A 53,861-nucleotide genomic window follows, 5' to 3' on the forward strand; every position below is an offset into this window, starting at 1 on the left:
CTCTCTAAGACCTTTGTAGCCAAGGCAAATAATTACTTTGCCTAATAAAGGTGAGAGTTCTGCAAAAGACAGATTGAGGACTTGGCGGTGGTTTTGAAGAAAGAGAAATACGCAGGAAATTGACACTGGGCGTAGTTAAGTGACAGGCTGCCCTAGCGACCACACTTCCCAGCAGCCCTCGCTCAGCCAAAAACCTTCTGGATTGGACTTCTCCTTAGGAGGCGGGGGAGGAGGGGAAGGGATAGGCGCGAGGTACTGTGGGTAGGAGACGGCCTTCGACGGAGGCGCCATTTTGTGAAGCGGTGGACCCTGCTGCAAATCTGGAGCATAAAACCGCTACTGCTGCTACTTCTGTCTTTCTTGGGGGTAAGTGCGGCATCCACCCGTAATGACTGGAAGTTTCTGCTCTTGGGGTAGACTCTGTAGAGCCTTCCTGTCAGCCGCGGGCGGCGGCCCATCAGCCCCAGCCAGATCTCCCGAAGGGCTACCAGAGGCTTTGGAGGGCCGCGCCCCTCCTCGCCACCAGCGTTGTCAACTTTCAGAGGGCGTTCTGCCGCCCAGTTCGAGGCCCGCTTCTTTCGGGCTTTGAGTGTACCCCTACCGGGACGTGTTTCTGACTCCCCAGCTGAACTGAATCGTCGTCTGTTTCGGGTACTTCTCAGGGGCGCCCTGGTAGTCTCCAGCCGCCATCGCCCCGCAGCTTCGGTGAAAGCTGTTAGGTGAAGGCTGATCTTCGGGCTGGGAATCTCTTGGGGGAAGGCGCGTGTGCAGGCAGGAAGAGAAAGCAGGACGCCTGAGTCGGTCTCGCAGGCCGTGGCGCCGCCATCTCAGCCGCGACACCCCACGGAGGTGGGTCCGGGCACTGCCCAGGCGATCAGGGGCTGCATCAGAGATTATACCCAATGCCTTGTTTCTCCCAGATGGTTCTTTTCCATTTATTAATTCAGCAGATGTTCTTTGAACAGGCGCCAGGGACGGCTGTAACTAGTTTCTCGGACCTTACACACATCGAACGCCGTCTAGCTGTGTGATGTTGTATCACTCCCTGTGCGCCGCGGGGCCAGGCTGGCAGCCTCTGGGGTGGTTATTGTTACCTAGGAATTAAGTCATGTCGAGGTTTGCTCTTGTCTGATTGAAACAGCTTTGGACCAGCCGTTGCGTTATAAATGGAGTAGATTTCAGTCAGCTCAGCATCGGGTTTCTGAAAGATTTTAAGTTTTTTATCAGTAATTTTTAAACTTCATTTTGCTCCTTTTATTAATAAAGATACTTTGATTAATGTTTTAACTACCCGGTTGGAGTTGCCTTGATCCAGAACACAGAGAGCTGATTGCAGCTGTGCCGTTTTTGCATTGTAATCCTAGAGTAGGAGCAGGAAATGAATCTTCTGCTTGCATCATTTTATGGGTTTGTTATGAATATGGAATGTGATATTTTAAAGTATATTTAATCTTTTTATGCTCACTGTTAACAAAACTTTAGCTTGATTTTAATGTTGACAGTTTGTTCCCACCTCCCTCCCCACCCCCAACCTTAAATAATTACTGGTAAGGGTTTGATGACATTCCAATCTCAGTAGTGTCCCAGTTTATGGAACAGTTGACTTAAGTAATCTCTCAGATTTGCAGCAACCAATCTTTCTTGTCTCCTAGAAAAAACAAAATTTGAACCTTTTGGAGCAGTGTGCTAGATCTTCAGTAGGACAATGGGTTCAGACAAACGGTAAGTTATTACTGTACATGCCTTTGATCTCAACATTTCAGTAGGGACTGAAATATTTGTTAAAAATTGTTTATCAAACAAATATTTGAGTGTCTTTTGTGTCAGGCATTGCTGTGAGCATTTTCATACTTGCTCTCACAAGCACACAGTTTAATTAGAGATTAAAATACTGAGTGAACTGTGCTGTGACAAAAGAAGTTGAGGGTGCTGTTAGAACACTTAGGGAAAATTTCCTGGAGAAAGTATTCTCAATGGTGATGACTGAAGGGTAACAAAGAACTGGGCAAAGAAGGGCAGGGTGAAGTAGTCACTGAGGGTTCCCAGTGTGGGTAACGGCCAATGGTAGAAGCTAGGAGATCATACATTCTGGCACTTTGCACAGTACCTAGCTGTAGAAAGCAATCAGTGACTGCCAGTTTTCACCTCCATGATAAGATGGTCCAGATTATAGAGCTGAGAAGCTTTGGACCATGGATTACATTTTTAAAAAGAAAGAAAAACTGCTAAAGAATTAGTAGAAAATTAAGATGAGAGCATTAGGCTGCTGTGTCATCTGTAGATTCTCTCACTCAAAGCTCAAAGCATTTGATTTAAACACACAACCTTTACTTATTCAGCCAGCTACCTTCTTAATATTGAGTTCAGTCCCAGTGAGCGATCAAATTGATGGTCCATTGAGACTCAGGAAAATGTTCATGGCATATGATATCATTGTTTTAATGCTTTGTCAGTAGTTGGTGGTTCCAAATAAATTTAACATTTCCGTTTTAGGGTCTTTTAGCCACATATTGCATATGATGGAATTGTCCTAGACTACTTGTTTCATTCATTTCTTTTTATTAAATGTGTTTACTCTAAATGAGGCCTTTATAAAAAGCCTTTCCCTTGTCTTTCTAACACAGTAGTTTTATGAACCTGGTAAGCAATTTATTAAAGAACTATTTATATCTGTGGTCAAATGAAATTAGGCTTCTTGTTATTATATTTTTCTGTGAGGCCCAGTGCTGCCCAGTAACCAAAAATAAATCAGCTGTTGTGGGGAAAAATATTCTCTGATGGTGCTAGTTATGTCTAACAGATGAACTTGGTTAACTGCCTAATGGGAAACAACACTTAATCATCCAGGTTGTTGGTCCATTTCTCAGTAGTGAGATATCCTTCAGAATGGACAAGTCAGGACATGTTCTTTGAAATTGAGTGAAATGCTAATACAACTGACCTTTAAAATAGATTTGAATTGTGCGAGTCCAATTATTTATTGAGTTTTCTTCAATAAATATAGTACCACACGATCCATGGTTATTTGAATGTGGATGCAAAACAGCATGCACAGAGGGCTGACCCTGAGACTTGAGCGTTCATGGGTTTTGGAATCTGCAGTGGGTCCTGGAACCAATCTATACTGAGAAATAACTGTAATTGCGCTCTTCTTGGATTGATCACTAGGATCTGAAATAAGGGATGAAAGGAGTGATATGGACCACAGGCTTGGGGGGAAGGCGGGAGGAACTTAGCCTAACTCTCTCAAAAGTATTAGACCCAAATATTTGATAGCTGAATTTTTAGATTTAGTATGAATTCCTGAAAACTACCTGTGCATTGAAGGATATAGATGTTTTCCCAACGGTTGTCTTTGTAAATTGGAATTCGGTGAAAATTTTTAAGAGATACATTGAACTATTTGGATATCTTATAAACTGAGATGCGGGGTGTATGTTTTTCAAACTTATTTTCTAAAGGGACAAAATGTGATATACTTGAGAGTAAATGAAAATTATTTCCCCTGACAGAGTGAGTAGAACAGAGCGCAGTGGAAGGTATGGTTCCATCATAGACAGGGATGACCGTGATGAGCGTGAATCCAGAAGCAGGCGGAGGGACTCAGATTATAAAAGATCTAGTGATGATCGGAGGGGTGATCGATACGATGACTACCGAGACTATGACAGTCCAGAGGTGAGTGACCAGCAACTCTTTATGGAGTTGTTAGAGTTATGAACTATAAATTGTTAGAATTATGCACAGAAGCTCCAAGATTCTTGAAATAAGACCAGATGTGGAAATCTCTCAAATGTAATATTATATTCAAATTCTTTATTATTCTAAAATCTGTTTGACTTGATTATAACCCTCAAAGACAGACTGAGCCCTGTAGTAGTAGAAGACTGGCTAGGGTTGACATAGGGCTCACCATGCATCAGGCACTCTTTTGAGCACTTGACTTAGATGAACTCATTCAGGTCTCATTACAACATTATAAGGTAGATGTTATTCCCATTTTTAAAATGAGGCAGTTGGGGCATAATTATATACCATCCCTGTGCCTCAGACGTGATTCTAAAAGTTGTAGTTTAACATCATAACATACTTTGTTCAGAAGTAATTGTGGTGCCCACATAATCTTGCACTTTTTTTTTCTTTTCCCATTCAAATAGTCTTATTATAGCAAGTAATACTGTTTGTGTGTTCATATATGGTGAGTTGTTGAACTATTCTCCCTGAACTAAATGATTGTTGCCAGGTTTAGGGATTTCTGGTTTTGTTTTTTTGCTGTTTTAGAAAACATCATCATGGAGTTCTTAAATTATCTCTGTTCCTAAAGATAAATACCTGAGAGTGCAGGGACTGAATCAAAGGATATAAGTAAGCCTGGTGTGATTTGAATTATAATTTTGTTTATTGTAAATCAGAGAGAACGTGAAAGAAGGAACAGTGACCGATCTGAAGATGGCTACCATTCAGATGGTGACTATGGCGAGCATGACTATAGGCATGACATCAGTGATGAGAGGGAGAGCAAGACCATCATGCTTCGCGGCCTTCCTATCACCATCACGGAGAGCGATGTAAGGGGAACCAACAGTTCTAATGAGTCATCTAGTAGGCACAACAAAGTTTGAGCCTCTTTCATTATTTTCTTGTGTTATTTTATCTCAAGCTACTGTCTAGTTTCTATATTTAGGGTGGAGTTCTCTTACCTTGGTTCATAATTAAATTACCATTTATATTTAGGCTTTGAAGGTCAGTGTAGAGGTTTTCAGAAGTTCCTTAACTACAGGGAGCAGTTCTTATTCCTTCAGTAGCCCTCAGGTAGTCAGTACATTTTTATTGAACTGGCTACTTATTCACTGAGGATACATCAGTAAGAACATTTTATGATTTGGCCACCTTTTGACTTGATGGAAATTGTATTCTCCATTTGAAACCTTTGGAAAGTCTATTGAAAAGCCTGGCTCCTCACCTCTCAGACTGGCCACCTAGGACTTTGGTGTACTGGACATTGCCTGATTTCCATTGATATCTTTGGCCTTCACCCATTCCTTCCAGCCATATCTACCATTTGCTTTCCTGCAGGCCACTTTCGATATGTCCATTGTTCTGCCAGTGTACTTTTTTCTGCTTGAACCCATTCCTGACTTAGCAGACAGAATTTCTTATGTGTATTCCCAACCCTTGAATGCAGGAGGTTGCCCAGCTAATGCAGTTTGTGAAATGAATGTGATATGTTTTTTTTGTTTTTGTTTTTGTTTGTTTTTTGTCTTTTGTCCTTTTAGGGCCACACCCGAGGCATATGGAGGTTCCCAGTCTAGGGGTCCAATTGGAGCTGTGGCTGCCAGCCACAGCCACAGCCACGGCAACACCAGATCCAAGCCACGTCTGCGACCCACACCATAGCTCACAGAAACGCCAGATCCCTAACCCACTGAGTGAGGCCAGGGACCGAACATGGTTCCTTAGTCAGATTCATTTCCGCTGTGCCACGACAGGAACTCCATGAACGTGATGTTTTGAAATACATTCTTTTATGGCCACACCCATGGCATATGAAAGTTCCTGGGCCAGGAGTTGAACCAGTGCCTCCGCAGCATCAGAAGTCACTGTAGTCAGATTCTTAACCCACTGTACCACCGCAAGAACTCCTGAAATACATTTTTAAAAGATATAAATAGACAGTATTGTGCAAGTATCATGGAATATTCAGAGTAATGTTCTGACTAATGTTCACTGAATTTTATTTTTATTTTTCACTTTTGGCCATCCCAAGGCATATGGAGCTCCTGGGCCAGAGATCACATCCGAGCCACAGTCACAACCTAAGCCGCAGCTGCAACAACACTGGATTTTTAACCTACTATACCGGCTGGGGATCAAACCCGTGTCCCAGTGCTCCCAAGACACTGCCTATCCCATTGTACCAGAGCAAGAGCTCCTATTTTATTTATTTTTAATTTTTTTATTATAGTTTATTTACGGTGTTCTGTCAATTTCTGCTGTACAGTGAAGTGACCCAGTTATACATATGTATACATTGTTTTTCTCATATTCTGTCATAAGTGATTGGATATAGTTCCCTGTGCTATACAGCAGGACCTCATGGCTTATCTATTCTAAGTGTAATAGTTTGCATATACAAACCCCAAACTCCCAGTCCATTCCACTTCTTCCCCTTCCCCCTTGGCAGCTACAAGTCTGTTCTCCCATGTCTGTGAGTCTCTCTCCATTCTATAGATAGGTTCATCTGTGCCATACTTTCTTTTTTGTTTTTTAGGGCCACACCCATGGCATATGGAAATTCCCAGGCTAGGGGTCAAAGCAGAGCTACAGCTGCCTACCTACACCACAGCCACAGCAATACGTGATCCTAGCCGTGTCTGCAATCTACACCACAACTCGCAGCAAAGCGAAATCCCTGACCCACTGGTTGAGGCCAGGCATTGAACCTGCATCCTCATGGATACTAATCAAATTCATTTCTGCTCTACCACAATGGAAACTCATGTGCCATAGTTTAGATTCCACATATAAGTAATGTCATATGGGATTTGAGTTTCTTTTCTGACTTAACTCAGTATAAGAATCTCTGGTTCCATCCATGTTGCAAATGTGACGTTATTTTGTTCTTTTTTATGGATGAGTAGAATTCCTTTGTGTTTGTGTACTGCATCTTCTCGATTGGTTCATTTCTTGGCGGACATTTAGGTTGTTTCCATGTCTTGGCTATTGCCAATAATGCTACAATGAAATAAGGGTGCAGGTATTTTTTCTAATGAAAGTTTTGTCTGGATTATATGCCCAGAAGTGAGATTGCTAGATTATTATGGCACTTCTATATTTAGTTTTCTGAGGAACCTCTATACTTTTTTCCATGGTGGTTGTACCAGTTTACATTCCCACCAACAGTGTAGGAGGGTTCCCTTTCTCCACACCCTCTCCAGCATTTGTTATTTGTAGACATGTTAATGATAACCATTATCTTTTTAGGGCCACACCTGTGGCATATGGAAGTTCCTTCAGCTAGGGGTCAAATTGGAGCTGCAGCTGCTGGCCTACACCACAGCCACTGCAATAGCAACATGGGATCTGAGCCACATCCATGGCCTACACTGCAGCTTGCAGCAATGTCAGATCCTTAACTCAGAGTGAGGCCAGGGATCGAACCCACATCCTTATGGATACTGGTTGGGTTCTTAACCAGCTTAGCCACAACAGGAACTCCCTTCATTGTATTTTTTGTTTGCATTTCTTTAATAATTAGTGATGTTGAGCATTTTTTCCATTGGCTATCCATACATTTTCTTTGGAGAAATGTCTATTCAGGTGTGCCCATTTTTCTTTTTTTTTTTTTTTTTTTTTTTTTTTGTCTTTTTGTCTTTTGTCTTTTGTTGTTGTTGTTGTTGCTATTTCTTGGGCCGCTCCCGTGGCATATGGAGGTTCCCAGGCTAGGGGTTGAATCGGAGCTGTAGCCACCGGCCTACGCCAGAGCCACAGCAACGCGGGATCCGAGCCGCGTCTGCAACCTACACCACAGCTCACGGCAACGCCGGATCCTTAACCCACTGAGCAGGGGCAGGGACCGAACCCGCAACCTCTTGGTTCCTAGTCGGATTCGTTAACCACTGCGCCACCACGGGAACTCCATGGTGTGCCCATTTTTCATTTGGGTTGTTTGTTTTTCTGCTATTGAGTTGTATAAATTTGTATATTTTGGAGCTTAAGCCCTTGTCGGTTGCATCATTAGCAACTATTTTCTCCCATTCCATAGGTTGTCTTTTTGGTTTTTGTTTTGTTTTTTGTCTTTTTTGTTTTGTTTTTTGTCTTTTTTCCTTTTCTAGGGCCGCTTCCCGAGGCATATGGAGGTTCCCAGGCTAGGGGTTGAATCGGAGCTGTAGCCACCAGCCTACGCCAGAGCCACAGCAACGTGGGATCTGAGCCGAGTCTGCGACCTATACCACAGCTCACGGCAAGGCCAGGGACCGAACCCGCAACCTCATGGTTCCTAGTCGGATTCGCTAACCACTGAGCCACGATGGGAACTCTCTTTGGGGTTTTTTTTTTTTTCTTTTTTTTCTTTTTTTAAATGGTTTCCTTTGCTCTGCAAAAGCTAGTCAGTTTGATTAGGTCCCATTGGTTTATTTTTGTTTTTATTTTTATTGTCTTGGAAGACTGACCTAAGAAAACATTTGTGTAGTTGATGTCAGAGAATGTTTAATCTTTATTTTCTTCTAGGAGTTTTATGGTATCTTGTCTTAATGTTTAGATCTTTAAGTTATTTTGATTTTATTTTTGTGCATGGTGTGAGGTGTGGAATTTTATTTTTTATTTTATTTTTTGGTAAATTTTAGACAGCTGAAGATAAATATTAAGCTTACACAGCTTTAGGAGTTCCTGTCATGGCACAGTGGTTAATGAATCCAACTAGGAACCATGAGGTTGCTGGTTCAATTCCTGGCCTTGCTCAGTGGGTTAAAGATCCGGTGCTGCCAGGAGCTATGGTGTAGGTTGCAGACGCGGCTCGGATCCCAAGTTGCTGTGGCTCTGGTGTAGGCCAGGGTCTACAGCTCTGATTAGACCCCTAGCCTGGGAACCTCCATATGCCTCGGGAAGTGGCCCTAGAAAAGGAAAAAAAGAAAAGAAAAGAAAGCTTACACAGCCTTAGTCTTCTAAACACTGGAAGTAACAAATGGGATGATAGAATTACTAGTGGTCCACTATTAGCATTAGCGGATCCACAGCACACTCACTACAGTATGTACCTTTACACTGTAGTAATGCGGAACCATGATCCTGCTTCATAAAAACTTAAGGAGGAATAATAGTAAGGTCAGCAGATAATGAAGACAAGGCAGAGTAGAAAGGGATAGATGTTAGAAGAGGTCCTGATTTTTTTGTTTGTTTTTTGTCTTTTTTTATTTTAGGGCTGCACCTGTGGCACACAGAGGATCCCAGGCTAGGGGTCCAGTCGGAGCTATAGCTGCCGGCCTATGCCACAGCTACAGCAACGCCAGATCCAAGCCATATCTGCAGCCTACACCACAGCTCACGGCAACATCAGATCCTTAACCCACTGAACGAGACCAGGGGTTGAACCTGCATCCTCATGAACACTAGTCAGATTCCATTTCCACTGAGCCACTACAGGAAGTCCTGGAAGAGGTCCTGTTAAAAGTGGTTCTGTGGAATAGCTCTGGAGGCTTCCTTAAGGGAAGTGGTTTCTAGTGGAGGGTAAGGAAGGGCTACAGGGAGATATTAGTTGAACTGATTCCTAAGGCATAGAAATGTTTTGATGTGGTAGAGAACTGAGGAAAAGGTGTGGACTGGCCCTGACCAGCTTGATTTGACTGAAATTAAAGACTTTGGGAATTCCCTGGTAGCACAGTGGGTTAAGGATCCTGCTGAGTGCAGGTTTGATCCCTGGCCTGGGAACTTGCTCATGCCACACATACATGGTTAAAAAAAAAAAAAAAACGCCTGGCGTAGGCCGGTGGCTACAGCTCCGATTCAACCCCTAGCCTGGGAACCTCGATATGCCGCGGGAGCGGCCCAAGAAATAGCAACAACAACAAAAGACAAAAGACAAAAAAAACAAAAAACAAAAAAAAAAAACGCCAAACTCATATTCCCCTAATAAAAATAATTTATTGACATAACGATGTAAACCAGCTATAATAGAAAAAATGAAAACCTTTTAAAAATTAGATTGTTATTTTTTTAATTTTACTTTTATTTTTTTGTTTTTGTTTATTTATTTATTTATTTATTTGTTGTCTTTTTGTCATTTCTTGGGCCACTCCTGTGGCATATGGAGGTTCCCAGGCTAGGGGTCCAATTGGAGCTGTAGCTGCCAGCCTATGCCATAGCCACAGCAACGTGCAATCCAAGCAGCGTCTGCGACCCACACCACAGCTCACAGCAACGCCGGATCGTTAACCCACTGAGCAAGGACAGGGATCGAACCCGCAACCTCATGGTTCCTAGTCGGATTCGTTAACCACTGCGCTACGATGGGAACTCCTGTTTTTGTTTTTTTAGAGCCGCACCTGCGGCATGTGGAGATTCCCAGGCTGGGGGTTGAATCGGAGCTGTAGCTGCTGGCCTACACCACAGCTACAGCAGCGTGGGAGCTGAGCTATTTCTGCGACCTACACCACAGCTCAAGGCAACCTCCAGATCCTTAACACACTGAGCGAGGCCAGGGATAGAACCTGCATCCTCGTAGATACTAGTCGGGTGTTAACCACTGAGCCATGACAGGAACTCCAGATTAAATTAAATTTTTAAAAAAGAAAAGACTTTGGGTAGGAGGGAGTGGGTGGGAAGGTGCTTTGAGGGCCAGTGCTGGAGCTTGAAAGTTCAGCAAAGTATAAAAGAAAGCTACTAAGGTTTTTGCCTGTTAACAAAACCTGTGCAAGTTAGAATGGTGGAGGGGTTGATGGAAGGCATGGCTGAGCTTAGGTAGCTGCAGCTCTGTTATGTGGAGCAGGGGAGGCAAATCCTGCAAGAGTCAATTGAGGAAAGTATATTTGGTTTTTTGGGGTTTTTTTGTTTTTGTTTTTTTGTTTTTTTGGTCTTTTGCCTTTCTAGGGCCTCTCCTGTGGCATAGGGAGGTTCCCAGGCTAGGGGTCTAATCAGAGCTGTAGATACTGGCTTACGCCCGAGCCACAGCCACTCGGGATCCGATCCTTGTCTGCAACCTACACCACAGTTCACAGCAACGCCAGATCCTTAACCCACTGAGCAAGGCCAGGGATCGAACCCGCAACCTCAGTCGGATTCATTAACCACTGTGCCACGACAGGAACTCCAGGGGCAAAATATACTTTGGGGGAAAGTATACTTGTTGATCATATTGTCATCTTGAATCTATTAGGTCTGTGGCCCTGGGAACTCATAGAGAAAGTGGGTGGCATGGGGACAGCAATGCCCTAGCTAATTCTGGGGGCCTTCCCTTTTGGTAATGAAGCAAGAATATAATGCTTATGTATTTCAAGATTCTTAGACGTGCTTACCATAAGAAGGCAGGTGCTGGGGCATTCCCTGGTAGTCTAGTGGTTAGGATTCGGTGCAGTCCCTGGTTTGGGAACTGAGATTCCCACATCAAGCCCCTGCACACTGAGGTGGTGGGGAGGGGCATGTTTTCAAAGTAGAATTCCTCAGGCTTTCAAATATTGACACTATTCGTAGGAAATTTGCTAGTTGAGATCTTTAAAACATTTGGGTTGAGGCAGGCAGGGGCGGGCATGCCCACGTCATGTGAAAGTTCCCGGGCCAGGTATCGAACCTGAGGCACAGTAATGACAATGCCAAATCTTTATTTTGAAATTATAGTATTTAAAATATCTCCTGAACTTCAGTTTATCACTTTCATTATTATTTGTTAGTTTTTTAGTTCTCCCACTGAACATGTGAATTCTTAGAGTAACTATCTTTAGTTAAGTATGTTACTGTATAGCACTACTTTTATAGAAACTGTAGTTATTCTGGTGACTGTTAACTATGTTACCAAGTATGAGCTTGAGTCAAGTGGTTGGGTCTACTTCTGTGTAGCACTTCTCATACTCTTTGAAAAAAATAGGGTTGATTTTTCTTATTTGTGGTAGCTACAGTCTATAAAGCCACAGGGAATACTGAACAATATGCTCTTAGGAAAAATATAAAGTTAGGTTTCTGTGAGTCTCTATTCACATTTTTATCAACGGATCAATATACAGCCTTGATTCGTGTGTGTTTCTGTTTAGAGGTGCCTTATTTAATATATATTGTGAATTCATTAGCATGGACCTCACAGCCAACAGCACTGTAACTCATGTGTGAATGAAGCTTTTCTAACATACACATTTTCTTTGTAAAGGACATCATATCCTTCCTTCTTGGATTTAGGAACACTAGACAGCACTTCAGCCCTGTCCTTTTTTTTTGTTGTTGTTGTTTTGTTTTTTTGCCTTTTCTAGGGCCGCTCCCTCGGCATATGGAAGTTCCCAGGCCAGGGGTCTAATCGGAGCTGTAGCCACCGGCCTGTGTCACAGTCACAGCAACTCGGGATCCGAGCCTCGTCTGCCACCTACACCACAGTTCACAGCAACGCTGGATCCTTAACCCACTGAGCAAGGCCAGGGATTGAACCAGCAACCTCATGGTTCCTAATTGGATTCGTTAACCATTGAGCCATGATGGGAACTCCAGCCCTGTACTTTTTAAACAGTGTATCACCAACAAAAAGTACAAAAACGCAGGGAGTTCCTTGGTGGCCTAGCAGCTAAGGATCCGGCATTGTCATGGCTGTGGCACAGATTCAATCCCTGGCCCAGGAGTTCCTGCATGTCACAGGCGTGGCCAGAAAAAAGTGAAAAACATAAAACTAAATAGACTGTGAGTAGGACACTTGTTTTAAAAAATGAAAGCTGAGGAGTTCCTGTAGTGGCTTAGCAGAAACAATCTGACTAGCATCCATGAGGATGAGAGTTCAATCTCTGGCCTCGCCCAGTGGGTTAAGGATTCAGCATTGCCGTGAGCTATGGTACAGGTTGAAGATGCGGCTCAGATCCTGTGTTGCTGTGACTGTGGCGTAGACCAGTGACTACAGCTCCCAATTGGACCCCTAGCCTGGGATCCTCCATATGCCTCAGGTGCAGCCCTTAAAAAAAAAAAATGAAAGAAAAAAGCTCGGAGCTCCCATCATGGCCCAGTGGTTAACGAATCCAACTAGGAACCATGAGGTTTGGGGTTTGATCCCTGGCCTCGCTCAGTGGGTTAAGGATCCAGCATTTCCGTGAGCTGTGGTGTAGGTTGCAGACAAGGCTCGGATCCTGAGTCGCCGTGGCTGTGGCGCAGGCCGGCGGCTACAGCTCCAATTAGACCCCTGGCCTGGGAACCTCCATATGTTGCCGGGTGGCCCTAGGGAAAAAAGAAAAGACCAAAAAAAGAAAAAGGTGAAACAAGGCAGAGCATCACTACTCTGCACATGTTTTCAAATGACCATCAGAGCACTATAGGTTAGGTATTGATTTGGAGTTAAAATTTTTAATGAATAGGCAGCTCCACAAGTAGAGAATCCACAAACAATGAGGATTGAGAATCCTGCAGCGTTCACCCATAATTATGGAAAGTTGGGGCCACTAAGAATCTGATTCACAAATTTGGCCCTGGTTTTTTTCCTGGGAGTATTGCTGCCTAGTGTGATTGATAAAGAGACTAAGGTACTTTTAATGTATTTTATCTTCTAATAGGGCTTTGATCTGACATCAGTAACAAGCCTATTAGCCAGAAGTCTTTCTTTGGGCTCAATTAATGTTTATATACTAAGAGCCTAAGAGTATTATGAGCTTTGTTAACTTTTATCATTAATGTAAATACAGGAAAACTATTTCTTGAAGACATTGTGAAGAAAAAAAATTTTTTTTTTGGCCATGCCTGTGGCATACAGAAGCTACAGGGCCTGGGCTCAAACCTGGATCATAGCTGCGACCCAAGCCACAGCAGTGGCAGTGCTTGATCCTTAACCCACTTTGCTACCAGGGAACTTAACAGAAAATATTTATCTTAAGGGAGGTTCCTCATTTTTTGGCTATTGATTCTTGGTCATTGAATTCAGAGGATAGTGACATATCTTCTGCCTCTTTTTTTCTTTTTTTTTGTGGCTGTGCATGCGACACATGGAAGTTCCCCAGGTCAGGGATTGAATCTGAGCCCTATCTGCAACCTGTGCCCACAGCTGCAGCAACACCAGATACTAACCAACCATGCCAGGTTGGGGATTGAACCTGTGCCTCCTCCCCATGCCAGGTTGGGGATTGAACCTGTACCTCCTCCGCAGCAACCTTAGCTGCTTCAGTCAGATATTCTGCCTCTATTTTATTTGATTTTTTTTTTTTTTTTTTGTCTTTTTAGGGCCGCACCCATGACACGTGGAGGTTCCCAGGCTAAGGGTCAAGTCAGAGCTGTGGACACTGGTGTAGACCACAGTCACAGCAACAACAGATCCTTAACCCACTGAGTGAGGCCAGGGATAGAACCTGGGTCCTCATGGATGCTGGTCAGATTCGGTTCCTCTGAGCCACAATGGGAACTCCTATTCTGCCTCTTTTAAATCTCATTTTTCTCTTTGGTCTTTTAGAACAAAAGACAAAATTAGACTAAAGGAAGGAGGCTTGAGGGACAACCTCCATGTGAACTTACCATGAGCAATATCGTGTGTCACAACGTAAATAATTGTGCTTGAGGAAATACCTAGTCAGCACAAAAAGAATGCCTTCAGGGAATTCCCATCATGGCTCAGTGGAAACAAATCTGACTGGCATCCATGAGGACGCAGGTTCGATCCCTGGCCTTGCTCAGCCGGTTAAGGATCTAGTGTTGCCATGAGATGTGGTATAGTTGCAGATGCGACTCAGGTCTGGCCAGCAGCTAGAGCTTCGATTCAACCCCTAACCTGGGAATCTCCATATGCTGTGGGTGTGGCCCTAAAAAAAAAAAAAAAAACACAAATCTGTTATATCATTTTCTGTGAGAAGTATTCCTGCCTTTATTCCATTTTTAGAATAATTACATTTTAATGATAGAAGTTTTAAAAGCTTGGCTAATTAAGCAGTTGATGAATCCATAGTCCTTGAACTCTCTTTAAGTGTGGAGTAGTTTGTGGCTGAATCTTTAACTATAAATCTGTAAAACCCTGTTCAGATTCGAGAAATGATGGAATCATTTGAAGGCCCTCAGCCTGCGGACGTGAGGCTGATGAAGAGGAAAACAGGTGAGAGGTTGCTTAGTTCCTGCTATTCTGGTTCTCTTCCCCATTCCCACCTCAGTCCCTAAAGAACATCCTGATATCCCCAATCTTCAAGCACATGAATTCAGAATGAAAGGTTTGCCATGGCTAAGGAATGTGACTCTTTGAAAACGATGTTAGGAAGCATCTGAGGACCTTTTTAAAAACTTTGTTTCTAGGGGCTTTTTTTTCTTCGGTAAGTAGTGATTTATAAACTCCTTGTTTGACTGTTTGTAGTCGGTTGCATGGTTACTTTTTAAGCGTGGAATCAGATCGAGTGGCATTTAGTTCAGGCGGCTTGGTTCCTTGCCATGGCAAAGTATCAAGAAGATCCCCAAGTCAAGTCACATTTGTAAAGCTGCTTCCCAATTGGCTTTGTCACGCAGTGTTGAAGCAGTGGGAGAGAGATTCACCTGTTATAAAGGAACTGACTAACACGAGTATCCCGTCTATATCTGAATGCTGTCTCTAGGTGTAAGCCGTGGTTTCGCCTTCGTGGAGTTTTATCACTTGCAAGATGCTACCAGCTGGATGGAAGCCAATCAGGTTGCTTCACTCACCAAGTCTAGATATTCATGAAAATGGAACAAGTCTGTACAATTTAAAAAAAAAAAGGTTGAAGGAGTGGTTTGTTCCAAAGGAGTGACTTTTAAAAAAGAAAAGCTTTGTATATATTAAAATTGATATTACTAGAATAAATACCATGCAAAGCACCACTACATTGCAGAATTTGCTCTGCCTTTAAATGTGGCTACCTGGCAGGGCTTTGTTAACCCCTGAATATCTTGAACATCTCAAATATTCCTCTTTCCTTGCCTGATTATATTCCTATTTATTATGTCCATTGAGAGTAATCTTAGAATATCTAACTCTCAATTTGACAGTGAAGAGAGTATAAAAGAAGTCTGCTACAGAAATTTTATAAGTAACTCTTTATTTCTGCTTTGAGATCACAAGCCTCTTGGAGGCATAACTGCTCATATGGGTCTTCAAGAACTATTTAAGGACCTAGTAGAATTTATGAACAATAAGTCTGATGAGACTAGCTTGGGAGCTGATGTCCTGCCGCTGTCTGATCTAGTTAGAGTGGCATTAACATTCTAATCTCCTTGAGAATACCTTTTATAGTCTCTTCAAAGCAAATCATTGATGATTCTTTGATGCAGCATTAACTGAAGTGTTCTACAGTTTGTCAAGATAATGTTCAGTGCTTGGCACTTAAATAACATTTTTTGCAAGAACTCCAAAGCACAGTATCGAATGCCTTAACCAAGTGCATTCTGGGGAAGTTTGCTTAACTCATTATGTTGCTTTTCTGCAGCATTTTATGATTTGTCACTCATAAATAAGAGTTATATTCTTTGGTAATTTATTGTCATTTATAGCAAGACTCAGGAATGGGGGGTATCATTTTGATTGACTGATTTGTTAGATTTTTCAGCCTGTTTCCTTAACCCAGAGGTGACAATCTGGTCATATAAAAGTAGATCTTCATTCATTTCATACCATGGACACCATCCTGATAAATTCAGAGTATATGCAAGTGTTATGTGAGTCCACTTTCTTTACATGACAGCATCTTTTAATGCAGTGAATATATCAGAATTACTTGTTTGGGAGTTTAAAGCTCCTAGGAAATTAAAACCTGTAAGACACTTGAAGATCTCCACAATTTTAATGTATACAAAGCTATGTTAATGTGTAATATTTCATTACAATTCAAATTCACTCCAAAAATAAAAGGCCAATAGGATTAGGGACTCAGTGGTAGTTTGGAGTCTCCCCTAGCACATATCCCTTCTAATGGGATGATCTGTTGACATATCTCCCAGCCTCTTTGTTTTTGCTTCTGTACAACACAGTGAGTGGATGGCCCTTCAGCTTTTTCCCTCTTGGCCAGACATGCAGTCTTGCCTTTAGATATTGCAGAGACAACATTCACAGCATGTCTTTAACTCTTCCAGGATTTGCAAGAATCAAATTGCTCAACAGTATGTATGTTTAGAGGGGTTAGACTCCTTTAAAATTTTTTGGATACCTAACCTCCTACTTAAATCTGTTCTGACAGTGTCAGAACATCCCACTCCCTTCCCCTCCCCCAAGAAAAAAATTTTTTTTTCCTGTTAAATGAAGGCTCTTTGGGGGCAGGTGCTGGGTGTACTCTTGGCTAGACTGATTCAGCTCAGAGTTTTGACCTTTGAAAGTTAAGTCCCTTTAGTCGTGTGGTTGACTTGAAGGATGAGGTGGTATATGAACATTTACAAACTTCCTAACCCCCTGAAGAAACTTCATTGGCCTCCTGGTTACTCATCTCGAAGAGAGTACCATCTATTTCACTGAAAGACGCATCTTTCACTCAGGACATCACGTGGTTGGAGTTGGCAGGAAGAAATCTTATTTAGCTGTTTTAGAGTCGATGGCATTCAGAATAGTCCCTCCTGAGAAAATTGTAACCAGATTCCCTTTAAAAATGAGTTCCTTCCCATTGTCCCCCAAAGGACACATCCTGAAGCAGGAATTTGGGGGAAGGGGAAAAATAAAGGCTTTCACTTTGCATAAAGATGGGGGCCTGGGGAAAAAGTGAAGTGAAGCCCAAGGACACCATGTTTAAGGGCTGAAGTAGGAGACAACATCAGAACTGGGAAAGTTGTGTCTTCTGCTTTTTGAAATAGACTGTCACTCTCAGGCAGCCTGTCAATGCTGAACGTTAGGACTTCTGTCTCTGCTGGAGACACGGCCTGGTGCATGTCAGCGTTTAGTGTGTGGCAGCTTTCTCAGCACTCCCTGACTCCGTTTACCTTTACTCCGCATCCCATTCTCTTACTGCCTATCTGAAGGATTGGATGGGCAGAGTATAGGTGGCGGTGGTTGGTCCTCCCCGTATGTTGTCCATTTAATTCCAGAGCACTGATTTTTCCGAAGTGTGCTCTGCCCTGGGAAAATGGACACACGTTCCTCACAATGGAAATAACTAATTACTTCTTTTTTTACAGAAAAAGTTGGTGATTCAAGGAAAGCATATCGCAATGCATTATAGCAATCCCAGACCTAAGTTTGAAGATTGGCTTTGTAACAAGGTAAGCATGTGTTCTTCCCAAACAGACAAAACTTTTCTGGGTTTTGTTATTTTCTGTTTGTTTCTTTGCCCAAACAAGGAAACTAGTAAGTACACAATCACCAGCTTTTATTATAAGGTGATTTTTGTGCTTTGTGACTTTCTTGGGTTTTCCTGAGTAGGTATTAGAGGACGGAATCCCTCAAACATGAGAGATTTTTTTTTTTAAAGATCTGGGTTCTAAGCCCAGTTTTTCAGTTGAGATTTTAAGTTTGTTTTACTTGTATGGTTTCTTGAATTCCAGAACTCTCAACTTTTGGCAGTCTCTTAATTACATTAGCAAAGCTCTTTGTGACCCTGCTCACATTATATAAGGTCTGTTATGGTCCTGTCACCAGTGCACCATTTTGAACTTCTGTTGCCATTGATATTTTGAGGGTACTCAAATTCTGTTCTTCACATGTCCCATATCCAGCAGGGGTCTAGACAGTATTCTCTTCACATCATATTTGTGTTTATAGAGTGGTCCATATAGTGCTCTTGTGATAAAAGGGAGAAATTTTCCAGTAGCTTACTACAAGGATTTGGGGTGAACTGACTTCCCCAACTTGATAAAAATGGAATTCTACTTCAAAATACATCAGTTTGTTTTTCTTAAGAGAATTCACATAACAAAGCATTCTAAATTTTTAGGTTAATACTCCTTTGTCTTAGATACATGCTGTCACTTTCTGTTTTTTGTTGCTCACTGACCCTATTCCCTATTACTCTAACCCACACTGTTACAGTAAGCCTGGCTTACTGTGATAAATAATTATAGATAAAACTTTTTTTTTTTTTTTTTCCAGTGCTGCCTTAACAATTTCAGGAAAAGACTAAAATGCTTCCGATGTGGAGCAGACAAGTTTGGTAAGTCCAGATTTAGCTATTTGGACTATGTATTTAAACCTGACTAATGGGTTTGTCTGTGAACCTGAGAAGAAGGCATTTAAATGAGTAATGTATATACTCTTCTTAAACCTTCTTACCTTAGGTTAGGTAGATGTTGCTGATGATTGTGAGAGTGCAGATAGTTCTTTAAATTTCCAAAATAAAGTCTGCTTGCCTCGTGTGTTCTGCATCTGCTCATCTGCTTTACTTTTGTATTGAGGTAGTGTCTGTCCTCCACTGGCCCAGTTTTTGCATTCCACATTTAAAGTTCACATCAAGGAGATGCCTGGTAGCCTGGCTATTGAGGATCCAGCATTGTCACTTCTGTGGCGTGGGTTTGATCCTGGGCCCAAGGACTTCTGTGTGCCACGGGCACAACCGAAAATAATAGTAATAGTTTATGGTGTGGTGCATTGGGATCAGTGATATCTACATCACCAGGATGCAGGTTCGATCCCTGGCCCAGCACAGTTGGTTAAAGGATCCAGCGTTGCTCCAGCTGCAGCATAAGTTGCAACTGTGGCTCACATCTGATCCCTGGCCTGCAAGCACCATATGCCACAGAGTGGCCAGAAAAGAAAAAATTTAAAAATAATAATAAAATTCATTTAGGAGTTCCCTGGTGGCATAGTGGGTTAAGGATCCTGTGTTGTTGCTGCTGTGGCGCAAGTTCAATCCCTGGCCCAGGGACTTGCACATGACATAGGCATGCCAAGAAAAATCTATATTTGTGTCAATTAATGGGGTTGTACTATAACCACAAATGGTTATAAAAGAAAAAAATCACTACTATATTTATTTAAAATTAAAACTTTGGGAGTTCCCGTCGTGGCACAGTGGTTAATGAATCCGACTAGGAACCATGAGGTTACGGGTTCGGTCCCTGCCCTTGCTTAGTGGGTTAAGGATCCAGCGTTGCAGATGTGGCTCTGGCGTAGGCCAGTGGCTACAGCTCCGATTCAGTCCCTAGCCTGGGAACCTCCATGTGCCGTGGGAGCGGCCCAAGAAATAGCAAAATAAAAGACAAAAAATTAAAAATAAATAAAATAAAAATTAAATTAAAACTTTGTTGTTTGAATGTTTTTCTTTGCATTGGTTTATTGTTTGTCTTCAATTACTGAGTCTTCCCCTCTTCTTATAGATTCTGAACAGGAAGTGCCCCCTGGAACCACAGAATCAGTTCAGTCTGTGGATTACTACTGTGATAGTAAGTTCAAATGTAATCTTCTGACCTTTATGTGGAAAGTTGACCTCCATTGGATTTTTTTGTTCTATATCCTTTTTTAATGAGGAGTGACAGCTTTCAGATTGTCTCATGAGAGATTGGTTTTTAGGCATTCTCTTGTGTCACAATTGGTTAAGGATCTGGTGTTGTCACTGCTGTGGCACGGGAAGAAAAAAAGATTGGTTTGGTTTTTACAATCTTCTCCATGTCAAAGTGGAATATACACAGTTGACCCTTGAACAACATGGGTTTGAACTGTGTAGGTCTACTTATATGCTTTTTATTGTCAGTAAATTGTACAGTACTACACCATCTGCTATTGGTTGAATCTGGGGGTGTGGAACTACCAGTACAGAGGGCTGACTGTAAGGTTATACACAGATTTTTGATTGCATGGTTGGGGTGGGGGTGGGGTCAGCACCTCTAACCCCACTGCATTGTTCAAGAATCACATGTACTAGAAACCTCTCAGCATTTGTTTGTATTTGAACCTGCCTGGAAAGTCATTGGTGGTCGGAATGCATACATATGTCATTTGTCTCATTCACCCCCAGCAATCATACTTCGAAACATAGCTCCACACACTGTGGTGGATTCCATCATGACAGCGCTGTCTCCCTACGCGTCCTTAGCTGTCAATAACATTCGCCTCATAAAAGATAAACAGACCCAGCAGAACAGAGGTTTCGCGTTTGTGCAGCTGTCTTCTGCAATGGTGAGGAGTTTGTTAAATCTTTCTGTTTAAAGGAAACTGAGCTTTAATAGGCAAATGTAGTTCATCCAATTATGATACTATATGTAAGGCTCCTTGAGCCCAAAGTTCAAGACTACATAGTGACAGTTATTGTAGTGCTGAATTACAGACTCATGACTTCAGTTAAGTGGTAAAAATAACATATATACTTGTAAGTAACTGGCATCACTGAAGTTTAAGCCATGATTTCATCCTTTCTTCATGCTTTGCTTTGTTTTGGATTGATTTAGCATTTATTCTTTTAATAATACTGGATACCGGAGCTCCCATCGTGGCTCAGTGGTTAACAAACCTAACCAGTATCCATGAGGATGCAGGTTCGATCCCTGGCCTTGTAGACATGGCTCAGATCATGGCGTAGACCAACAAGCCGCAGCTCTGATTAGACCCCTAGCCTGGGAACTTCCATATGCCACAGGTGTGGCCCTAAAAAGCAAAATTAAATAAAATAATATTGGATACCTTCATGTTCTGGAGGAAGGAGGGTGTTTTTTTATTCCTTGAGATTTCATACCCACAAATAGTAATGAATTGCTCTCCGTTTTTGTTGTTGTTGTTGTTTTGTCTTTTGTCTTTTTGAGGGCCACACTTGGCAGCATATGGAGCTTCCCAGGCTAAGGGTCTAGGCAGAGCAGTAGCCGCCAGCCAGAGCCAGAGCCACAGCAACACCAGATCCGAGCCATGTCTGCAACCTACACCACAGCTCACGGCAATGCCGGATTCTTAACCCATTGAGCAAGGCCAGGGATCACATCCACAACCTCATGGTTCCTAGTTGGATTAGTTAACCACTGAGCCACAAAGGGAACTCTGTGAATTGCTCTTCTTTTAAAATACTTCTTTGAATGGGATAGGTGGTAGGGCGAGATTTTCAATTAAATGACAAAATTATTTTTCTTCACATTCTCTTTTAGGATGCTTCTCAGCTGCTTCAGATACTACAGAGCCTCCATCCTCCTTTGAAAATTGATGGCAAAACTATTGGGGTTGATTTTGCAAAAAGTGCCAGAAAGTGAGTGGCTTTGTTGTCCTTACTTCAAACTATTGCATCCACACTCTTGCCTGGGGACAGACACCTTGCTAACTGCGCCCAAAGCGCCCAGATGCTGTCCTTCCTGGTTGCCAAGGCTGGAAGGAAACAGTTGTTGTCTTCTTATCTTTTTAGAGCTTATTTCTTCCTGTCCTTAGTAACCAGTTGCCAGAAAACTTCAGAGCAGAACAAAGATGGCAGAAGGGTTGAGAATATGTGCTATGCAGACTGCTTCAGGACAGTGCAAACCCATCTGGAAATAATCCTTTCCTTCTAGAAAAGCATGCTAATATACAGCTTCATGTATATAGAGCTCCACTCTCTCTAGCAATGTAAATTTCCCGTTTCTAGTATCATTGCTCATCCAGCAGACACCTTACTAGATGGCAGGGTACAGTGTGGAACAGAAATACTACGGGGACACTTGCCTACTGAGGGCTTTGTCCACGGAAATCCCTCCTTGCTCTGAAATGTGGCCTTGTTGGCATTAGAGAGCTTCCAACCAAGGCTGGAGTGAATTGCTGTTTGCTAGGTAGTGTGAAGTTAGTGTTTGGACACATACTGAGATAGAATCACATGATTGGATCTTTATGGTTTCAGAGACTTGGTCCTCCCAGATGGTAACCGGGTCAGCGCCTTCTCTGTGGCTAGTACAGCCATTGCTGCCGCTCAGTGGTCATCCACCCAGGTGAGATGGAGGATCTTTTTGCTCAAAGTAGTGTGGTGATGTTACACAGATTCACAGAAGTAACCTCTGCTTCAGTGCTTGCCTTGGAAGCTCTCCAATGACATTTTAAAAAACTTGATATCCACTAAGTTTGTCTGTTTCCTTTTTTTTGACATTTTGTAGTCTCAGAGTGGTGAAGGAGGCAGTGTTGACTACAGTTACCTGCAACCAGGCCAAGATGGCTACGCCCAGTATGCTCAGGTCAGTAGATTTGGCCAGCATCCAACTTCTGGTCTCCAGGCTGTGCCTGAGAATAGCAGCTTTAATGGTGGACTTTTCTTCAGTATTCACAGGATTACCAGCAGTTTTATCAGCAACAAGCTGGAGGATTGGAATCTGATGCATCATCTGCATCAGGTAATAAATTTTATGTCCCTTTTATCTTTTATTTAAGTAAATATAATTGAGATTCAACTAGATATTCTCACTAGACCCGAATAAATCTAGAAGAGCCATTTACCTGCAAGACATGGTGGAGCTGGGGGTGGGGGCACATTTAAGGTTGTCACCATGTGCCTAAGATCCTGGGAGAAGATTGGGATCACTCGTGTACATCAGGAGCTGATGGGAACCTTTTAGAGACCATGTTGTGATAAGTGTTCATCCTTGGACTTGAATTCGGTATTTCCCCTCTCTGTGTTGTTAGGAGGCATGGGTGCCCAAGTTGGTTCAGGTGATCAGAGACAGTGTGGCTCTAGAGTCTGGTGTCTAGGAGTTCACGTCATGGCGCAGTGGAAAGAAATCCGACTAGGAACCCTGAGGTTGCAGGTTCGATCCCTGGCCTCGCTCTGTGGGTTAAGGATCTGGCACTTCTGTGAGCTGTGGTGTAGGTTGCAGACACGGCTCAGATCTGGCGTTGCTGTGGCTATGGTGCAAGCAGGCAGCTACAGCTCCGATTCGAACTCTAGCCTGGGAACCTCGATATGCCACAGGTGCGGCCCTAAAAAGCGAAAAAAAAAAAAAAAGTGGTGTCTAGGCATCAGTCAAAAGGGTCACTTTAAGAAGATTTTGCTTTAGTTTTTGTTCCAGAGGTTTTTTTTTGTTTTTTTTGTTTTTTTTTTTTTTTTTTGTCTTTTTTGTCTTTTTGCCATTTTTTGGGCCACTCCCGAGGCATATGGAGGTTCCCAGGCCAGGGGTCTAATTGGAGCTGTAGCCACCAGCCTACGCCAGAGCCACAGCAATGTGGAATCCGAGCCGCGTCTGCAACCTACACCACAGCTCACGGCAATGCCAGATCCTCAGCCCACTGAGCGACAGCAGGGATGGAACCCGCAACCTCATGGTTCCTAGTCGGATTCGTTAACCACTGTGCCACGACGGGAACTCCTTGTTCCAGAATTATAAAGATTCTCAACCCCAGAGCAGATATGAAGACGTTCTTCCCTTCCTTCTTAGCTGTCATATAGAATGTTTGACTTTGTGTGTCACATTCTAGTGGGATTATAAAAATGAAAATAATAGGTTCAAGCAACTTACTGGGAATTAGGTTGTTAAGAACTGAAATATACAAAGACAGATGCTAGATTGGGCATTACAGATAACAGTATTTGGCTTCGAATTCAGTGCCTCGGCTCTTCCTAACCCCTATGTTTGTCATCAGGCACAGCAGTGACCACCACCTCAGCAGCTGTAGTGTCTCAGAGTCCCCAGCTGTATAACCAAACCTCCAATACACCCGGCTCTCCGGTAATCCTATCATCCTAAGTACAGAACTGATGACTGGGGGAAATGTTGTGTTGCTGTACAAGTGTTACCTTTTCCTGCTGTATGATATAGGGTTGAATAATATACACACACACACACTTATTTCTCTCTGTCTGATAGTATTAGCTAATAAAATAGTTTTGTGTATATATTTTAATATAAGATTCCAAACAGGGTATATTTATACTATGCATGCTTCAACTTGACCTTTAGGAAGAAAGTTGTTAGCAAGTGTTTTGCTCAAGGATTGCCTTAGATCATTGCTGTAGTGTGTCTGTCAGGGAGCCCTACCTGCTGGATGATTGCAGTGATTTAGTTCTCTTGAGAGGCTTTACAGTTGAAATTATATTGAAGCTGCTGTTCTTTCCAGACTGAGGAAGCACAGCCTAGCACTAGCACAAGTACACAGGCCCCAGCCGCTTCCCCCACTGGTGTAGTTCCTGGTACCAAATATGGTAAGCTAAACCTCATGGGGCTATTGACAGTTGGAAGGTCCTAGTTGTTGTCTCTGTTTAATAAGAGTTCCTCTCCCTTTGGGGGTGTCAGAGGGACACTTGGGGATGTGAGAGAAGAAGATCATTAAGGCCTGCTGCATCTCAGTGGCTTAGAATTGGAAGTAAAGCCAATTTCTTACCTGCAAATGACTGTGTGCTGGATCTTGTTTTTGCAGCAGTGCCTGACACATCCACTTACCAGTATGATGAATCTTCAGGATATTATTATGATCCAACCACAGGGCTGTATTATGACCCCAACTCACAGGTAATTTAAAATATGTTTTGGGAAGTTCCCATTGTGGTGCGATGGAAACAAATCCTACTAGTATCCATGAGGATGCAGGTTCAATCCCTGTCCTTGCTCAGTAGGTCAGGGATCCAGCGTTGCCGTGAGCTGTGGGTAGGTTGCAGATGAGGCTTGGATCTGGCATTGCTGTGGCTATATGGCTCCGATTGGACCGCTAGCCTGGGACCCTCCATATGCTTCAGGTGTGGCCCTAAAAAGCGAAAAACAAAGCAAATAAAATGTATATTTTGAGGTTTAATGTACATATGGGAAAATGCACAAAACTGACACATGCAGTTTTTTGAATGTTTACTTGTATATGTTTTCATACATTTACCAGCACTGAGATAAGAGCTAGAATAAACATTCCTAGCATGCTGAACGTTCCTCATGTTCTAGCCAGTCAGTACCCTCCCCCTTCAGTAACCACTGTTCTTATTCCTATTACCATAGATTGTTAAGTTAAAATTTATAGATGGTTTAGAGTATTCACTTAAGTGGTGGTTAGTATATTCACAGTGTTGTACAACCATCACCACTATCTCATTCTAGAAATTTTGATCACTCTCCCCCAAAAAACCCAAACCCTGTCCCTCCTCACCCCAGCAACCACTATCTGCTCTCTGGCTCTATGATTTGCCTATTCTGAATAAGACATTTTATATAAATGGAATCAGATAATATGTGACCTTTCATGTCTGGCTTCTTATTAACAACCCTTTATATTCTTGAGAGTAGAAATTAGCAGACCTGTGGCATGATGTTTTATTTGTGGTGCTATATATAACTTTTAAAGAGGAAAAGCAACATTAACACTACATAAACAACTATTTATGATGAGGAGCTGTATATATATAGAGAGAGAATAGTAAAAATAAGTGCTTTTGACAGGAACTTGGCACTGAGAGCTTGTGGTTTCTGAGAGAGTCCGGTGTGAAGCTATGTGGAGCCTACCTAGCAGGCCAAGCCTCTACATGCTTTACTGCTCTCGTTGGTGAAGTCTGGCCATTTCCTAGGCGGTTCTCCTTGGTGGCCACAGAAGTTGTGGCTCCTGTGTCTGATCCACATCACCTTCCCTGGAAGAGATACAATGTTGGCGGTCTCTCCTGGGTTCCTATTGATCAGGTATAATGAGTGAGTGGACATTAGAGAGGAAAGGAGAGGTAGCTACTATCTATTCTCTGTTGTAGTTCTCTCTACACATTTCAGATCAGGCTCCTTCACCCTGTTACCTCCTTCCAGGCTCCCAAGCTAGCATTTTACCACCTATGTGTGGTTGCCTAGGTGTGCACAGGCAGGGTTCTGCATGATTGAACCCAAAAATGAAATGTTAACTGCTTGTCATGGAGGACATGTGAGAAAAAGCTCCTAAACCCTGTTCTGGCCACCTGGTTTGTATAAATGGTCTATCTATGGAAAAGAGACCCACTGCTCTTTGGGTTCCCTCTAGGCCCAGGAATTAAATTAATGGGAACTGGACTCTTGAAAAGAAACCGCATTCTGCTTTTGCCCCAGAAGTTTCACACCTCTTCGCTGATTGGTTCATCATCCTTACTACACCAAAGTGTACAAGCACGTCCTTCTCTCTGCAAGGAAATATTACTGGTGCACATGTTTTATGTCTTTATGTTTCACTTTTTGACAAAACACCTTTTTTTTTGGCCATGCCCATGGCATGTGGAAATTCCTTGGCCAGGAATACCTGTGCCACAGCTATAACCAGAGACACAGCAGTGACAACACTGGATCCTTAACCCACTGAGCCATGAGGGAACTCCCCGAACAACTTTGATGTGCTTTTTTTTGTTTTTTTAATAACTTTGCTGCAGCTGTGGCAATGCTGGGTCGTCTTAACTCACTGCACTGGGCCAGGGGTCAAACCCTTGCCTCTGCAGCAACCTGAGCCATTTCATCAGGTTCTTGACCCGTTGTACCACAGCAGGAACTCCTTGATGTGCCTTTTTGACAAAATACTTCTTTAAGTTAATGGTTCTACATAACAGAAAGTCTGCATTAATTGTGTTTTATTTCAGTGTGTGACTGGGTCACCTTGCCGTACAGTAGAAAATTGACAGAATGCTGTAAACCAGCTATAGTGGGAAAAAAATAAAAATCATTAAATAAAAAGAAATAAATAATGTGTTTTATTTCTAGTACTACTACAATTCCTTAACTCAGCAGTACCTGTACTGGGATGGAGAAAAGGAGACCTATGTGCCGGCCGCGGAGTCTAACTCCCACCAGCAGACGGGCCTCCCTCCTGCGAAAGAGGGGAAGGAAAAGAAAGAGAAACCCAAGAGCAAAACAGCCCAGCAGGTGGGAACATGACCCAACCAGCAGACTCATATTACTCTCTGGGGTATTGGGCTTAATTTGAGGAGGGGAGGGTTGGGGAGTAGGCTGTGACATTTATATCAGCTTTATTTGGATTCTTTTGTGTCAAGTTTGTAGAGCATTTTGCAGTTTTTTTAGTGTAGTTGTGTGTGTGTTGTCTGTCAGTTGCCTTTGTACTTAGTGGAGGGAACTCCTGAAAGCTCACAGACTTTTGAGCAGTATTCATTAAAGACTTTGGTTAGGAGTTCCCGTCATGGTGCAGTGGTTAATAAATCCGACTAGGAACCATGAGGTGGCGGGTTCAATCCCTGGCCTTGCTCAGTGGGTTGAGGATCCAGTGTTGCTGTGAGCTGTGGTGCAGGTTGCAGACGCAGCTTGGATCCCGAGTTGCTGTGGCTCTGATGTAGGCCGGTGGCTATGGCTCCGATTGGACCCCTACCCTGGGAACCTCCATATGCCGTGGGAGTGGCCCTAGAAAAGGCAAAAAGACAAAAAAGAAAAAAAAGACTTTGGTTGTATGCATTAGCACCTCATATAGATAAGGGCAAATGGGGTTTTGTTACAGACTGTGTGGTTGAGATAAGACCCTTAATGGTTTATTGTCATGGCATAGGAGACTAAGTGTTGTCCAAGTTCCTCCACTTAAGTGTTCTTTTCATGATTATTGTTTGACTTTAGATTGCCAAAGACATGGAACGCTGGGCTAAGAGTTTAAACAAGCAGAAAGAAAATTTTAAAAACAGCTTTCAACCTGTCAATTCCTTGAGGGAAGAAGAAAGGAGAGAATCTGCTGCAGCAGATGCTGGGTTTGCTCTCTTTGAGAAGAAGGTAACAGTATAGGAATAGCCATCCTTCGTCAGGGGAACTTAGGTAAATTAGGTGAAACTTCAGGTTTACGACTTGTTCTTTGTTTCCTAGGGAGCCTTAGCAGAAAGGCAGCAGCTCATCCCTGAATTGGTGCGAAATGGAGACGAGGAAAATCCCCTCAAAGTAAGGAAGTACCACCAGTGTGTAAAGGCCATATCTGTGCTTTGTGTCTCACTTTTGAAACTCAGCTACATCTTGGCTAATGTGATTCCTACTTAAAATGGGATGTGGTCACTGCCAGTGGGTATTTGGAACAGCTTCTACACATAGTATCCATGTTCAAGGCTTTGTTTTCTCTGCATGGGAGCAGGTGAGATGGAGCAGAGAATGAAGCCTGAATTCCTGAGCTCAGTTAATTGAGTTTTATTGCGTTTGTAAATAGAGAGTTTTAACGGTCTGGAGAGAGAAAATTAAGACAAGAAAAAAACGTATTTTACTTGGTAGACACTAATTGAGTGGGCCATTACTGTGATCATTGTATTTGGGATTTTCAGACATGGTCAGTAGTTTGCAAACAGCCATCCAGAAACTCTTCTTATGCCCCAAGAGGGTTGGTGCCGGGAGGCTGTGGGGCCCAGCACTAGAGGACCTGACCGCTTCACACAAGTGGTGAAGTGGGGTTTTCTCACAGCTTGGATTAGGCGTTACTTTTAGCCATTGCTATCTTTCAGTTGTGCTTCCAATGACCCACCCTCCTTTTGTCCCTAGAGGGGTCTGGTTGCTGCTTATAGTGGTGACAGTGACAATGAAGAGGAGCTAGTGGAGAGACTTGAGAGTGAGGAAGAAAAGCTGGCCGACTGGAAGAAGATGGCCTGCTTGCTCTGCCGGCGCCAGTTCCCAAACAAAGACGCCCTGGTCAGGCACCAGCAGCTCTCAGACCTACACAAGGTGACCATGCTTCTCTGACCTGATCTGAGGCAGGGTGGGGAGGCAGCAGGTACCCCGACAGTAGGGAAGGTTCAGTAAATACCTCTTGAGTAATTGCCTTTTAGAAGGCTACTCCTGATTATAGTGTCTCAGATTTTAAAGTGGAAAGGAGCATGGCAGCTCCATATACACCAGGCTCTGGCTTTCATACTGTAGTATAGTGAATTGGAGAATACAGTAGATACTGATAATGTTGTGATATTTCAAATTGGGATGGTCTGAATTCTTTTTGTCTGTCAAATCTCTCATATAGCAAAACATGGACATCTACCGACGATCCAGATTGAGTGAGCAGGAGCTGGAAGCCTTGGAGCTGAGGGAGAGAGAGGTGAATGGGGGTCATTGTGCCGCTAGAAAGAGTGTCTTGGGGTAACTGCCTTTGGCTTTTATTTGTAGCACTTGTTCCAGGTCCCAGGGGCAGGGTGGGGATTTGTCAAACACTTGTCACCTGACCATTGTGGCTCATGTAGACTGGACTCAGGCAGTGTATGCTTAGTGAGCCCTACACTGTCTCTCTATGAGGGTGTTCAGGACTGCTCACAAGTCCTGAGTGCCAGATACTTGCTGGTGAAGTACGCTAGATTTTAGTAAGGAGAAAGTGAGCTGGCTTGGCCTGGCCAGGGAAGCCTTCATGGGCAATGAGGGCAGCTTCAAATGATGCTGAGAACAGCAGGACTGCAGGTAATGAGGGAGGAAGCAGTGGGCAGGAGAGCCTGTGAGGCCAGTAATGGGCAGTCATTTGCTAGTTGATAAGGCAGGTTGAGAGCCAGCTGGGCAGGGTGGCATTTTTTGTTTGTTTGTTTGTTATTTATTTTGTCTTTTTAGGGCTGCACCCGCGCAGCATAGGGAGGTTCCCAGGCTAGGGGTCTAATCGGAGCTGCAGCTGCCAGCCACAGCCACAGCCATGCCAAATCTGAGCTGAGTCTGTGACCTACACCACAGCTCACAGCAACACCGGATCCTTAGCCCACTGAGCAAGGCCAGAGATAAACCCACAACCTCATGGTTCCTAGTCAGATTCATTTCCCTTGCGCCACACTGGGAACTCCTGGGCAGGGTTTTAAATATAAATAGAGGCCTGTATGTTAGAAATGAACAAGTGAGCAAGTTACTCGAAATTTCTCAAGATAATTCTGAGGAATCTATAGTTAGGGCTTTTGTTTTCCTGGTTTTTTTGTTTGTTCGTGTTTCTCCCATTGTTTATGGTGCCAGCTCCCCAGAGACTAGAAGGTCTCTAGAAGCCTCCTTGGCTCTGTCTGCTCTTGGAGGTGGGCCTGTCCCAATGCTGAGGGGGAACAGCAGCTCTGCCCGCCTCTCCCTCTAAGATGTTGGCAGGCTCTGCCCATGCCCAGCAAGCTGGTTGAAGAGCTTGACAAGAGGTGACTCATTGGAGTTGTCTTGTAGTGTAGCAGGTTAAGGATCTGATGTTGCCATTCCCGTGGCTTAGGTTACTGCTGTGGTGTGGGTTTGATTTCCTGGCCTGGAAACATCTACAGGCCACTGGTGCAGCCAAAAAAAAGAAAAGAAGGTACTCATCAAATAAAACCACTTGCTTGTTGGGAACTCAGTTCTGCCCCAGGTTCCACACATAATTCATCTCTACAAACCTGCTGTTTTGGATATGACCAAGTCTAGTGAGGGAGGCAGAGCATGTGGTATTTCAGACCACTCTAAAAGGCCAAGCTCCAATGGAAAAAATAAAAATCATTTTAAAAATAAATAAAAATAAAAGGCCAAGCTCCAGATGAAGAAAGCACTTGAAATGGTAATCTTGAAGTGTGGGTGCCTGAGACTACCCACAGATTGTCTAGCAGTATTTGTTTTCCCACTTAGATGAAATACCGGGATCGAGCTGCAGAAAGACGAGAGAAGTATGGCATCCCAGAACCTCCAGAACCCAAGCGCAAGAAGCAGTTTGATGCTGGCACTGTGTATGTGTTGTGCACATTTTCCACTTTGTGAGCCACAGCTCTGGCTGTTTTAAGTAACTGTGTGTTTGCCACTGGCAGGAATTACGAGCAGCCCACCAAAGATGGCATTGACCACAGTAACATTGGCAACAAGATGCTGCAGGCCATGGGTTGGAGGGAAGGCTCGGGTTTGGGAAGAAAGTGTCAAGGCATCACAGCCCCCATTGAGGTAAGCAGTGGGATTAGGCTTCATTGGCTTGCAGGCTTACCCCAAAGATGAGATGAGGAAGATGAGCCCTCTCCCTGCAGCTCTCCCATGTTTTACCCTCCTTTTTAGATGTCAGTTGGGAGTTCCCACTGTGGCACAATGGGATCGGCGGCATCTTAGGAGTGCCGGGACACAGGTTCGATCCCTGGCCTGGCACAGTGGGCTAGGGATCCTGGCCTGGGAACTCCATATGCCGCGGGACAGCCAAAAAAGAAAAAACACTACAGTAGAAGAGAAATATTAATTTTTTTTTTTTTTTTTGTCTTTTGTTGTTGTTGTTGTTGTTGCTATTTCTTGGGCCGCTCCCACGGCATATGGAGGTTCCCAGGCCAGGGGTTGAATCGGAGCTGTAGCCACCGGCCTACGCCAGAGCCACAGCAACGAATTTTTTTTTTTTTTTTTAAAGATGTCAGTTGGGAGGGTTGGGTGTGGTCCCTGCTTGATTTAAAACCTTTTTCTAAGGACTCTGTATTTCTGTGTCCTTAACACCAACTCAGACCCATGTAACTTAGATTGGATTTTTAGAAAGGTGATGTGCTTTAATCTTTCTTTCTAAGTGATTTTGGTTACATATACAACAAATATAATTTAGTAGGGTTTTCATCCGTGATAAGAAATCCTTACTCCACCAGAGCTCAGGCCTGCAACCACTGGCCTTCTAGACATGAGCACCACCAGTGATTTTTCCCTCTCTGACCTGGTAGCCTAGCATAGGTTATACTTTCACCATTGGTTTGTGCACATGAACTCTGCTGGCTTAGAGCTGTCCTGCTGCAGTCTGTGCCCAAGATTACCAGGCCTTCCCTGGGCTTCAGTGCTTTGGAGCCCTTATAAGGCACAGTGCCTGCTGAGCAGGCATGGGGCTGGGAGAGTGTGGTTCTAGCTACCTGTCTCCCTTACGCATTTGATCCCTTCAGTCCTTAAACCTGCTCCAGGTCTCCAGTGCAGAAAGCCATATCTTCAACTTTAACTTCCTTCCTTGTCTCCCAGTGGGTGTTCATGCTCAGTAGGGAGTGGGCTGGATGAGGGGAGTGAAAGCAGTCTACACCCTACCCCACCGCTGCTGACAGCAGTTTTATTTTCCCCAGGCTCAAGTCCGGCTAAAAGGAGCTGGCCTAGGAGCCAAAGGCAGCGCATATGGACTCACTGGTGCAGATTCCTACAAAGATGCTGTACGGAAGGCCATGTTTGCCCGGTTCACTGAGATGGAGTGAGACTCAGAGGGGTGACAAAGAGCACGGAGTGCTCCAGCTCCTAAATTCACTCTGACCACCTTTCTCTTTAAGGGCATGCCTCATGCTGTTAATAGTTTTTAGGGTGAACCACTTCATTCTGAAAGGTTCTCCCACTTAAAGGAGTTCCCCTTGTATGAGTTATCTGGTGAATGGACTGCCTTCCTGCCAGAGGGCTTTTGAGCTGGCCAAGGGGACAGTGGGTCTTTTATACTTCTGTGTATATAGTGTAATGTAGTGTGTTTTACATGTGTAGCCTATGTTATGATCCAGCACCCCCTTGCATTCCTAGGGGTTGTTGAGATGCCCTAGGTGGTATGTAACACCAAAGCCGCCTCTGTCATTCGTTGTGCTGTCTTTTCTTGGCAAAAGCCTTGTGTATATTTGTACATTACACATTTGTACAGAATTTTGGAAGATTTTCAGTCTAGTTGCCAAATCTGGCTCCTTTACAAAAGAAATACCTTGGAAAATGAGTATCTGTGTGTCCTTATTCTTGGGTGACCAGGTGGGCATAGCATGTCAGAGCCAGTCAAGCCTGGTGTAAGAACTCTTCATTAGCCACTCAGTCATAACCGAGCCAGCTTTTCCATGTCCACTTTCTAAAGGCTGTAGTGAGTGTGAGCACTTGGGCCTCTCCACTTCCCACAGACTATATTGCATACACGCGGGGGTAGGCATGTTACTGCTGTGTGGGCAGGAACCTCCCTGCTTTTGGCCATGATATAGGTGATCCCCCTGCTGAGATGGAGGGGCTGAGAGGCCATCTCTGTCCCCCAAAGCACTCTTCTCTGCTGTCATCTCAGCTGCCAGGGAGGTGGTCAAGGACATTGCACGGTTTTCCATTCTGAGTGGTGTCACCCCGTCCTTACCATCATTTTGGCCAGCAAGACCATACTTGACAAGGTCAGGAAGAGTGCCTGAGTCTGAGGCTGCTCCCGAGATCATACGTCGTGATGGGGTACCCATGCCGCCAATCTGGCTGAACTGAGTGCTTGGGCTCCCTGTTTGGCATGTAGTCAGGGAGGGGGAGCTTATTCTTAAAGCTCGAAGCCTATGACTTTTGTGGATGGTCATGTTTTTCAATTTTCAGGCAGGGCTGGCCCTTATAAAATCAGGATACAAAATGCTCAGGAGCTTTCAGGGCCCAGGCCCTCACCTCAGCTTCCTAGGGAGTGTCTTGGAGAGACTAAGCCTAGCTTTGCTGGAGAGATGTCAAGGCAAATACAGAAGCCCCAGGCCTGGGCTCCTGTGGGCTAAGTTTTGGGAACCAAGTGAGGATCCAACAGACTCGCACATCTCCTGGCGTCAGCCACACCTGTAGCCCTTGCAAGCAGTTTAATTAGACACATCTGACAGCCACCCTGGACGTCTGTTCCAGGTGAGGCCACTCTTGAGGTTTGGGAAACTCTTAATTGCACATGCTGAGCTCATCAAAGGCTGAGTGAGTGTAAGGTTCTTTCCTGGGGAAGCCACAGCTGAGCCCTGGCAGCAGCGCTAGACCTCTGTCAGCCACCTTGATCCTCGAATTGACTTCCCCACACCAGTAAGGGCACTTGAATCAGTCCCAGCCTGCTTGAGGCTGATAGTCACCTGCTTGAGGTTCCCATGAAAATGGCTCTGGATCTGCAGAGCATCTGCTGTCTGCACTGATACAGGCTTTAACATCGAATTACTCTCCATCCTCTGATCAGCCCCTCAGAGAAACTGGAGGCCCCCTCTCCCTTTTTCAGCCTGTTCCACAGCTATATCTAACACAAGCATACCTAGCCAGGTGACTGCATCTGAATTCATGGCCCAGTTTCTTAAGATTTGACAGGCTGTACCTTCAACTCAGATCTCTCATGCAAGACTATATTTGGGAGCTCCTGCTAGCGCTGCATGACTCATCCCCTGAGGACCTGAGGCCCAAGAGTCCAGGTATCGCCTACTGGCACGTTAGGATCTGCTTCAGCCCCAAGCCCAGGGAATGAGTGTGCTGTGTCCTACCATGCCACAGGGCCACTGTTCCAGTAATGCCTGATGCAGGTGCTGCAAGAGCAGTGCAAAGTTCCCAATCAGGGAAACCAAAATTCTGAATTTGGAAGGGTCTCTTGCTAACCTAGAGGGAGCCTCCAGGGATCCCAAATCCAGGCTGCCCTTGGCTGGAACAGCTGCTGCAATGTGCTGGGCTTTGAGGGCAGTCCAGGAGCAGCTGTCATGGCTGTGCATCAAAAGAATTTCAAAGCCCAGATGAACATCCAGGGCTGAGCTAAGCTCCCCAGGCATGCACAGTCTGGCTGGAGGTCTCAAGGGCACCTGGAGTCCAGCCATCAGCCACCCTAATTCCCCAAGGATGAATGCTCTCCGGGACAGGTGGGATTGGGGAAGGAGTACATGGTGGGGGAGTGGGGGAGGTGCCTTGGAGACTGGACTTTGGAGAGGGGGCTGTGCTGCTGGTGGCCACCAGGTGGCAGCACTCTATCATTTATAGGCTGGGCTGGTTTGGGTGCTGGTAGTAGGATGTCTCCCCAAGTCTGGGGTGTGGGAGGATGCTAGGGCCTCTTCCAGGTCTGAGATTCAAAGAGACCTGGCTAGAACTCCAAGCCTGGTGCTCTGTGTGGAACGGGACAGGAAACAAGTCTGTGAGCCCTGCAGTTTCTTGACAGCTCCCCTTCTTCCCACTGGCTGGAAGGGGAAGTTGTTGCCCAGCTGTGGGGAAAAGTCAGGATGGCCCTGCACATAGTAAGTGCTTCAGTCTCTTAGCAATTCTTCCCAACCTAGGTAAATAATTTCTGTGGTTGATAAAATGCACCTCTGCCTCACACTCCCTTCACCATCTGCCTGACTATTGGCTCACAAAAATATTCCCTTGGCAGAGCCCACATTGGATCCAGAGCCTCTGTCTCTATAGCCAGAGGAAGTTGGGGCTGAGCTCACCCAGGGCTCTCAGGAGGAGGCAGGGAATGTCCACATGCCCTCACCCAACCTCCCAAAAGGTGAAGGGGAACTTTCCAGCAGGAGACACAACCAGGGGCAAAGCCCTTGCATCTGCTTAGTCTCTGAACTACCTTTAGTCCCTGAATCACTTTCACCTAGTATAAAGAGGAAACAGGCTCAAAGCAGAGCAGTTGCTGGGGGTTACCAGGCTGGAAGGTGCTGACCCTAGGTCCTAACCCAGGTACCCTGCCCAACTGACACCTGGACCAAAGGGACTCAGTGGAGGTGGGTCCTTAGCTGCAGGCACAGGATCAGGCTCTGGTTTGGGCAGCTCTGGCTGATGGGTTGGGGGTGGAGCAGCCAGCTGGGCCTTGGGATACCACAGCCCTCCCCCTTCCCCAGCCCCCCACTGCCCTGGGGAGAGAGAACACTGACAGGGAGAGGCAGGATAAAAGACAACTGCAGACAAAGCAAGGCCCGGAAGATGCGGGGAAGAAGATCCAGAAAGGTCTGCCATGGCAAGATAAGGCAGGGCAGGGATGGCAGGGATGGCAGGGTCTTGGGGAATAGGTTCTGCTTCAGCCCCTGGCTGCTTGAGAGATAAGACAGCCAAGCAGCAGTGGGTGAATTTTGCACACTGAATGGGGAGGCGAGGCCCAGACAGGACTGCCAGGCACCCCTTGCCAGCTTTCCAGACAGACTGAGCAGTACCCCCACCTGCTCCTGCCCTGAGTCTGGTGCACCCAGGTCAGGCTCCCAGCTCCAGGCAGGCACCACCACCCCTTCTGCTGGACAGAAGCTATTTGAGAATGATTCATGAATGCCGTTAAAGGTCCCCCCCTCTGTCCCCTTGCTTGGGTAGGAATGGCGGGGTGGGTAGTGGGAGGAGTGCAAATTTGGCAGTCCTGGCCTGCTCCCATAGGGTGGGGTTAAACACAGCCAAGTGCCCCAGGACACTGGCTCCAGATCTGCAGGCTGGAGCAAGGCAAGGCTGGGCCCAAAGCTTGGGGGATACCCAGGCGGGGGCTGCTGCTTCTTTCTCCCCATGTCCTAGTCTGTACTCACAAGCATGCGAGAGTGTGCCTGCACATGCACGCACAGGCCTGAATAGTCTTCCAGTGGCAGAAACTTCTCTGGCACCCTCAACTCTGTGTGTGTGTGTGTGTGTGTGTGTGTGTGTGTGTGTGTGTGTGTGTGTGTGTGTTGGGGGATAGGACATGCAGATGCCTGCAGACCCCAACCTCCCCCAACCCCACCCATGCGTGAAGCACACAAGTTCACACATACCTCTTTCCAACCAACTGCACATGGGCAGGCCAGGTCCAGTCCTGAAAGCTCGCCCCTGCACACACTTAGAGCCTGTTCTGGCCCAAGGGCGCGGGAATCAGACTCTTGCTACCCCCTAAAGGAAGGAAGACTGGTCTGGCAGCCCCACTGGAAGCTGGGAAGAAGGAGGGAGACCCTAGGCCACAGTGGAGCAGGGCTCAGCTGGCAGAACAGAGGCACACCCTGTGCTCGCACGCAGTCACTCTGCAGCTTCCCCCTTCCAAAGTAGGTGGATCTTAGGGGTTTCCACCTTAAACGGGCTCCTAAGCTTAATGGGGGCAGGGAGAGGGGAGGCTGAGGAAAGGGACACATTGCTCCTGAAACATTGGCTCAGAGCTCATAATCTCCCCTTCTGTTACCACACTAGACGAGGAACAGCAGCAGCCTTCTCAAACAGACTGGTAAACTGAGGCTCAGAGGTGGGCAGCTACTGCACACTTGACTGATAGGGGTCATTCACAGCTCATGGTACCCAAGGCTCCTATCCCTGCCCCTAATCATCTCCGTGGGTTGGTGTCCTTTGTCACCCAAGATTGGCTTCTCCCCTCAGACTGGGAGACCCTAGGATCACCCCCTCAGCAAGCAGTCCCCAGAATCAGCTGGGTTCTGCCTCCTCCCTCAGACTGGAATCTCCTAGGCCTGGGCACCCCAGCATGGGTTTGGCTGGGCCTCTCCTCTCAGACTAGGACGGAGCCCCAGCCTGAGCCCCTGAGGCTCTACCAGGCTCAGACGCAAAAACGTGAGCAGCAACCACACACTGCTGTCCTCCCCCCTCTCAGATTTTTCTGGTTCTTATTAATGTAAATGAAATCTGCTCAGCGTCCTTAATGGAAAGCGTTCCTGGAATTTGTGCAAACGTGGTGGGGGCGGGGGGCAACCTGAGATTAACTCTTGTGCAGCCAGACAGACATTCCTCAGGCTGCACAGTGACCCTCAGGTTTCAGGCTGGGTTGGGGCTTGGTGGAACGAGGACTCAGCCCCTGCCAGAATCTTGTCCAGGAACATCAAGGGCAGCAGAGCACCATGTATATTCTACCCTTTGTCCTGAGACCAGCGGGGCAGTCCAGAGGTTTCTCAGAGCCTGAGGAAGATGGCCTTGACAGGAAATGGGGAGCCCTCGAGGGAGGGGCCCAGCCAAAGCCCACAGGGGTAAGGGAGCTGAGGAGGGTGGCAACTGCTGGTCCGGCTGCCCATCCTGTCCTCATCCGGCTCTGTCCTGGGTTGGAGGGGGACCCAGGCAGCAGAACCTCTGCACCCTGCAGGGAGAAGACCCCTCCTCTGTGGCGCCCCCACTTCCTCCTCCGCCAACCTTACTCCTGTGATAGATCTGCCAGGACAATTATCTTCCTAACTGTGGGGGCAGAGAGAGAAGCTGGAGACCCCAGAGTGGGTGCCCAGGGACGATTGGCTGTGAGGGTAGGGGGCAGAGAAGCCCTGGCCTGGAGCCCACACCTGGCCCTGCCTGGCTCCCTCCGCAAAATCTGGATGCTTGTTCTGGCACAGCCTTCCCCGCCCAGCCCCCGCCCAGCGCGCCCGCCGCTGGCCCCAGTAGATCCCTGTTTTACTGCCTTTCGTAGCCAGGACGGGGATGTCTGCTTCATTGGCGGGGGTAGGGGAAGAGTCTAAGATTTCAATTTCTCCCAGGTGTGGCTCAGTCTGGAGGATGCCTTGGGGAGGCTGGCTGAGGGGCCAGCACCTGGGGGGAGGGCAGTGCAGAGAGGGGGAGGGGCTCAGGAAGGGGAGGAGGCTGCAGAGGGGGTCTCCAAGAGGGAAAGGGGGCTTGACGGGGTGGGTTGGAGGGGCAGGGGACTCAAAGTGGGACTGACTTCAATGGGGGACAATAGGCTGACAGTCCTCCCTCTCACCCACACCTGTCAGGCAGGCTGGGGGAGGGGGACTGACCCACTTAGCTGCCTCCCCTCTCAGGCTTCCACTAATGAGCGCTCAGGGCTTTGGGAGGCAGCCTTCTTCCCCCACCCCAGGCTGTGCCTGAGGCTGTCCCTTCCCCCCAGCCCCTCATTATCTACTGGGGTGCTTATTGGCTCTGGCTGCCCCCCTGATCTGCAGCTATGCCTGCCTGTGTCAGTGAGGAGGCTCTGGGCCCCCAAATGTGCCCTCTCTGCACCAGCTCCCCTACACCCCCAGGGCTGGGAGACAAAGGCTCCGGCTCCCTGCTGTGCAGCTGGGCTCTGAGCAGAGGGCTTTGATTCCACCTATGGGCCCCAGCAGCATGCCAATGAGGGAGGCTCGGGAGACCTGGAGCAGAGGAGCTGGCAGGACCCCTGGGAGAGGGGGTCCGCTCTGCTCACCAGAGGACTTTCCGGCAGCTGTGGTCAGCCGTGCTTGACCAGGGGAGGGGACCCACGGTGGGTGAGGTGGGGGCGGCTCCCAAATGTGTGAAGGATGGAGAGTAGGGAGTGCCACTGGGGGGCGCAGTTCTGGGAGGAAGGTGTGGGGTTAGGAGAGCCAATGGGGAGGTGGGGAGAAGTTTACATGGGCCAGGATCCTTATGGACAGTGTCCTGGGGGATCACGGCTCTGGAAGGACGATGCCCATAGGAGCGTGAACAGGGAGGTTGTGCTGCGGGAAGGGCAGCACAGTTCTGGGAGGATTGTCTAGGGAGCACGAGAGTGAGTGTGGTCTGGGGGTGCTGATGTGTGTGGGTGGCACAGCTCACAAAGATATTCTGTCAGAAGACAGTCCAGCAAGGAGGCGGCCATGTCTCTGGTACCCTGGGCCTCTTCTGACTCCTCCTCCCCCACATTCCTGGGGTGCATGGGGAGGTCTGGTTGCCAGAGCATGCCCAAGGGCCCCCAGGCTTCCTCTGGCTCTGTCCCGCTGTCCATCTGCCTGCCCCCTCCCCAAGGATCCCAAGGCCCAGGTGGTACTCTCCCCTCGCAGCAGCACCCTCATTAGGAAAGGGCTTTGAGATCCTTCTGCCCCAACCCCCACCTCCAAGCCAGCTGCAGGCTCTGGCCCCTAGAGCCTGATAAATATTTATGACAAGATAAGTAGGATCTGCCAGGTCCCAGCCCAAACCTTTGTCCTGGGAGCTAGATGGCAAGGCAAGGTCAAAACCTCAGGACTTGAGTGTCTGGGGCAGAGCTGGGTCTCTTGTTCCGGTGGGTAGGGGCAGGCCTGATTGTGTAGGCCTCCTGGGCCCTTCCTAGGGAGGGGGCTGGGCTGCTGCTGGAGCCCCGGGTGAGTGAGGGGGTTTTCTTCAAGGTGCCTCACTGGCCTAGGTCACTCTCCCCCAACCTGGCAGGTCTTGTTTGGGAGGGGCGAGGGGAAGCATGGGTTTACACCAAACTTGGGACCCCTTTAATTCCACTGGGAACAACTGCTGTACCCAGGGTGGGGTTAAAGCCACACCTAGGGGCAGTTCTGAGCCCAGGGAAAGAAGCCCTGAAATTGAAGAGGGTATGACCACCAATTTTTTTTTCTGGCCACACCCACAGCATATGAGAAGTTCCTGGGGACCAGAGATCAGATCAAACCTATGACATAGCAGTGACCTGAGCCACAGCAGTGACAGCAGGAAACTTCGGGAATGAATACCATTGATGGTGAGTCCAAACTCTGGGTGTTCTAGCTGAAGAGGTGTGGCCCATGTGATCCAAGGGGGTCACCCATGGATTCCAACCCTGCCTAGAGTGTGTAACCCTCACAAGGCAGCCAAGCTGGGCTCAGGGCTGCTTAAGAGCAGGTGAGGGCAGCCTAAGGAGGCCTGGAGGAGGAGTCCCCACTTCCCTCACTCTAGGGCTCCTGCCTAGTGGGCCCCTGATCTTTGTCCTTCCTGAGAGCTGGGTGCCACCTGACCAAGCCCTCGGAGAGAAAGGCCAGGCTCCTTGTGGTGCAGGGCAGAGGCCCAGACAAACCAGAAGGGTTTGGCCTCTTACATGTGGCCCCAGGTGCTCCTGGGGTATCAAGGGCTGGCCTGAGGCTGCAGCCACTGACTGCACCCTACGTGGCAGGTGTGGGCATGACGAGGGAGATGGAGACTGAAGCAAGCTGGGACCCAACTGGAGCACCCTTAGGGGCCTGCTCTGAAGAGGGGACAGCCACCTTGTGTGGAGGCTGGGGAGCTCCCAAATCCCTGAGGGCCAGCCCTGCTGTTCCTATGGTCCCTGTGTGTGTGCCCACATGTGTCAGTGAGAGGTTTGGGGCCTGGGTTAGGGTCAGTGCCCTCTCCCCACCAGTCATAACTCCAGCCACCTTCCCAGTGTCGCCTGATAATAGCCCCATCTGACCCCAATCAGGCGCTTCCTTCCCACAGCCTGTGGAGCAGGGAGGATGTGGGCTGTGAGGGGCTCCTGGAGCCTTTGCCAGGATGGTTTTGTGTTTAGCATCAGCTGTTCAGACCTCAGAATTCCTTAACCTGGGCCAACTGGGCTAGTGGGGAGGCAGGATCCTGAGGGGGCTGCTCTGGGCTGGATCTCCCTTCCCAGCGCTAGACAGAGAAGCTTCTACAGATGTTGGCCCCTTCTGGGCTCAGCTTACCTACCTGTGACAGAGGCAGGTGGACTGGGAAGCCAGGGAAGGAAATCTTCTCTCTCACCCACTGGTACCCAGCCTCCAAGAAGAACAGGCCCTGAGACAACCATAAGGAAGAGCAGGAGGCATTAGAGTCCCTTGGGGTCTTCTCCAGATTCAGGAAGTATCTCCTACCTGCCTGAGGGCTGCTTTTTCTCCTAGATGGACTTGCTCTTCTCCCCACCCATCCCAGGTAGTCACTGGGGTCACTCAGCATCCCACATGCTCTGTGCCATGCTCTCAGCAGAAGGGAATTCTGGGGGTGGGTCTGGGAATCTGGAGTGTAACAAGTCTGCTTGAGGCGGACAGACTAGGAAGGTAGACACCCTCACATCCTTTGCTGACTGTCCTGCATAAACATACACACATGCACGCGTACACACATGTCTCCAAGGCCACAGACAGCCCATATATTCTCTGAACTTGGCTACGCTAATGCATTAATGGAAAAGCCTGAGACTCGGAGCCAAGTTGCTCCCAGGTGTGTTTAACAAGCATCTTCTGGCGTCACTTGGAGCCCCAGAGACAGACTCTGATGGTAGGATGTCAGGCCTCAGGGCCAATGAGCCTGAGTGTCCAGTCTCTGAGTGTGAGAGGGTCACTTGGGACCCGGTGGCTGCAGAGGTCAGTCCTGAGCCCACATCAGGACCTATCAAATGCGACCTGTGCTTCTGGCTGCCAGGCTGTCCTCGGGTTTCTGAAAGAGTTCTTGGCGGTGACAGAACAGGAGATTTTCTGTCCTGCCTGGACCCTGGACCAAGGTTCTGATAATAGGTCTGGAGTCCTGGAGGTTATAGGCTCTTGGAGGAGAGGACTGCTACCTAGAGAAGCCATCTTCCAGGTGTGTGGTCATCTCCCAGGTGTACACATGTAGCTATCCTCGGGGTATATTTTCATTGTTTTCCTCCAGGCCTCCTGTGGGTGATTCCTGCCGATACACTTCTTTCTTGGGGGGCCCAGTGACTGTGATGGTGACTCCCAGACTGCCACTCCCTGAGGTCAGGAGCAGACTTGAATGGTCTTCAAGCCCCAGGCTCTCAGTTAAGCAGGCTCAGGATCCCACTCAAGGCTACTATAGGCCAGAGACATGTGAGAAAGGAGTGGGTGAGGAGGTGTGAGGGGATCATTCCTGACAATATTTTCTTCTCTGACCCCACTGACAGAGAAGGCAACCAGTCTGGCCTTCTGGAAGTGTGGGGGTGGGTGATCCCAGGCTGGATAGCACCCCCCCAAAAAAAACCCTGCTCCAACCCAGGCTCAGCCTCCTCCACCCACCCCCTCCGGCCACCTCCCAAATCCCCAATCCCGGCAGCAGACCTCCGTGTTTGCTTGTTGCCATGGCAATGGGATGCACCTTTCTGTTACCATGGCAACCAGCCAGGGGTTTTTAAAATTCAGTTGAGGTAATTTCCACCCCTCAATCCTCATCCTCAGACACCTCATTCTTCTCTTTTCTTCTCTGAATCTTAGAAGGTGGGGGGAGCCCACAGCCACCAGTCAGAGGTGGAAGATCAGAGGGACCAGTAGGAAGACTGTGGCCCCATTCTTTCCTGACTCCTCCATGTGGACTAGACCTCAGAGAATAGGGCAGCCTCTTCCCCATTCTCTTTCCAGATCAGGTCCATGGTGGGAAGATGAGGGATTTGCATGGCTGGGCAGACAGAAGCCAGCACACCTGGGAGGCCTGGTTGAGGGTATGGTCTGCACAGCTATGCAGGAGCAGGGGGAGTCAGCGGGACCCTCCCAGACCTCCCCCTTTGTTTCCAAAGCTTCTATGAGGATCTCAAGATGCTAGGGCCCAGATCCCAAGACAATAGGGGGCCGATGTTCTTTATGCTGTGTCCTGGTGCTAAGGAGCTTAGCTTAGTGGAACTCTGGGCTGGCTGGATTTGGGCAGAGGGCATCCAAGAAGGATGGAGGGAGAGAGATGTAGATACTGCCCTGTACCTGCCCTTACTTAGGGTCCTCTTTCCCCAGGAACCAGGGCTTCACTGGTCTGGTCATTGTAAATTCATGAGGCCCAGCATTCCCTCCTGCCCTCACCAGCTTCCTGATTGGGAGAAGAAGAGCCAACAGCCTAGGACAGACAGGTGGATGCCCCCCTGAGCAGAGCAGACTGAGTTTAGGGGATGATGGGGCCCCAGGCCCATACTCTGGAGTTCCTGTTGTAGTACAGTGGAAATGAATCCAACTAGTATCCATGAGGATGATGGGGTTTTTTTGTTTTGTGTGTGTGTGTTTTGTTTCGTTTTTTGTTTTTTGCCTTTTCTAGGGCCGCTCCTGAGGCATGTGGAGGTTCCCAGGCTAGGGGTCTAATCGGAGCTGTAGCCGCTGGCATACGCCACAGCCACAGCAACACCAGATCTGAGCCGCATCTGTGACCTACACCACAGCTCACGGCAAAGCGGGATCCTTAACCCACTGAGAGAGGCCAGGGATCGAACCCGCAACCTCATGGTTCCTAGTCAGATTCGTTAACCGCTGAGCCACAATGGGAACTCCCAAAGATGAGGTTTTGATCCCTGGCCTCGCTCAGTGGGTTAAGGATCCCGCTTTGCCGTGAGCTGTGGTGTAGGTGGCAGACACAGCTTGAAACCCGAGTCTCTGTGGCTGTGACCTAGGCCAAAGGCTGGCAGCTGCAGCTCCAATTCGCCCCCTAGCCTGGGAACTTCCATATGCCTCAAGTACGGCCCTAAAAAGAAGAAAAAAAACCAGCCCAGGCCCCATCATGCCTCATGTGCATGTAATTCCTTCATACTTTGACTTGTCTCTGTGGCAGGTTCATGCCCTACAGGTGAGGCCATGCCTCAAGAAGTGGATTCAAGGAGGGAGAAGTTGGGAAGAATCCTGCAAGCAAGAGCACCCTCCCCACCTCCCCTGTTCTCTCCCTATGCCTATCCTTCCACCCCATCCATCAGATGGGTAGAGGGGTCTCCCCAGGATGAATGTGGAGGGACGGCAGGGCCAGCAGGTGGGTACCAAGGCCAAAGGGAAGTCACTACCAGCTTCTCTGTCCCTTGAGCTCAAGGCCCAAGACCCTATAGCAACAACGCTGCTGAGGACACAGATGGACAGGCCAACCTAGGAGGGTTACAGAGAAGCCCCCAGGTTGAGGCCCAGGCTGCCTGAGTCCCTGCTCCCTTCTCCCCGCCTCACCCCAGGCAGGGAAGTTTTGTTCGGGTTAACTGCCCTCCCCAATCTATTATACAGCAGCCCCAGCCAGGGTCCACTCCACCCAGGGGTGGGGTTCCCTGATGTCCTTCCCACCAAGGACCCACAAAGGCCCTTCCAGAGTCCACAAGTGCCCAAACACCTGGATCCACGGCCCCCCACGTGCAGGCTAATAAGGTCTGTGTTTGACACTTTTCCTGAGTTATTATTCCCACCAGCCCTGCAGGCTCCACTGGCCCAGACAAAGCCACAGGGCTGTCCATGGCAAGCATGGTTAACTCTTCTCTGTTCCCCTGTCAGCAGATGGGAGAGCTGGGGGAGGGGGGGTTAAACCAGAGAACTCTGGGAAGGAGGGGATGGGGTGAGGTTGGAGAGGAACAGGACAGAGGAGTGTCATGGCCACCCCACCACCACCCTCCCACTTGCCCACTTTTCTCTCAGTCCCTGATCCCCCCAGGTTCCCAGACCAGGGAAACCACAGGCTCGGCTGGGGAGGAGGGAGCCCAGCCCAAGCCCATGGTGAGAGTGGGGATGTCTCAGGTGGAACACCCTGGTAGCACCTCCAAGTGCTTATCACCCTGGCACCTCCCCTCCAAAAACATCTACTGACCCTGGCAAGCTTGGGCATCACTGGAGCCCCCCTCTGCAGTCAGAGGAGTCAGGGCAGGGTGGTATGGGAGTTGAGACCACCCCATCCTGGGACACCAGATGGCCTTGTTTCTGGGCACCTTCTCTCCTCTAGGATCAGAGACAGCACTCTGTCCCCCACACGTTGGCTGTGTCACTCACATCATGTAGGGAGCTGGCCTCATACTCCACAGGTCATATCCTTGGACCAGTCTGATGCCTGAACATCAGGAGACCCCCAAATTGCCCAGCCTCACTGGAGAGGGGCCCCAGGGGCTTCAGCACCAGGAATGAGGGCCCGGAAGCCTGCCTCCCCAGGGGGCATTTAAAGGAGAAGCTGAGGAAATGCCAGCAACTATTTATAGCCTGTGGGATATGCCAGCCCCAGCCCATGCCCTCGTTTTCCTGCCAGCCGCTTGCCCCCCCCCCCCCGCCCCCGTGGAGTGAGCATCGCTGTGCTGTGCTAGAGCAGAGACCCCCAAAGACTCAGAGCAGACTTCTCTGAAATGCCACAGCTCAGGACCTGCACAGTCTTGGGAACTGGGCCATGGGGGCAGGGAGCAGCGCCTGACCCAGGGCACGGCATGGTGGGGGTGGGGTACTGGAATGGGAACATTTACTCTGAAATGGGAAGGGGTAGTCAGATACGCCTCCTGGTAGGGGAGTGGATTCCAGTTCCCTCTGCATGGAGCTAAGGCCATCCAATTATCTGTAGGTTTGGGCACAGGGTGGTTGTCTTGGGAGCGCTAGGATGCAGGTCCGTCCCCAGCCATGCACAGTGGCTTAAGTATCCAGCGTTGCCGCAGCTGCAGATTAGGTTGTGACTGCCACTCAGATCTGATCCCTGGCCAGGGAACTCCATATGCCCCAAGGCAGCCAAAAATGGCCAAAAAAAAAAAAGTGGAGGGTAAAAATTGTCCTGCCAGCTTCTGTTTAGGAGCCTCAGCCACAGGAGCAGGGAGCAGATCAGAGCTGGGGATGTGAGGGGCACTGGGTGTCGCTGAGGCTGGTCCCCACCCCTGGCTGAGTGGACTGGAGATCAGAGGCTTAGGAACCCCTCCCAACCCAGCCACCTGATGAGAGTGCTTTCCACTGAGCCCCTCCAGGAGCACCCCTGAGCCCTGACCTCCCAACTACTCGGTATCCAGATGCTCTGACAGCCCATCTATCTTGGGTCTCTCTAGGTTTCTGTGGGGCCCAGGGGCATGGCATCTGTTTCCTTAGTCCTAAGCCTGTCCTCCAGGAAGATTCTGAGCTCTGGGAAGGCAGAAACCAAGCTGGCCAATGTCCATACCCTCCCCACCCACTGCCCATACCAGGGCCCAGGAAAAAGAAGGACACATGGACCATTCTGTGTGAGGCAACGAATGATTTTGCCTTAAAGCAATGGAAATGGATCTGTACTTTGCAATCAGTCCATTGACTGAGCTGTTATCCAGTGCTGCCCAGATCTGGGGACCAAATGTGACTGAGACAGATGTGGTTTCCGTCCTACCAGAGCTCCCAGTCCCGTGGGCAAGGAGAACAAAGCCAATCCGAGTGGCTGGACCTGTGATGAGGGCCGCGGGAGACATGGGATCTCAAGGAGGAGTGACTAGGCTATCTTCTTTTTAGGAGAGGTCCCTGGGCAGAGCTGGCCCCTGGTTGGAGCCCAGCATCTCCAAACTGTAGCCCAGAGAAGGAGGCACATCAGGACCCAGGAAGAACCCCTCAGAGCTGGAGTTGACTTGACCAACTTTCCCCGAGATGAGATGGACTCCGGAGAGGATGGTGAGATGGGAGGTCAGAGGGGCCTGCAGGGGGCATCTTTTTTTCATCATGGATAGGCACACAGAACCAGGACCGGAGGCAGTGGAAGGGCCTCGGGTCACTGCCTGTCACTGACCTGAAGGACAGGCCAACTCAGATCTCCCTGGAAGCTGGCTCTCCTGTTCTGACTGGAGACTGAGACCCCAACTAGGATGTGAGCAGAGACATTCTGGCCAGGAACACTGGGGAGCAGACTGTGAGAGGTACTTGTCATCTCAGCCTTATCTGGACACATTTGTGTTCCTTCCCAGCAGGCACCCCATTCCCAGGCACTGGTTGTTCTCCCCCAGGGCCTGCTAGGATGACCCCCAATGCACTAGCCAGGCATCCACCCATCCCACCTTCCAGGGACACAGGGGTCGGGTCCCCACACCTCAACAGGTGAAGCCCATTCTTCACCAGCTGCCAGCACGGAGCCAGCCTCCTTCCCGGGAAACCATCTGCTCAGCTCAGGTTGCCTGAAATGGGTACCAGCATCTGAACAAACAGTCCTGAGTGAGGCGGGGCTGGGGGTGGTGTTGCAAGAGGTAGGGCCCCTGCCCCTAGCCCTGCTCTGGAGGGAATTCGCACGAGTTCTCACAGCTGCCGCTGTCCCAGTCCTGCCTGATGACTGCATAGACTTCCCACTCCTCAGCCCCATGGCTGCCACTGCCTGCCCACTGGAGCTCTCCCCGGCCCTCCCCAGGCCACCCGTCTTCTTGTCCTGGCACATGAGTGGCCTCTGCTTCCCTCCAGGAAGAGTCCTCCCATGGCTCCCATCCCTGTCACCACACCAGTCAAGCTGGGCTGTCCTTCTCAGTGTCCACCACTGCCCTAATGCCAAGGGCAGGCTGGCACACAGTGGGTAATCAGAAAGCATTGCTGCCTGTGGCCGTGACTGTGGAGTGAGTGCTCCCAGGGATGTGGCCTGTTTAGTTTGGACCAGCTGTTCTTCCTGCTCCTCAGTCGACGTGAAGGCCTGACCCAGACTTAGAGCTGGGCAGGCTCCTGCCTGGGGGCTGCCCATGTAAGACCCATACTCAGGCCAGCTGACTCTGCCCCTGCCCACTTGGGGAAAGAAGGGACTGGCACGGCCCCTCCCCCATACCCCTCTGCTGGCATTGGCATTCAGAGGAGGGGTGGGGGGGGCCCTGCCACCCGGGAGGAACAGCCTCTCTGGGCCTCAGAGCTCTCATCTGGGAAATGGTGCCCCATCTATGGGGTGCAGGGTTGCTGTGGACCTAGGATCTGGGCACTCTGTGCCTGGCACCCCTCAGAAGGCTTTGGACCCTACCTTGCCTGCTGCCTAGGGGTCGGGGCAGGGAGCAAGTGACCTTCGTGCATCTTTTTCCACGAGAGACTGTCAGCGATCTCTGTCTCTAGGTGGGGGACTTCCAGACAGCACAGAGGCGGGACCTGTGGGGTCCTGGGTACCCGTAGGACGGCACAGGGCTCCCCAAGGACCCGTGGGTACACAGGGGTCCCTAGCAAGCCTGATGGCCTATTTGCTATGTGATCTCAGGCCGGGGTTGGGGAGGAGTGTGAGGTGTGGCCCCTCCTGCTGGGTACTCCAAAAAGCAGTAAGTGCCTCCCCCAAGGTTCATTTTCCATTTCCTGTAGGTCGGATCTCAACCTGACAGGCATCCCCTCTCACCTCCCAATCACCATTCCTCCCACCCTTCCCCCTCCTCCCACCCCCTTTTCTATTACCCGCCCCTTCCCCCTACCTAATTGGAGCGCGCCCCCACCCCCACAGAATGGCTTCCTCTCTCCAAGTCTCATTCCAACCGCAGTGAGGAGAGGCCCGCACCCCACCCCGGCCTCCCTGCCTCCCCACAGTCCCTGCTCTCCCTCCTCTGCCCTTCTGGAAGCCTCCACCCCACCCTGAAAGAGCCCACCCTTCTGAATCCCCCTCCCCAACCTGGGATTCAGTGTCGTGGGGCGCCCACCCCCAGCAAACTTGGCTCCTTTCAGCTCCCCTCCCTCACGGGCAGAGGCAGGGCGTTCAAGTCCATTTAATCTTGGCAGAATGCAATTTCCTGCTTCAGGGAGCTGGCGGGTTTAGGAGGCTTAATGAGGGGGAGGGGGGAGGATGGGGAAGAAGAGAAGCTGAGCGGGGCTGGGAGATGGAGACAGAGTCCCTGAGAGGGGTGATCCAGGAAGCTCAGTGTCTGGAGGTTGCCTGAGGGGTCTTTGGGCTCACATAGGGGTCAGCTCTTCAGCTTCAGGCTCCCACTAGTAGGCCATGGGCTCCTCAAACCTCCCCGCCCCCAGCTATGTGGGATGGAAATGGGGGAAGGGGAGAGGCCCCAAAGTGGCCCACAGTATGTGAGTGTGTGTGTGGCACTTGGCCTATATGACCAAGTGGTGGACGTGCAGGTCCAAGATTGCAGGTGGGGGAAGGGGGTCCCAGGGAAAATGTGCAGCTGGGGCCATCCTAGATGGCCCAAATCCTCGGGGTGGGTCTTGGGGAAAATGTACAGCTGGCAGGTCCCAGACCCCCAGGTAGGGAAGAGGGCAGCCGGGCTGGAATTTCAGCCCCAAATGGGATGTTTATCTGGATACTGCCACCTAGGAAGCAGAGAAGATAAGGGACAAAGGGGCCTCTGAGCTGCCGGAAGCCCCACACCTGGCAGGGGCCGGGCGGGGCGGTGAGGGGGGGGGCAGCCTAGAGGCTCGCCTGACTCCCAGAATTCCAGCAACCTTCCAGGAGGAGACTGAGGCTGGGCATCTCCCTGCCTGCTTCTTCCTCTGACTGACACCTCCCCATGGATTGTTCCTCACTCTGCCTCTTTGCTGAGCTCAGCTCTGGCCCTCCTGGCTCCTCTAAGTGTCAGTCAAAGCGGAGCTCCTGTGCCACTGATCATACCCCCCACCCCACCCTGCCCTGCTGGCCCGGCCACACACACCTCTCTAGTGGACTCTGACACCGAAGTCCACTCAAGACAGCGTCATGATCTGGCTTCCGGGACACACCTTGACAGGCTCTTGCCCGGGTTGTTCCTTCATCCTTTAAGCTGGGAGATTCCTGATTGGGTCTTTAAGGCTTCATGACAGGGTCACCTCCCTCCTCTACACAGCCTCTCCTGAGTCAGCCTCCTAGCCCTCTGAGGATGCACACCTGCTAGGATGCCCCTGGCTGGACTAGGAGCTGACCTGGGGCCTCATCATCTTGCCAACTCCAATAGCTCCTGGTTCATAAATGTTTGGAGGCACTGGGGGCTGAACCCTGGGGTCAGGGCCAGAGTGTGGCTGGCCTACTTAAGGAGAGAGGCAGGTGTGTGGCCCAGGAGTCCCAGGTGTGCTGCTTTGCTAGCACCACCGCATTGTTCCCATGGCAACTGACAACCTGCAGGTGGGCTTCTCCCAGGGACGGGAGCATGAGGTTGCCTTTGCTGGTGGGGGTGCCAGTGGGGCGAGACTGCGCACCCCCCTGCAGGTCCTGGATGTCTGAAGAGCTAAGGCAGTGACAGGTACCCCATCCTGTGTGGACCCTTCTGCCTGTGGCAGAGCATTTCAGGTAAGCCCTCATGCCATGCCCCTGGCGCTGGCATCTAGGTCTCTCTGTCATCCGTTGGGAAGAAACAAAGGTGCTATGGGCAGAGTGTGCCCTACATAGCAGATACTGCTCCTAGCAATCTGCTCTTGGTGGCTTATTTAATCTTCCCAGCACCCAAGGTGGAGGAGGGACTTGCTCTCATTTTACAGATGAGGAAACTGGTTCTCAGAGAATAAGCAGATGAATGCACCTAGGCCATGGGTGGGTGAAATCCTCAGGCTTGGAGTCAGGGGGGTCCTTAATGGGCCCAATAGGGACCTTCCAAAAAAAAAAAGGAGTTCCCGTCGTGGCGCAGTGGTTAACGAATCCGACTAGGAACTATGAGGTTGCGGGTTCGGTCCCTGCCCTTGCTCAGTGGGTTAACGATCCGGCGTTGCCGTGAGCTGTGGTGTAGGTTGCAGACGCGGCTTGGATCCCGCGTTGCTGTGGCTCTGGCATAGACTAGTGCCTACAGCTCCGATTCGACCCCTAGCCTGGGAACCTCCATATGCCGCTGGAGCGGCCCAAAGAAATAGCAAAAAGACAAAAAAAAAAAAAAAAAAAATAGGGACCTTCCCACACATGTGTGCATGGGTACTGCAGCCCCAGCCTTGCTGGCCCTGATGTTTGGGTAAGCAGAGCGAGGTGCATTGAGATCAAGAGCTCGGTGGCCCTGCCTGCGCCTGCCCGTGTTCCCACTTCCATGGAAGTTCTCGTGGCTGCTTGGAGAGCAAGGCCAAAGCTGCAGGGCTTCTGCCACTGCCCAAGCTGCACACTGGTTTCCACGCTTCCGTGGAACTCATGTCTCGCTAGATGTCGGGCCTCTTCCTGACTGGGGTCCACCTCCCAGTCCTCCCGGGGGCTCTCCAAGGTGTAGGATCCTAGGTGGCCTAGACCCTGCAGAGACTTGATCCCCCCAATCCTGTGCCATCAAGGTCTCCTGAGGAGGCCGCCACCCCTCAGTCTCAGACCTGTAAGCCTAACCTACCACTCCTTGGAGAAAATTTTGTTGAAATTTCAGGCCAAACTGGGGTGGAGAAATGGCATGGGGTGGGGTGGGGATTTGGTGCCTTACCTAGTGAGTGGTCTGGCCGATTTCGCCCATCCTCCCAGGACCAGCTCTACACCCTTAGCCCAGAGGAGACTCCACAGGCCCTTTGGAGGTCACAGTCCAGAATGAGAGTGAGATGGGTGGAGATGTCAGCCTCTGTGGCCTGGGATTGGGCACATGAGATGTCTGCAGAATGAATGAATCAGTGACATTTGAGCAAGACACAAGGTAGAGTGAGAGGTTCTTTTCTAGAAGCTCCAAGGACAGAGACTAGCTGGGCAATCAGGGAAGGCCTTTGCAGGGAGATAGCACTTGAATCTGGCCAGAAGGACTAGGAGAACCATCCTGGGGAGATAGGAAAGATATTCCTGGTAGGAGACTAGCCCAAGCAAGGGCTAGAGAGTAACATTGTACTCGGTGTGATGGGGCGGTGGCCCTTCAGGAAAGTTGGAGTGACCCAAGGAGCTGACCGGCCAGACCATGGGAACCTGGATTCCAGCACTGAGGTTCATCTGCGAGACCCCTACAGAGACCCCTCTGACTGGGTCCCAGAGCAGACAAACTGGGCTCTGGTGCTTCTGACTCGGACTTTCCATGGGCATTTTCTGGGTCCTCATCCTCCGCATTTGCTAAGCAGCACCTTTGCCTGGGAGGGGGTGAGGGGCCCCTGGTGTGGGAAGGTGTGGACATCTCATCTGGGGAGGCTCCGTGGGGAGAGCAGATGGCTAGTGGTGAGCCGGAACTCACAGGCATGCGTTCTGATCTGCCAGGGAAGGGGCAGAAGGGTTTGTGCCCTTGATCACCAAGTGACAGAGGGGGCAGAACTGACCCTGCCTAGACAACTGGAAGCCCCAAGTTTCCCCCACAACAAGCCTCTCATCATAATGAAACACCCTGTCCAGGGAAGCAGATTGGGCGGGGTGGTGCTCAGGGGCATTCAACATAGAATTTCTCTCATCCTCTGGCTGGGGTGGTGGGGTGGGGCTCTCAGGCCTTGTACCCTCACCCCCAGCTCAGCCCTCACCTCCTCCTCCAGGACCCCTCTCCCAACTGCAGGCCCCAGGATGATGGAGGCCCAACCTGGACCATCTTGTGGCCCCAAGGCTGCAGAGCCTGAGGCATGAGCAAACCAATATCCAGGCCTGGGTCCCCCTGGATGACTAAAACCACAGCGAGAAACACCGTGTTATCCAGAGGATGGGCCCCAGCTAGCCCTGCCTGACCCCTTCCCGGAGAATGGGGCCCCCATAGCTCAAGCTAGGAAATGTGGGCTCCCTGAGGCTCTGTGTTAACCCAGGGCTTTGGGTTGCTGCCTAAGATCCCAGATTCAGGCTAGTGTACAGATGTCCTTGGCTGGGAGGTGCTGATTGGGGGGGCACTCAGCTGGTAGGGAGACGCCTGTTCCCAGGGAGGGAAGCTGAGACAAGTAGTCTGGGGGATGTGTCCCTCAGGGGAGTCTGGTAGGTCTGGGATCCAGAGACCAGCCCCCACCTCCACCCCATGCCTGGCTCCACCCCCCAGAATGGGTGCTGGAATTTCCTCCTCTTTCCAGCTGCCCAGCTCTCCATGTGCCTTGTCTCCTCCAGGCAGGTGCTGGGTACACAGAGAAGAGTGGGGAGAAAAGGGCAGCCCCATGGTGGAGGGTGGTGGGGAAGGACCACAGTGAGGAGTTGGGTGGACAGTTAGGGTGACTTGGGCTAGAGGACAGGAACAAGGGTGCTTCAGGAGAGGATAACGGGGACACGCTGGAGGACCTCACTGTCTACTCAAAGACTGCGAGGAGCCCAGCAATTGGAGTAGGGGGCAAGTGGCAGGGCAGTGGCCTCCTTTTGAGGAGGTAGCGCCCCTCCGGTGGTGCCCCTGACTTTGTCCTGGGGATCCAGACCTGTCCAGGGCTAGGCTGGCTGAGGGGTGCAGCTTGGGCCCCAGAGACCCTTCCTGGAGGTCTCTGAGCGAATGTGACTGAGGTAGCAGTGGCACCAGTAGGTGCTCAGGGAGGCTGTGGACGCTCCAATGCATCTTCTAGGAGGCACGAGCAAGGCCCCTCCAGGTTAGCCTGAGGGTGCTGCAACAGGCAGGGCAGAGGGTGAAGGATGGATTTCCGATCTCTCCCTCTGTGGGCCCTGCCCCCTCCCCTCCTCCACATCCCCCTCCCACCTTATCCCCTGATCTAGGCTGGTCCCTGCTCCTTCCAGCAGCAAATATGAGCTTTGCAGAAACTTGTCCTCGGATTAAATCTTAAACCACGGTCTCAGGGGAGGGGGGCAGGGAAGCAGCCAGGCCACATGCAGAGGGTGTACGAGGCCAGGAGGGAAGCCTCTCTCCCCTCCCCCAAATCCCAAGTCAAGTGAAAGGTGAGGGGACCCTGGCTGGGTTTGAGGGGACCCAGCAGTACCCCTAG

The 53,861-nt window shown here is 48.8% G+C and overlaps 1 protein-coding gene across 7 annotated transcripts; it reads left to right on the forward strand.

The window, feature by feature from the left end:
* Positions 1-254: 254 nt before the first annotated feature.
* Positions 255-32,983, forward strand: RBM5 (RNA binding motif protein 5). 7 transcript variants are annotated; one of them, XR_002337527.2, is made up of 25 exons: positions 255-366; positions 1,653-1,722; positions 3,513-3,678; positions 4,413-4,568; positions 14,677-14,746; positions 15,234-15,307; positions 17,755-17,838; positions 18,665-18,725; positions 19,888-19,953; positions 20,526-20,686; positions 21,640-21,737; positions 22,356-22,443; positions 22,606-22,683; positions 22,767-22,839; positions 24,083-24,168; positions 24,557-24,641; positions 24,857-24,948; positions 27,124-27,285; positions 27,982-28,131; positions 28,222-28,293; positions 28,879-29,058; positions 29,351-29,466; positions 30,931-31,028; positions 31,107-31,236; positions 32,364-32,983. XR_002337527.2 is itself a non-coding variant. In XM_005669588.4 (25 exons), exons 2-25 carry the CDS (start codon positions 1,706-1,708, stop codon positions 32,487-32,489), a joined length of 2,448 nt encoding a protein of 815 aa, XP_005669645.1. In that variant the 5' UTR covers positions 255-366; positions 1,653-1,705; the 3' UTR covers positions 32,490-32,983. The 7 variants fall into 7 exon arrangements, 3 of the variants coding, with proteins under 3 accessions (XP_005669645.1, XP_084844383.1, XP_084844382.1); XM_005669588.4 differs by having other exon boundaries at positions 29,351-29,425; XR_014823064.1 differs by lacking the exon at positions 24,557-24,641.
* Positions 32,984-53,861: the final 20,878 nt, after the last annotated feature.

The sequence above is a fragment of the Sus scrofa genome, chromosome 13 (genome assembly GCF_054392235.1).
Source record: "Sus scrofa isolate SSC_HxYL_T2T_F1_AM1 chromosome 13, Sscrofa_HxYL_maternal_Yorkshire_Landrace_v2.0, whole genome shotgun sequence".
Classification (NCBI taxonomy): Eukaryota; Metazoa; Chordata; class Mammalia; order Artiodactyla; family Suidae; genus Sus; species Sus scrofa.

Excerpts from the sequence above, each read along its gene's own strand:
- RBM5 (XM_005669588.4), top strand. Across the intron at positions 15,308-17,754 it reads GCTGGATGGAAGCCAATCAG|AAAAAGTTGGTGATTCAAGG; the intron begins GTTGCTTCACTC and ends CTTTTTTTACAG. Across the intron at positions 29,059-29,350 it reads AGCTCTCAGACCTACACAAG|CAAAACATGGACATCTACCG; the intron begins GTGACCATGCTT and ends TCTCTCATATAG.